General features: G+C 46.1%; 2 protein-coding genes across 3 annotated transcripts in view; both read left to right on the forward strand.

Moving 5' to 3' along the window:
- The first annotated feature begins 11,958 nt into the window (after positions 1–11,958).
- Positions 11,959–33,151, forward strand: LOC116839873 (flavin-containing monooxygenase 5-like). The gene is made up of 8 exons (XM_032806120.1): positions 11,959–12,090; positions 16,078–16,266; positions 18,610–18,772; positions 20,055–20,197; positions 21,693–21,892; positions 24,048–24,403; positions 26,860–26,932; positions 32,797–33,151. The coding sequence occupies exons 1-8, from the start codon at positions 11,959–11,961 to the stop codon at positions 33,149–33,151; spliced, it is 1,611 nt and encodes a 536-aa protein (XP_032662011.1).
- Positions 33,152–54,943: 21,792 nt separating this feature from the next.
- LOC116839881 (flavin-containing monooxygenase 3-like) overlaps positions 54,944–71,876 on the forward strand; it is a 56,008-nt gene continuing 39,075 nt past the window's right edge. For both annotated transcript variants that reach the window (XM_032806142.2, XM_032806143.2), the window contains exon 1: positions 54,944–55,299. The gene's annotated coding sequence lies outside the window, so the exon portion shown is untranslated. The remainder of the gene's footprint in view (positions 55,300–71,876) is intronic.

Here is a 71,876-nt window from a genome sequence, read left to right on the forward strand (position 1 = left end):
GTCCCTAAAGGTGAGTCCACCAATTCATATGGAACATGAAGCCGAGATAACTTCCTCCCTTCTAGGCCATCTAGCTAGGGAGATGGGTGGGGAGAGAGGTTGGCAAGTCACAAAGGGAAAGACAAGATTTCAATCAGTTTGCAAGAGACCCTCAGCTGAATCCTGAAAGATGCATTGGCAGGCATTGTACACTAGAAAGATAGGTCCTAGTATATTGCTTATGGTTCCACCTTACTGAACAGAGAGTTGGAGAATTTGTCAAAGGAAAGAGATATGCTAAACTCTGAGAAGTAAAAAGCTCGAGGCCTAGCGAAAGATGTGGGCAGCCTATAGGTAGAAATAGCTAAAGTGGCCAAGGCTCTCAGAGGGACAAATTAAGGTTAGACAGTCAAACTGTGGAATGCAGAAGGGTGGATGATGAAAACCATGAGTTGTTTTCAGAAAAGGTTACTCTTAAGTGGAGGTTAGGAAGATTCTTGGCAGCACTTAGACTCCCCAGTGCCCCAGAGGTTCCTGAGGTAGAGAGAACTCTTCCTGAGGATGGTCGCCCTGGACCTTAAGGTCTGGATCAATAAAAATCAAAGAAGCTAAATAGACTTTGCAAAATCTTGCACCCATACAAAGGGAGCTCGACTTCATGAGCATATTACTATCGTTAAAACTTCCCTAGCAAATGCTGAAGGAGTTTCAGAAAATGATACAATGAGGTTTCCCCAAAGAGGACTTTAACTACAAACCCCAGAGTCTTGTTGGAAACATTATCGCCAGACATCAACCAGAATTTTGAAAAATTATGTCTTGAGCTCATCAATTATTATGCACAGGTGATGAGCTCCACCACTTTGGTTTACAAGCCTAGGCTGCATAAGGATGACACCCCCAAGTCCTTTTATCCAGTGATGAGATAGGTTTGCTTCAGATCTAGTGGTGCTGTGGGTCTGGATCAGCACTTCCATCTGAGAAATTTTTATATCTGGTATAGTTACCAGCCTATATCAGAGAAAGAATAGACTAGATTATAGAGCCAGATAAAACCACCATGAGGCAAATTGTCATGCCAGCCCAGAAGGGGTGGGTGACAAGAGGCATATCCCAGTGAGGCAGAGAAAAGACCTCTGATTTGCCAAAAAGGACAGGGCCAGGGAGTGAACAGGCTTGTTTTAATCCCTTTTAGCAATTGCTTTCACTGGGTTGAGACCCTGAGGATATCCCTTCCTGAAAATTCAGTCCAGGGCCATTACCTCCTAGTGACCAGCTTTACCCTCTCTGCTCACAGTGAAATTGGCCATCTAATTGTTGTTTTTGAGCTCAACATTCCTATAATTGGGGTGTTTCCAGAAGCGATGTTACAGGGTAGAAACCTGGGAGAGACAGTGCAGAAGTACCCCTCCATGATCCCATTCCTCTGAAACCCCTTTGGGAAGATACTACCATAAATAACTAGTAGTGATGTGGGGAGGGATGGCATGATGCTTTCAGGAAAATATTTCTTAGTCAACCACCCAACACACAGACACAGACACACACACATATACATCCTGAAAATCAATGCAATTCAAAAAAACCTCAGTCACCCATCCTTGGCCTTTGAACAATAAGTAGAGGGAAAGGTACAATTGGCATATGCTGTAGAGCAGGGGTGGCCAGCCTGTGGCTATAGAGCCACATGCAGCTCTTCAGAAGTTAATATGTGGCTCCTTGTATAGAAACTGACTCCGGGGCTGGAGCTACAGGCGCCAACTTTCCAGTATGCCGGGGGGTGCTCACTGCTCAACTCCTGGCTCTGCCACAGGCCCTGCCTCCATTCTACCCCTTCCCTCCCCCTGCCCTGAGCCTGCCGTGCCCTCACTCCTGCTCCTCCCCGCCCCCGAGCCTCCTGCACTCCATGAAACAGCTGATCAGGATGTGCAGGGAGGGAGGGGGAGGCACTGATCGGCGGGGCTGCTGGTGGATGGGAGGCGCTGGAAGCGGGGTGAGGGAGCTGATGAGGGGCTGCTGACATGTTACTGTAGCTCTCTGGCAATGTACATTGTTAAATTCTGGCTCCTTCTCAGGCTTAGGTTGGCCACCCTTGCTCTAGAGAATGATTGGCAGAGGGAAGAATTGACATAGCTATTGACAGAATTCCGTAAAATCTCTTCAAAGAACTCTTGTGACTGGAGAAACTAGCCTACAGGAAATTAAGATCTCCACAGAACCAGGAGCTGTTTCCATAAGGCTGTATAGAATACATGGGCCATTTATGAGTTATGCAAAAGACATTAGATACACCCATATATTGTTTTCCTTTCTAAGAGTATAATTCCTCCTTTAATAGCCCATTCTGGCCTATTGTAAAGCCCAGTGGGACCTGGTAGCTCATGGTAGACTCTAGACAGCTTAATAAATGAGTACCGTTATCCCAGTGACCAACGGGGTACACAGATCAGAGGAAAGTTCTCATGTCCGAGACAAAAATCTTCTCTGTTCTGGATATAGCAAATGAGTTTTGGATGCTAAAAACAAATTCAGGTGATCAACATAAATTGGCCTTTTCATTCAATCACCAAGAGTTCACCTGGAAAAGGTGCATCTTCGGATACTTAATGACCCTGCAGAATATACAGTAACTCCTCGCTTAACATTGTAGTTATGTTCCTGAAAAAAGCTACTTTAAGCTAAATGATGTCAAGCAAATCCAATTTCCCCATAATAATTAATGTAAATGGGGAGATTAGGTTCCAGGGACATTTTTTTGTCAGACAAAAGCCATTATATATATATAATAATAATTTTAAATAATTTTAAACAAACTACTTAATACTGTACTCACCAATGAGATTACGAAGCTTGGTTGAGGCGGGGCATACTGGGGTCAGGGCACGGGGGCTTGCCCCACTCTACCCATCCAGCGTGCCTGCTGGGGGCAGGGTTGGGGGCTTGCCAGCTCCCCAGCTGGAATGTCAGGTGGGTGGAATGGGACAAGCTTCCACTCCCTGATCCTGCTCCCCAGCTGGAATGCCAGGTGGGAGAATGGGGCAAACCCCTGCCCCCCAACCCCACTCCCCAGCAGGACTGCCTGGTGGGCGGCGTGGGGTGAGCCAAACAACCGTATAATGGAACATTGTGTGACCTTAAACAAGTATGTTCTCTAATAGCTCTAATAATGAAACCCATGTTAACCGGGATGACTTTAAGTGAGGAATTACTGTAACTTGCTTTTGCACAAAGCTGTGCCATGTGATATATGTGGATGGCAGACTGATCAAGACCCTTTCCTGGGAAAAACATTGCAAAGAAAGAAGATACATGTTGTTTCAGGATAGAGTGGAGCTAAGATTTTGTTGCCTAGAGGGCACTGATGCAGGAAAAGGGTGTGATACCTAAGAATAAAGTCCAGAGGATATTAGGCCACAAGTCAACAGGGTACAGGCAACTCAGGAACAAAATCCCCTGCAACTTTCATAGATTTAAAGATTTCTGGGCATCTGTAATTATTCTAGGCAGTTGATGAGTGAGTACTCAGAAATTGTTCAGTCTCTTCTTAGCCTGTTCAAGAAAGATACAGAGATTCTCAAACTGTGGTCTGCGGACCACCAGTGGTCTGCGAGCTCCATTCAGATGGTCCGCGGATAGTTCCCTTTAAGGTATGTGCCTGGGCAGCTGCACACAAGACAAGGAAGGGCCATTCACCTAATTAGTGGAGTCGTGCACGCATGGCTCCACTAATTAAGTGCCTGGACCTTGGAGAAGACGCACATATAAGGTGAGGTAGTGGCCTTTGGGGGGAATAGAGGGTAGGTGGGAGGGGGCAGTGAGGTGATAAGAGGGGATGGGGGGAATTTGAGATGTGCAGGGCTGTGGTGGCCAGAGAAAGAGGAGACTTTCCCCAGCTCCAGGGCTGCAGCTACAGGGAGAGATGGCCCTCCTTCCTGCCCTCAGCTCTGTGGTGGGGGAAAGAACCTTCTCCTTCCAGCCGCAGCTCAGGGGCTGCTGTAGTGGGGGAGAGAAGGAGAGACACCTCGCCTCCTTCCGAGCCCCAGGGCTGCCATGGTGGGTTAGAAAGGTAAGACTACTGATATTAAAATATCATATTAATATTAAAATGTCATATTAATATATTAAAATATATTAATATTTGGAAAGATCATTAAGTGATCAGCAATTTTCAAGTGGTCCGTGAAAATAAAGGTTTGAGAACCACTGAGATACACACTTGGGGATGAATACAGGAAGAAGCAGCTGAAGGAGTTCAAGGAGAGGATATCCCAGGCTCCATGCCTAGCTTATCTCAAGAGAGGGGAAACATTGAAGTGGGTCCCACTGACTAGTGTGGCAGCGCTGTACTGCATCAAAAGCATGATATTGATGACAAAGTGACAGTTAAAGCCAGGAAACAATTCAGTGGAGTAAGAGGAAGTAATCAGACCCTGAGGTGGCGTTGCTTGCTACTGTTTGCGCTGTCCAAAACTTTCAGGAACATGTTGGTGGAGAAAGAGTTGTGTTAGCAACTTACTACCAGTTAACTAGATTTCTGGTTAGTGATAAGATAGAGTGGAATGGTTTCCAAAACTTGCATTGTAACCTGGACATTAGCTCTGTAGGGAATACCCTGAGAGAGCTACTGCACCAGAAACAAGAAACTGCTAAGTGCACAGTTCATGGCTGTATGGCTGCAGAGCAGACCCTCAGAGGAGAGGAAGTAACCCTCATGTCTGTACTGCCTGCAACATGGACCAGACACTTCTGTTATGATAAGGAATGTGTGAGAAGTTCCCCCTGGCTTATACAGATGGCTGTTCATACCAGCCTGGTAGTAAACCAGTTTCAGGAGTAGTCCTAATATGGGCGAATCAGGGCACTACATGTTGGACCGACAGACCAGTCAGCATGCAGAGATGGCTGGAGTCCTGATTCTGCTACAGTTCATTGCAAGTCACCTTAACAACCTCATTTTCTGTACCGATTCCCCCTGCATAAGGCAGATTTTTTTTAACAGTAAGAGCATATGCACATAAGCCCATAATATAAGTAACCTAGGTCAGTGTTTCTCAAATGCAGCCACCAGTGGCTTTTCTTGCAGCCACAGTCTCTTTGGCTGTGATTGTGGGGTGGGGGACAAAGCAGCAGCCCTCCTGCTCCCTGTTGCTCCTGGATGCACCGCCTTGGTGTTGGCTGCTGGCGCTGCAACAAGTGGTTGGGCCCTGAAGACAGCTGGGGCACAACACTGGAGGAGCAGGCAGCGAGTGAGTTTCCCATCTTCCCAGAGGTGGTAGGGCTTCACTGCTGGAATGGTGGGACAGCAGGCTCAGACTGCACAGCTTCAGGCTCCATCCCTGTTCCCTGGCTACGGGGCGGCCGATTCTGGCCGCCCACTATCTCCCCTGCCCCCTACAATTCCATTGTCCTTGGCCCCTATTGCCTACCCCAACACCCCATCCAGGGCTTAATTTGTCCCCAGGCTTGCCGCAGCTGAGTAAGTCTGCGGTGAAAAGTGATAATTTGATGTTTGTTAATATCGCTTTTTACACCAGATTTACTAGCTAGCAATAAATAAATTACAATGATTTGGACGTGTATATTTGTTTTTCTTAAAGCTAATTAAGTATTTTGGGGAAAAGTGTGAGAGTGGCCACCAGCAAGAGTTGGGGGCTGCACTCTGAGGTCACCAAAAATTTTGTCCTGAGAACCCCTGCCCTAGGCTCAAAGCAAACCTTGCCACAGACCCTGAGATGACTTTTCATGACATGGAAAGCTCCAAACCTTAACTGATTTTTTTCCAACAAGGGAAAGTATAGATTGCTAAATAAACTGCACAGAGATAGAAAGACCAGGTAAGCCATTTCAATCACTGATGTATGTTAACTTTGTCATTTGATTACTGATTGTACTCATGCAATGGTTTGACCAATTGCTGTTCTCCTATTATTCTCCCATTAGTTAACCACTTGTAGTCTGTATTATTGTCAACTCCTGGAATTGGCTAGCTTGATTTATATTAGAGAGACAAGGTGGGTAAGCTAATATCCTTTATTGGACCAACTTCTGTTGGCTAAGAGAGATAAGCTTTCAAGCTACACTGAGCTCTACTTCAAGTGTGGGAAAGGTGCTGAGAGTGTCACAGCTAAATACCAGATTGAACATTCTAATTTCAATCTAATTTTCATGTTGTTTAGTACTTTAGGGAAGCGTAAAAAATAAGTTAACCTTCTAGCTGTTTATGCTCATAGACTCAGAGACTTTAAGGTCAGAAGGGACCTTTATGATCATCTAGTCTGACCTCCTGCACAACACAGGCCACAGAATCTAACCCATCCACTTTTATAACAAACCCCTAACCTATGTCTGAGTTATTAAAGTCCTCAAATCGTGGTTTGAAGACCTCAAGCTGCAGAGAATCCTCCAGCAGTGACCCGTGCCCCATGCTGCAGAGGAAGGCAAAACCTCCAGGGCCTCTGCCAATTTGCCCTGGAGGAAAATTCCTTCCTGCCCCAAATGTGGCGATCAGTTAAACCCTGAGCATGTGGGCAAGACTCACCAGCCAGCACCCAGGAAAGAATTCTCTGTGGTAACTCAGATCCCAATCCATCTAAATCCATCCCAGACCACTGGGCATACTTATCTGCTGATAATCAAAGATCAATTGCCAAATTAATTGCCAAATTAGGCTATCCATCATACCATCCCCTCATAAACTTATCAAGCTTGTCTTGAAGCCAGATATGCCTTTTGCTCCCACTACTCCCTTGGAAGGCTGTTCCAGAACTTCAGTCCTCTAATGGTTAGAAACCTTTGTCTAATTTCAAGTCTAAACTTCTAATGTCCAGTTTATACCCATTTGTCCTTGTGTCTACATTAGTACTAAGCCTAAATATTCCCCTCCTCCCAATATTAATCTCCCTGATATATTTATATAGAGCAAGCATATCCCCCCGCAGCCTTCTTTTGGCCAGGCTAAACAAGCCAAGCTCTTTTGAGTCTCTTTCATAAGGCAGGTTTTCCATTCCTCGGATCATCCTAGTAGCCCATCTCTGAACCTGTTCCAGTTTGAATTCATCCTTCTTAAGCATGGGAGACAGAACTGCACACAGATGAGGTCTCACCAGTGCCTTATATACGGTACTAACGCCTCAATATCTTTGCGGAAATACTTCGCCATGCATCTAAAACGGCATTTGCTTTTTTAACTGCCATATCACATTGGCGGCTCATAGTCATCCTGTGATCAACCAACTACAAGGTCCTTCTTCCTCCTCCCTACTTCCAACTGATGCGTCCCCAATTTATAACTAAATTCTTGTATAATCCTAAATGCATGACCTTGCACTTTTCACTATTAATTTCATCCTATTACTATTATTCAATTTACAAGGTCATCCAGATCTTCCTGTAGATATCCGGTCCTTCTCTGTGTTACAATACCTCCCAGCTTTGTGTCATCCACAAACTTTATTAGCACATTCCCGCTTTTGTGCCAAGGTCAGTAATAAAAAGGTTAATAAGATTGGTCCCAAAATTGATCCCTGAGGAACTCCATTAAGTACCTCTTCCAGCCTGACAGTTCATCTTTCAGTACGACCCCGTTGTAGTCTCCCTTTACCAGTTTTCTTATCCACTTTTCAGTTTTCATATTGACCCCATCTTTTCCAATTTAACTAATAATTCCCATGTGGAACCGTGTCAAATGCCTTACTGAAATCGAGGTAAATTAGATCACTGCATTCTTAGTCTAAAAATCTGTTACTCTCTCAAAAGAGGAGAATCAGGTTGTTGGCAGGATCTACTTTTGTGAAACCATGTTTTTTGTCCCATTACCATTGACCTCAATGTCCTTAACGTACTTTTTCCTTCAAATTTTTTCCAAGGACCTCACAATACTACAGATGTCAACTTACGGCCTATAGTTACTTGGATCACTTTTTTTTCTCTTTCTTAAAATAGGAACTATGTTAGCCAATTCTCCAGTAGTATGGTACACTACTGAGTTTCCTGATTCATTGAAATTCTTGCTAATGAGCTTGCAATTTCATGTGCCAGTTCCTTTATATTCTTGGATGAAGATTATCTGGGTCCTCTGATTTGTCCCATTAAAGCTGTTCGAGTTTGGCTCTCCACTCGGATGTGGTAATATCTACCTTCATATCCTCATTCCATTTGTCATCCTTCCATTATCCCTAAGCTCTCATTAGCCTTATTAAAGACTGAGGCAAAGCATTATATTTAGATATTGGGCCATGCCTAGATTACTTTAATCTCATTCCATCCTCAGTGTTAGTCAGTACCACTTCTCCTTGTTTTCTTCTTATTTATATATGGCTATGAACTTTTACTATTGGTTTTTAATTCCTTGCAAGGTCCAACTCTACATGGCTTTTAGCCTTTCTCACTTCATCCCTACATGTTCTAACCTCAGTAAGGTAGCTTTCCTTCTAATCCCACCATCTCCACTCCTTGTAGGTTTTCTGCTTTTTCTTAATCACCTCTCTGAGAAGCTTGCTTATCCAGCTTGGTCTACAACTCCTGCCTAGATTTTTTTCCCCTTTCTTGGGATGCAGGCTTCTGATAGTTTCTGCAACTTTGACTTGAAGTAATTCCAGGCCTCCTGCCTTTAGATCCACAAGTTCTTCAGTCCCATCCACTTCCTAACTAGTTAACGTAATTCTTTAAGTTAGCCCTTTTGAAAATAAAAACCCTAGTCCAGATCTATTTGTTTATCCTTCCATCTAGTTTGAACTGAATTAGCTCTGATCACTCAACCAAGGTTTGTCCCCTACACCATTTCTTCTATGAGGTCCTCACTACTCACCAAACCAAATCTAAAATGGCTCCCCACTTGTTGGTTCTTCAACTACTTGGTGAAGAAATCCATCAGCTATCAGATCCAGAAAAATCTGAGCCCTATTACTATTACTAGGCATCTTGTCCTCCAATCTATATCTGGGAAGTTAAAGTCTCCCATGATCACACAATTCCCATTAGTATTTACTTCATTAAAAATATCAGGAGTTTCTATCCATATCCAAATCGGATCTAGCGGTCTGTAGCACCCCCAAGCACTATCGCAGGGAAGGCTCTAGTCGCTTTCTTTCCCAATGTGAATTTTTGACCCAGACAGACTCTGTCCTATCCATTCCATCACTTCTTATTTCTTTACAGTTAACCTCATCATTGATATACAATGCTACTCCACCACTTTTGCCTTTATTTCTGTCTTTCCTAAACAGCACATAGCCTTCAATACCTGTACTCCAGTCATTACTACTATTCCACCATGTTTCTGTTATCCCTATAATATCCGGTTTCACTTCCTGCACCAGTAGCTCTAGTTCTTCCATTTTGTTACCTTGGCTCCTCGCATTAGTGTACAGACATCTTAATTTTTGCCGTTTGGCTTCACTGACATTCTTTATCCAGTCAGGCACAGACATTCTACCACCAGTATCACCTATTAGACTGGTATCTACACTACCCCTCCTCCTTATGTCCATTCTTCTACCCATGGCTGTATCCTCTCTTACTGTGTTTTCTTCCCTCTCACTCTTAAATTCCAGCGTGGAGATTATCTGGACTTCTCCCAACCATCTCCCCCTAATTCCTAGTTTAAAGCTCTCTTAATCAGTTGGGCCAGCCTCCATTCTAGAAGTCTATTTCTCTCCTTACTCAGGTGAAGTCTATCCTGAGAGAACAGTTTCAATCTAATTTTCATGTTGTTTAGTACTTTAGGGATTTATTTAAAAAATAAGTTAACCTTCTAGCTGTTTATGCTCTTTAATAAAAGCTATAAAACCACCCTACATTGGTTTGCTCTGCTCAAATGGTGATGAGGTAAAAACAACCTTAATTAAAGGGATATTAATTAAGTATTAATTAAAATATTTGACTGAAGTCCTGAAAAGCCTATTGTTGCTGCAGCCGCCCATTGGCAAACTCAGGTAAGGCAGCGTGAAGAGTGGGCTTGGATGATGAGAATGGAGGCTGAACTACTCAGGGGTGGATTGACTCTGTGTTATATCCTTGGGGGCAGCCGGTTTAGGAAGAAATTACTAGAGGCCAGACAGCAGACAGCTAACAAAACTTTGCACAAATTGTTTAGCTAATTCATTCGTGGATGGATGATATTGTGCTGACGTGATGTAGTGTATTCCATTTGCTTTCATAAAATTTTGAAACTTCTGAGAGATGAACTGCGGTCCGTTGTCACTCACAAGTTGTTCTGGCAGACCAAAACAACTAAAGAGTCCTTGTAGTTTTTGGATAGTACTCTTTGCAGTAGTGGACTTCATTATAGAGACTTCTGGCCATTTAGAATGGGCATCTACTGCCACCAAGAACATGCTTCCTTCAAGGGGGCCAGCGAAGTCAATGTGAATACATTGCCACGGGTTTTCAGGCCAGTACCATGGGTGTAGGGGTGCCCACTGGGGTGCATTCCTCACACCCTGACATGACATACAAGCTTTTGCCTTCTCTTCAATAGCACTGTCCAATCCAGGCCATCAAAAACAGCTTCGTGCAATTTCCTTCATGCGCACTATTCCACAGTGACTGGAATGTAGCTCTTCTAACATCTGTGATCTCAGTAGTGGTGGAATAATGACACGTCTCCCCCACAACAAGCAACCAGATTGGACCGATAACTCCGTCCTCCTGGACATGTAGGTAACAAGGTCGGGTGAGACTAGAGAGGTTTGTCGAGATTTTCCATGCATCACTAGGTTCATAAATTGGGACAATACTGGGTCAACGCGAGTTGCCTTCTTTATCTGAGTAGCAGTGGGTGTATTCTCTATCTGTTCAAAGTAGAAGATTTTCTTTTGGGCATTATCTTGATGTTTGACCGGCAAAGGCAACCTTGAGAGGCCATCTGCATTGCCGTGCAGAGTGGATTTCCGATATTTGATTTTATATGTGTGTGCTGAAAGTAACAATGCCCAACGTTGCATACGACTAGCAGCTAATGGGGGAATGCCTGTGTAGGGTCCAAAAATTGACATCAGAGGCCGATGGTCAGTGAGAACAGTAAACTTTCACCCAAACAGGTACTGATGAAACTTCCGAATTCCAAAAACAATTCCCAATGCCTCACGTTCAATTTGGGCATAGTTAGTTTCTGCTTTGCTTAGAGTGCGTGAAGCAAAAGCAATAGGTCTCTCTTCTCCCGAAGGCATAATGTGTGACACGACTGCTCCCACTCCATAAGGAGCATCACAGCCAATGGTAGGTAAGGATGCGATCAAAGTGCGTTAGACTCAGAATTTAGCAGGACATCATTTAACTTTCTGGAAATTCACAGTGTTCTGCTAGCTTTTTTAAAATTGCTACAAATGTACAACTGTTTCATTTTCCTTTTGTCTTTTTTGTGAAGCCTATTCTTTCGCAAGCCCATTTGGTTGGGGAAAAATGGGACCCAGGATTTCCACAATGTTCATGTAAGATTTAGTCTCAGGCTAACAGGTGTAGTAAACTGGTAGCAGGGAGTAGGTTTAGCCCCTACAACACTTAAGAATATTGGGACCTTCTTCGCTTCTGTAAGTCATTTGCACAATAACAAAAAGCTCAAAATGCTCAGTATACACATGCCACTGCTGTATATTCTCATTAAAAGATTCCAGTGGCCTGGTCAGAGTAGCCATGATTTTTAGTTTCACTTTCACAGTCAGTGCAAACAAGCAGGGTTTTTTTGTTTGTTTGTTCTTTACCTTGACTTCTACTTCCTTCTGTTACTGGAGCAGCACCGGAATCCCATCCATCATTGCCACTTGTTATATCCTTGGGGACAGCTGGTTTAGGAAGAAATCACTTGAGGCCAGACAGCAGACAGCTAACAAAACTACCATTTATTTACAGACACAGAGCTCACCCAACCGGCTGAAACTGGCTGGACCATCCTCTAATAATCTAACTCAGTTGCCATAGAAACAAAAACCATGACAACCAAATAGACAACAATCTGCTTTATCCTCCCCAGCACAGAAGGCTATGGCAAAAAGAGTTGCAGTTATTGGAGCAGGGGCCAGTGGCCTAACAGCACTTAAATGCTGTTTAGATGAAGGACTCCAGCCAACATGTTTTGAGAGAAGTGAAGACATCGGGGGACTGTGGCGGTTCCAGGTAAGTTGAGTTTGTCTCCAGGGTCTTGCATTATAGACAACATAGTAAGCCAAGGGGTTCAGAATACTCCAGTTCTTCATGCACAACTAGGCACGTCTCTTCTCAAATAGAAATGAGCAGAGAGATTGCGGACTGCACTGGAAAATGCTTATTCTTCATGGGGCAATACACACAGCAGTGTTGTTCCTCAAATCAGAGTGGGCTTCCCAGACAATGGAGACTGCTTGCTGCATGATTTTTCTCTGCATATACCTTTTTAATATCATAAATGGAGGAGGGAAGAGAGGATTCTGAGGATAAGAGAGATCCACAAATGCCCAAGAACCATGCCATTATGGGAAGTGAATTGAGTAAGGTATGCCTATTAGGGCTGGTCAAACATTTTCTATCAACATGGTTTTACACTGGGGTTTTGACTATGGTGGTGATCAACAGCAAGGATGAAGCAGTGAGATGGAGCTCAGAGGGATTTTAAAAAAATACCAAGGTTGATTTTAAACTAAAAAGGGCAGGAGGAGGGAGCACCAATTAGGAATACCTTCCATAACACAACTCCAGCAGGCCTAGCTTCCTCCAGATGACACTTCCCACTGCAATTCTAACACCCAGCTGGAAGACAAGGAGTTTTATAGAGGGCTTCACCACCCAGAATCCTTTGCAGGCAATGGCAAGTCCCCTCCTGGTCTCTCTGGGTGACTGACAGCCCATCCAGCGAATCAGCTCTTTCCTTCACTCCTTGCTCTCTAGGCGCTTCACCCCATCACATTCACTAAATGATTTGTTGTGAAAATGTCATGGGGAGCAGGGAGGATAAAAAGCACTGTCCAGCAAGGTCTAATGCATACTCTATTGATATTAACTTAGGAGGGTCATGTGGCTAGAGCATAGGCATGGGAATCAGGATGTTGGAGTTTTGATCCCTGCTCTCACGACACATTTCCTGTGTGATCATGCTTTGCCTCCGTTTCCCCACCAGTTACAATCATAGAATCATAGAAATGTTGGATTGGAAGGAACCTTAAGAGGTCATCAAGTCCCGCCCCTTTTGCTGAGGCAGGATCAAGTAAACCTAGACTGTCCCCAACAGGTGTTTGTCCAACACTTTCTTAAAAACCTCCAATGATAGGGATTCCACAACCTCTATTGAAAGCCTATTCCAGTGCTTAAGTACCCTTACAGTTAGAAAGTTTTTCCTACTATCAAACCTAAATTTCTCTTGCAGCAGATCTAAGTCCATTACAACTTGTCCTACCTTTAGTGGACATGGAGAACAGCTGCTCCGTGTCTTCTTTATAACAGTCCTTAACATAGTTGAAGGCTGTTATTAGGTTCCCCCTTCAGTCATCTTTTCTCAAGACTAAACTTGGCCAGTTTTTTAAATTGTTCCTCATAGGTCAGGTTTTCTAAACCAGTGATCATTTTTGTTTCCTCTCCTCTGGATTCTCTTCCATTTGGGCATATTTTTCCTAATGTGTGGTGCCCAGAATTGGACACAATACTCCAGCTGAGGCCTCACCAATCCCAAGTACAGTAAGACAATTACCTCTCATGTCTTACTTATGGCGCTCCTGTTAATACATCCCAGAATATTGGATTTTTTTAACAGCTGCATCACATTGTTGACTCATTCAATTTGTGAACACTAGATCCTTTTCAGCAGTATTACCACTTAGCCAGCTATTCTACCCTTTGTAGTTGGGCATTTGGTATTTCCTTGCTAAATGAAGTATCTTGTACTTGTCTTTATTGAATTTCATCTTGTTAATTTCAAACCAATTCTCCAATTTGTCAAGATCATGTTGAATTCTACTCATGTCCTTCAAAGTGCTTTCATCGCTCCCAGTTTGGTGACATCTGCAAATTTAAAAAGCATGCTATACACTCTGTTATTCAGGTCATTAATGAAAGTATTGAATAATAGCAGAGCCAGGACTGATCACTGAAAGATCCCACTAGATAGCCCTCCCAGTTTGACAGCACACCATTGATAACTTCTCTTTGAGTGTGGTCTTTCAACCAGTTCAGCACCCACTTCATAGCAATTTAATTTAGATCACATTTCCCTAGGTAGCTTATGAGAATGTCATGTGGGACTGAGTCAAAAGCCTTACTAAAATCATGTTAAAGACGAAAATTAAGTTGGTTTGGTATGATTTGTTCTTGACAAATCCATGCTGGCTATTTCTTATAACCCTATTGTCCTCTAGATGCTTACAACTTGATTGTTTAAATATTTGTGCCACTATCTTTCTTGATATCAAAGGTAGGCTGACCAGTCTATATTTCCCAAGGTCCTCTGTTTCCCTTTTTAAAGATAGGTATTACATTTGCCCTTCTCCAGTCCTCTGGGACCTGACCTGTCCTCCATGAGTTCTCAAAGATAATTGCTAATGGTTCTGAGATTGCTTCAGCTAATTCCTTAAGTACCATTGACTGAATTCCATTAGACTCTGTTGACTAGACAACATGTAACTTTATTGAAATATTCTTTAACCTGTTCTCTCCCTGTTTTGGCTTGCATTTCTTTCCCCTTGATGATGATAATTGTTTTGAATATCTGGTCACCATTAACCTTTTTAGCAAAGACTGAAGCAAAATAGGCATTGAACACTTCAACCATTTTGATGTCATCAGTTATTAGCAATCTTTCCCCACTGAGTAGAGAATCTACATTTTCCTTCATCTTTCTCTTGCCCCATTGTATTTAAAGAATCTCTTCTTATTGCCTTTTATGTCACTTGCTAACTCCTTTTGTGCCTTTTCTGATTTTGTCCCTTCATGCTTGTACTGTTCTTTTGTACTCCCTTTAACAATGAGGATAATATTTACCTACCTTCCAGGAGTGAGATGAGGTTTTATTTTTTGATGGTCAGGAAACACTGAGATCCTTGAATGAAAGTGAAAATTGCAAGTATCCATGTCCTGTCCGTATGCCCCAGTGGACATTCCTTCTCAGCTCCAAACATGGAGATCAGTTCACCTCTTAAAACGTGAACAATAACTAGGCATATTGTTTATATCCAGATATACTGATTTCTACTAAATAATGGGCCCTTTCTCTGTTTTTCTGTGCTTTGGAGAGCTGCAAATGACTTTTACAATCTAGAAAACTCTAGCTAAAACAAAACATCTGTCTTGATTTCATTCTAAAGGTGATCATTGTAAGTATATTCTACATGAAATATAGTAGATACCACCTGGTTGAATAAGATTTCTGAGACAATAATGTAGCACAGCCAAATTGTTTGGAATTTTTAGTATCTATCAACTGGAAGCTGTATTGAACAATACTGCTCTTTAGTTTCAGGAAGGCATAGTTTTGAGGAGAATTTCATATCTCACAGCACACATGTGGGCTTGAACATTCCTGACCTTCACCTGTTGTGGTTTACGTCCTGTTGAATACTACTCCTGTAAGATTGGCTTGAAGGGAGGGGGAGCTGAATGACTATTTTTGTCAAGAATGATATAAGGAGTTTTCAGAATTCATATATAAGGGGGAGGGGCATAAATTCCTGTTCGCTATTGACAAATTCTGCCAATGACTCCAATTTTTCCCTCTGTTGTAAAAATATGGTGTCCTCAATCTTGACGGAAATCTTCAGGTTTCAGTTCATTTCCAAGGGTAGTATTCACAGCGAAAAGTGAACAGCGTCTATTGAACCAAAACTCCCATTCCCTCGAAAACATTACGCAAATCACATCCGAGCCGGACAGGTTTAGAAATGTTTGCTCGTTCTTTTTTTGCATTGCTTCTTCCCTTCTAGGTTCCAGCTGGGGTTGGAATTGGAAGTGGTGAAATTGTGTAAGCATATCTGTCCTCATAAAATTTCCAGCCTAGATTTTCCGCCTCGTGAGTGAGGTTGAGTTAAGCATCCCAACTTTGGGATGTTTTTATGTCACACAAACTTGAATGGTGAAACTTTTTGTATTGCCTCTGGACTACATTATTTGAAAATCCTGTCTTGGTTTGCTTGTTTCCTGCAGGAGTGTGATACGGATTGGAAAGCCAGTATTTATAAATCTGTGACCATTAACACTTCCAAGGAAATGATGGGTTACAGTGATTTCCCCATCCCAAAGGACTACCCCAACTACATGCACAACAGCAAAGTCATGGACTACTTCAGAATGTATGCCAAACATTTTGATCTTCTCCAATACATACGCTTTCAGGTAAGAAATGACATCTCTTTGGAGGTGTGGATGTAAAGTGCAGCTCTGGGGGCTAACTGCTCCCCCTAATCCAATAAATTTGATGATATTGCATGGGATGCTGCGATATTATCACACATGACATTATGTGACACGGTCACCAAACAATGCCTTTTGTGGTGATATTTCAGCAAAGCTGAATTAGATCAGCTCTCCTGGAAGGCTGGATAGTAGCAATAGATAGCACATCTAGAGCTACTCAAAAAGATTTTCCTGCCCTGCTCCTCTGTCAAGTTATCCTGCAGTAGTTCATGAGCATGAGTACCAACCCCAGAGCAACTATTAAGTAGCAGGGCACAAACCCCAAAGTGACTGTGAGTTCTATACTTAGATTTCATCAACCATGTATCAAGTGTAAACTCCTCAGGCATTTTAACAGCCTCAACATGAAACCACAGACAGTCCCCTTGGGTACTCCAATCTATCTTGCCACCTCGGCAAGCTTGCCTTTTGCCTTCCACGAAAAATCACAACAATATTCAGATAACTCCCTGGATCAGTCACTTACCCAGATCAGTTGCACTTCGATCTCACACCAAAGCCAACATTTGTAGCCAATCCTATAATAAACCATCTAAAGATTTATTACAAGGTTAAAACAGGTAAACATAAACACACAAATGAGTTCCAATCTTAAGTTTCAAAAAGTAATAGCAGCTTTTATGATAAACAAGCTTGATATGTCCTTTAGGGCTAACCCAGGCCTGGGGATCTTTTGCTCATGCATAGTAATCCTTGCCCTTCAGAGCGCAAGAAGCATAAAAGATACAGTTCCTCCTTGTTAGGGCTTTTTATTCCTTCCCTCATCTGTGTTGAGTTGCAAATTCATCTGTTGGGAGGAATTCAATTGCACATCTCTTCATTAGGGAGAGTATTTAACACAGTCTTTTGTCCTCTGATGTTCCACAATGGTTTGTCTGGTGTTGATAAATAAATATTACCTTATGACATGGAATACTGATGTTATAAGTGAGATGAATGCAGGCAGCAACTTGCAATCATTCAATAAAATCCAAGCACTAAACACATTCTTATAACTCTGGTATCTATTTTAACAATACTAACACACAGGTGAGCCAGACTGGTTTCCAGTTATGCATTTGTCAGTGTTCAGTTGGCCTTGGGGCCTTGGCATGAACGGGCACCTTGTCTGCCAGCGTCACACCCCCAAAGCAAAACGTCAGTGACAAATAACTTTTCTGATGAGAAGTGAAAACCAAGCCCCAGACCAAGTGTGGTCATCAGCAATTTCATGATACAGTCCTCAAGAGCAAGTGGTTAGCTTTGATGTCCTGAATTACTCACATTGTCCTTACCCTCAGACAGATATTTACAACCACATACAGTATCTTGGGGGACTGTTGTATTAACTTCCTGAATATTATCTGTACATATAATCTAGATCTCTGCAAGCCAAGAATTGTCATCTGGCTGGTTGGGCAGGTCTACCAAACTCTGGCCAGGAACTAGAATCAAGGAGGGGGTGGGTAATTATGAAGTCCCAGGAGCTGTAAATAGGTCCAGCAAAGAACCAGCCGCTTGGATGGTTTTCATACACTGGTTCGAGTCAGGCTCAAGAGAGCCAGGAGTCAAAGCTTGGGATATAAAGGGCCAGCTTGACTTGATAGACAAGCCTTCATTTTAATCCAGCAAACGGATGTGACTTTATGTAGAAGCGGGTGGGGGGGACCAAACCCATAGGAAGGGCTGGAAGGACTGGAATCTACCAGGACTGATGGGGAAACTGGCAAGCTTAAATATGCATTTAGACTCTTTTATTTCTTTTATATGTACTCTGTAATGCTTTTATCCTAAAACAAATGTACTCTGCTTTGAAAGAGCTATCCGGTTACTGGTAACCGCTGGCATATGCTGGTCATAACCCCTGGAGAGGGAGCAAAGCACAAGGGCTGGACTTTAGTCAGACCTGCTGAGAGAAACACAGGGAAGTGCAGAGGCGCTGTAGCCTACAGTTCATGGTCAGAAGGAAGGACATGGGTCTTTGCGCAGAGAGAGGTGACATGAGGTATTCCTGGAGCAGACTGTGAAGGGGGGTGTCAAAGGTGCAGTTACCCCAAAACTGTGATGGCTGGTTCCTGGTATATTAGTATGTATACTGGTTTCCCTGTACTTTTCTCCATGCCTCCAAATATGCCTGCATAAGCTGTCATTCAGTCAGTTCTCCTTTGCCTGACCGGCTTTGGGTGTGTGGCTTCTTGGCTTTCTCAGACCGCATGCTTCAGCATGAATAGAGGAACAAAATAAAGCCAAGCCAAAGTAAGGGGCTGTTTGCTTTTCTTCTAGACAAGTGTGCTCAGTATAAGAAAATGCTCCGATTTTTCCACCACTGGCCAGTGGGATGTTGTCACAGAGAAAGACGGGAAGCAGAATTCGGCCATCTTCGATGCCATTTTGGTTTGCACTGGCCACCACATAGATCCTTACTTACCCCTGGAATGTTTCCCAGGTCAGTGGGATACCAAGTATCAAGTCTCTTGGTGACTGGGATGTGACCCGCTCTAACTGGGTATGAACAGACTAGAGCGGTTCAGATAAAAGGGCTATTAAGGGTGGCTAAGCAGCCCTAGAGCTTGTGAATCTTTTCAAAGGAATTCAGTTCATGGATTCAGACTTTAAGGCCAGAAGGGACCGTCATGGTCTTCTAGTTTGACCTCTTGCACATTGCAGGCTACAAAACCTCACCCACCCACTCCTGTAATGGACCCCTAATCTTGGCTGAGTTACTGAAGTCCTCAAATCATGATGTAAAGACTTCAAGTTACAGAGAATTCACCATTTACACTGGTTTAAACCTGCAAGTGACCCATGCCCAATGCTGCAGTGGAAGGCGAACCCCCACCCCACAGGGTCTCTGCCAATCCCAACCTCAAATATGGTGATTAGTTAGACCCTGAGCATGTGGGCAAGACCCACCAGGAAGATACCTGGGAAATAATTCTCTGTAGTAACTCAGACTCTTCCCCATCTAGTGTCCCATCTCCAGAAGTTGGTGATTTTTGCTACTGGCAATCACCAATGGGCCAGATGTCACTGTAAGCTGTCTCATCATATCATCCCCTCCATATACTTATCAAGCTCGGTCTTGAAGCCAGATAGATTTTTTGCCCCCATTGTACCCCTTGGGAAGCTGTTCCAGAACTTCACTGTTCAGATGGTTAGAAATCTTCATCTCATTTTGAGCCTAGTCAAACTATAGAGGAAGGCAGGGTCAGCAGAAGCACACCCTGCTCATGTGTATTGTCCTTCCCTAGGTCTTGTCCCATTTTGTGCTGAAGGCAAAAATCTTTGAGTCCTTATCCCAAAAGCAACATCCAGTTAGAAGGACTCCGCTCCTGGAAACTGAGGGAGCTGGGAGCAGGAGGGTAGAGGGGTGGGATGGATTACAAGCCTTTGAACCAGAAGCAAAGTTTTGGGTGCCCACATGTCTTGGCAACGTTCAGCTATAGTTAGGTCTGAGAGGAGTTTCAGTTATGGCCTGATGCTCTCCTCCCTTAGGGCACGTAGACCTGCTGTGTGTGGATCTAAAAACCATACACACACCCTCGTAGTGACCCTACAGACACTGTTCTCCTGCATGGAGATACTCCCTTATCCAGAGCCTCTCCATGTACTTTCTCACACCATCTCCAGGCACTGGAGATTCATCTTGGCCAGGTGTAGAAGTGCTCCTTTTTATATAATGACTTCCTGGCTGAGGTTTCACATTCTGGTTTCTTCTCCCCTTGCAGGTGTAGAGAAGTTTAAAGGAAAAATAATGCACAGTCGGGAATACAAGTATCCAGAAGAATTTCGGGACAAGAGAATGGTTGTGGTTGGCTTGGGAAATTCTGGAGTAGATATTAGTTTGGATCTCAGTCATACAAGCAAACAGGTACTGTTGGCTATCACCTTCCAGCAATTTCAGCCTCAGAGGCTGGATCGTGCTGAGTTGTTTTATTTAGCTACTGGGTATGAATAAGACTTGTTATTATCCGAGTCTCTGCTGAAGACTTTCCTTCCTATGCTGACTCTGATATGACAGCACAAGTTCCATTCACAATGAGTCTTCATCTTGCAGCATGTAAGGATAGTACTGACAGTAATGGCCCAATAAAATAATTGCAAGCTGTCGAACTAAATTTATTCCTGATGTACACCATGTGTGCCCAGCCCAGCCCCATGCTAACGGTGCATGCAACTCAGTCTGGACCCACTGCCATGCAAATGGTAAGAAGGCAGAAATTGTAACTGATCTCACTTTACAAATACATCTTAGCCTTAAAGTCACTTTAGAGCGTAACACAGCTTGGACGCAACCTGAGTCCCATTGAAGTAAGTGGAAAGGCTCCCACTGACTTCAATGAGCTTCGGATCAGGGTCTACTGTAAGAGGCAGTGTTTTGGACCACCACTGTAGGATACCAAATGACCCGTGAAGGTCTTCAGAATGCAATTTGTGTCCAGGAAGCTGTAAATAAAAGAAAAGGGGCAGTGTCTTAAACTGAAGTGATTTCAGATACTCACCATGGCTTATTGTCCACTTGTTTGATTCCCAGAACTACCATAGACATTCACCGGGGTTCCCCCCAGACTGGGAGAGGGAAGCAGAGAGCCTAAGGAATTGCTAGGCATTTATTTGGGAAAACTGATTTAGTTATAGCCACACTTAAAAGGAAGAGTAACAAATTGGGGCAAACGTCTACTGTTGGGTCAACTCAGCGGATCTCGTCTCTACTGCTCTGCTCACCCTAATTTTGTAGGAAATCCTTGGTGAGAATTACTGGGTGAATCTGAGAAGAATTTTGTCCTTAGTCTTTTAAAATGGGCCTCAATCCTGCAGTTTCCTAATCTTACTTAGCCATCTCAACGAGAGTTTTCCATAAGCAAGTGGCAAGCAGAAATTACAGTCTGATACTCAAAACCTGTTCATCTTACTGTTACCTTATCCCACCTCCTCCCTTTCCACATGTCTTGCCATTGGTCATGTGTTGTCCTCGTTCTAAACTGCAAGCTCTCTGGAGTGAAAGCTGTCTTCATCACCTTTGTTGGTACAGTACCTAGCGCAAGAGAGCCCAGATCCTTGAGTTGGGCCCCAAGGCAGCACTGGAATACAAATGATGATAATAAATTAATTCAGTGGGATTTTTGCCTAAGGAAGGAAGGATTGTAGGACTGGATCCATTTTGTCTTTTATTATGTAAAACATATTCATTTTTATTCACATACAAAGAAAGGCCAAGCCATCCCACCGTGATATCCCCAAATGATACTACTTGCTTAGCAGTGAAACTAACTCCAAGCAGCCTGCACCTTGCAAGCAGACAGGTACAGGCACAGAACAAAGAGCAAAAGCCCTGACCTGTTGCATTTCTGCATCTCTTCCGGCAGGTATTTCTCAGCACCAGGACAGGTGCCTGGGTGGTGAATCGCGTCTCTGACAACGGCTTCCCCCTCGACGTGGTACACTTCACACGCTTTAAAAATATGCTACGCCACATCATCCCTTTGTACCTGATGAACCGGTGGGGGGAGAACAAGCTGAATGCTAGGTTTAACCATGAAAACTATGGACTAAAACCTCAATTCAGGTAAGGGCCTCTATTTCAGGACTCTCACAGTCCTGGGCATTTTATGGGTAAAATTTTCCAAAAATCCTAAGTGACTTAGTTTTTTAAGTCCCATTTTCAAAAGTGACTTAGGTACTTCAGAGCCAAAGTCTCACTGAAAGTCAATGGGATTGTAGGCTTTAGGGTGCAGTTGGGTCACGTTTTCCAGCTTTTCCTCATACCATGAAGGCTAGAGATGTACTTTTTCTTAAGGAAAGCTGAGGTTCCCACCTGATCACTTAACTCCTGCAGCTGGGGCTTGTAGAAAAACCTCTAATATCGTGAGACTTGCAATAAAATCATGAGAGCTGGTGACACTGTAACATGTGACTTTGCACTTCAAGCTGGGGAGGTAATTCCCAGCTCAGGTAGATGTACCCGTGCTAGCTCTGGTCAAATTACAATGCTAAAAATTGAGTGTCACCTCAGCAGTGGGAGGGGCTGGCCACATGAGCATGTGCATAGTGTCTTGGACTTGTACCGGGCATGGTTGAATGAGGCCTCACAAACCTCCTGTGAGGGAAGTGAGTGGTGACGTTCCCATTTCACAGGCTGGTAAAATGATGCCCACAGGGCGGAGATCCACAGCCCAGGATGGGAATGCTCACAGAATCAAGATCCAGGGCTAAACTTTGCAGCTCAAGTCTGTGCCTCACAGACTTTTAAGTTGCTTGCCCAAGGTCACAAATCAAGTCACTGGCCAAGCCAGGAACAGAAATCAGGAGTCCTCTCTAAATTCCCTGCACTAAGCACTAGACAACTATCACATCTACAAGAACTTGGGAAGAGAAGCGCCCCCAGGGGGGTTAGACACTCTACCCCCTTGGCACAGGGTGTGGCACAGGGTGGCCAGCCCCTGTAAATGAAGTGGGTCCGCTCCCCTGCCGACTGAGGCTGAGCCCTAATGAGGGGCACAGAGACGCTGGAGTTAAGAGCAAGAAGAAAGCTGCAGGGAGAGAAGAATGCAGCAAATGGGCAGCTCCAGAAAGGGGCTAGGATAGGCCCTGAGCAAGGCTAGGCTCCTGGGAGCTCTCCAGAAATAAAGAACCAGAAGTAGCAGGAGGAAGCTACTTGGAACCCACTGGAAAGAAGGTAGCGCCAAGGAGAGGCAGATACGGACTGGGAAAGACTGCGATTACCCTGGAATGGGAGCTATCATTTTAGTTGACTTTCATTGGCAAAGGAGCAGTGAGGGTCTTTGCCCAGGAAGAGGGAGTTGAGTCCCTGAAGAACTCAGCGCAGAGAAGTGGTACATTAAGGTTTGCGTGAAGATTGTGGATCGTTATTTGGAAGACTAGTAAATAAACTTACACATGGGTGCTTTCTGTGCTCAAATGGTGTCGGGGTACTAAGTGCTGGGACCCTCAACCAGTAGACGGTGCTCAGGGACAGCTGCCCCCTGTGACAGGGTGCCTAATAAATCTAGGTATCTTTGACCATTTTACCCTTAGCACATGCCTACACTGAAAGTGCAGGTGTGGCTGTAGCCCAGGTAGGCTACCCACACTAGCTTTAATCTAGCACGCAGATGTAACAACGGTAGTGAAGATATGGCAGACAAGGCTTCAGGATAGGCTGGTTAGCAACCTGAGTAAGCACCCAAGGTAAGTAAGGGTGCAATCCTGCGCCACCCTGCTTTCACTGCTATTGTTACTCATTCTATGTCTACACTGCCATTGGGAGGTGTGATTGCAGATTAGGTGGGCAGATCTGAGCTAGCTTTGCTCTAGCTAGATCATCACAAGCAATGGAAGAATGTGACAAAAGGACAGGTAGCAAGAGCAATGTTGCCATGGCAGCGAAGGCAATGAAGGGGCTAGCCTTCTGAGTACAACCCCCACCCCAGAACCGTAGGTACATACTTGAACAGGTTGCCCGTACTGCTACCCTGCAATGCTGAAGCTACCCCAGTATTATTACGTTAGTGAGCTTTGAACTTGCTAAAGCAAAGCTAGCTCAGGTATCTCTACATGTGCTGCAGTCACACATCTCAACTGCAGCATAGACATACCACTAGATTAAAGCTAGGACAGGTATAGCTACTCACACTGCAATCGTACCCTCTCTTGAGTCTCCACCATTCTAACCCAGCGCAGCCTATTCACACTCAGTTCTCTGCTCCTTCCTGACCTTACAGGTTTCTCAGCAAGTATCCGATCGTGGGGGACGACCTGCCCAATGCCATCGTTTCTGGCCGGGTGCTGATGAAGCCCAACGTGAAGGAGTTCACTGACACGGCTGTGATTTTTGAGGATGGGAGCCAGGAGGAGAACATCGACGTCGTGCTCTTTGCTACAGGATACAACTTCTCCTTCCCCTTCTTGGAGGAGAATGTCCTCAGAGTCAACAACAACCGTGTCCCCCTGTATAAGTTCGTCTTTCCTCCACACCTGGAGAAGCCCACACTGGCTATCATCGGCCTCCTCCAGCCACTGGGGGCCATCATGCCCATTGCGGAGCTTCAAGCTCGCTGGGCCACCAGGGTCTTTAAGGGTAAGAAAAATGAGCACCAGAGGTTCTCTGCTTGTCACTCTGCTAACACTTCCCAGCAGCATTCCATACATTTCTCAGCATCTCCCATACTTACAGTGACAACCAAGTCTGAGAACCTATATAGACCAGCATAGACCCAATACAAGAGCTAAGCAGGGGTGATTTGAAGGAGAAGGCTGAAATCCATGCTTGATAGTGCCCAATGGGCTAGGGTATCAAATCAAGAGAGGTAGTGTGGCCTAGTGGCTAGAGTGGTGGCCGGGGACTCAGGAATGCTGGGTTCCATCACAGCCCTGTCAGTGACCTGGGGTGCATCATTTCGTCTCTCTGGAGCGGAGTTTCTCCTTTTGCAGAATATAACGATGAAAAGTGCTGCATAAGAGTGACTGTTGTTGTCACAGATATCAGTGAGGGGTCATCAAAGGGTAAATAAGGGGTAAATAAGAGGGGTAAATAAGGGGTAAATAATTACTTAACTAACTTAATGTTCAGTTATATGCTCAGTGCCTTATTGCCATGTTCATCACTCAGTCAATCTACTTCCTGGTAGGCCACTGCTACTCCTATTCCTTGTTTCTCTTCCTGCCTCATCCTCTATTAGCTATTTCTCTCCCCTTTCATGTCTCTCTTCTGTTCTCCCCTCTGCACATCCTTTCCTGCGACTAATCTCAATTCCCACCCTGCTTGGCTTCTCACCACCTTTTGCCCCTTCCATTTCCTCAATGAGCGGACATGCAATAGTTAATGTTGACTCTGAAGGGTCATCACTGTGTTTTATAGCTGGCATGACAAGGTGATTAGCAGGGGAGTTTACCCCTCTCAGTCATTGTTTCAGACTGGCTGCAGATATCGCTGCACTGGTTATATTCGGATTACGATTGGAAAGTACCTCTGCATTCACAAGGGTTAGAAACTTATTTCATTTAAAGCTGAAATTCAAGCAATCTGGCTATATCACGTCAGCCTAATCAATACCAGCTACAGGCCATATACTTAGCAGGCTACTCTCTAGCCTAGGGAAACCATCTGAACTGGATAGGAAGATGGGGCTGTAGCTAAGCTACTATCTTGGCAGGCTCTGAGCACAATGGGGGCAAGAGGAGGCACGGCCGGGCCATTTTTATACCCTGGGAATTTGTATACTCTGCTGAAGCTACTGACGCAGGGTCACTAGGGTCTCAGCAGCTCCCAAACGGGGCAGATATAAGCCACTTGCCATCTGCCCCTGCATTGGCAGTTTCAAAACTTACCAAAGGAGCCATGTGTGATGGGGCAAGGCCAGATGGCTACAGTAAAGTACTGAGAAACAGGTATGTTAGCCCCAGGCTAAACAAATCCCTAGTACCCTGATAACCAAATGGCAGTTGTTCCAGGTTAATCAAGGCACCTGGAGCCAATTAAGATCTTTCTAGAAGGCAGTAGAGATAGCTACTTTAATTAGAACACCTGCAGCCAATCAAGGCAAGCTAATCATGGCACCTGGCTTTAAAAAGGAGCTCACTCCAGTCAGGCAGGGAGGACCCAGAGGAGAAGGAGGTGTGTGAGGAGCTGGGAGCAAGAAGCTGACAGTGAGAGACTGTACTGCTGGAGGATTGAGGAGGACAAGCGTTATCAGACACCTGGAGGAAGGTCCTGTGGTGAGGATAAAGAAGGTGTTTGGAGGAGGCCATGGGGAAGTAGCCCAGGGAGTTGTAGCTGTCATGCAGCTGTTACAGGAGGCACTATAGACAGCTGCAATCCACAGGGCCCTGGGCTGGAACCCGGAGTAGAGGGCGGGCCTGGGTTCCCCCCAAACCTCCCAACTCCTGATCAGACACAGGAGGAGCTGACCCAGACTGTGGGTTCCACAAGAGGGGAAGATCACTGAGGTGAACAAATCCGCCAATAAGCGCAGGACCCACCAAAGTAGAGGAGGAACTTTGTCACACATGTTATAAAGCAGATGATGCACCTGAGTTGAACTATGTGGCGAAAGGAAGGGAACAAACAAAAAGTTTCCCAGTCTTGTGAAGTGGGAGAAGATTTCTTGTTCAGTGGTACCCTATTAGAAGGGAAGTGAGAAGAGCAGTACAGTGGAAGTCAGGATCCCTGGCTTTTTCCCTCAGCTCCACCTGTCTGTCTTGCTTATATTTTTGTGCTTCCACCCATCACCCTAGTAGCTGGGCGTATAAAATAGATGAGCGATAGCATGATTCCTAGTCAGTACCATGGACTCTCTGGTTCATCTCCCTGTTCAGGTTAGAGGAAGCTCAGTTTAAGGACAACTGTGCCACTGCTTCGATGTGTGACCTTGAGAAAGTCACTTAACTGCTCTCCACTTCATTTTACCCATCTGTAAAGGACAAGTAAAAATAGACACAATGGTACTGTGAAGCATCCCTTATCTGAGGTTGTAAAATGCTTGGAGATCCAGAAAGAATCACCCTGTCTAAACACAAAATATTCTGCTTTCTCAGGTCTGCTTCAGTTACCTTCAGTAGATGACATGATGGCCGACATTACCAAGAAGATAAAGGAGAACGAGAAACGGTAGGAAACTATTATATAGAATGATAAAATGTTGATCGTGGTGAGTAGTGGTGACCGAGGCAACCATTGCTTCTTTGTGTAATGCAGCCATGTATCTCTGCCTCCCCCTAGTGGCTGGACTGTCTAAAGAGGTTTGAGTTTCTTCCCACCTACAAGCTAAGGCATGCGGTTCTTTGGCTCATGTAATAGAGCCTTTTGTTTTAGGTTCCCTGATTCAGTCCCTACAGATGGACCTGCCCAGGCGTATTGTGTGTCTCTCACTAGTGCTGCTCTTTTCCAGCACCTGTGCAGAATCCCCACAACTTCCGCAGTGTCAGAATTTGGGTTTTGTATTGCCCATGACTGACTGGTGCTATTATTGGCTATCAAGTGCCAAACAAATAAAAATGTGCTTCAGCTTGATCATACACTAGGAGAAAAAGGAGGAGGAGGAAGATACCCAGATCTCTATTTCTGTGTGCCTCAGAAAGGAAATTTGGATATGCTGTGGTGGCATATGTTAATCTTCTGAGTACTCAGGGCCCAGAGATGGTTGATAGAGGATTAGAGCCCGATTTTCATCTTGCTTACGCTGCTTTTACTCCAGTGTCACTCCATTGACTTAATGCGGTTACTCCTGATTCACACCAAAGAAAATGAGAAGAAAATCAGGCCCAATCTGTTAAGTGTTCAGTGCTGATGTACAGAGATGCATAGAGGAAACCATTTCCAGTGCTCGGTATGTTTTATTGAGCCTACAAAACACAGGACCTATGCTACATATTCTTGAGTGCCACCTAGTGGCACCTCATCTATTAACTGACTATTTACTAGAGTTGGCAGGAAATATTTTGACAAAACAGATTTTTATCAGAAAATTCAGATTCATCAAAACTGAAACTTCACCAAAATGTAGTAGTTTCAATGAAAAGTTCATCAGGAAGTTTTCTCAGCTCCAGGACGGCACTTATGGTGAAGAGAGCCCAGGATAGCCAATAGCCCTTTGGTCTCCTAACCTGAGATGCAGGAGACTCAGATTCAAACACCTGCCCTGTCTCCTTTGGAGCAGGGACATAAACATGGCATACTATAACCTCTTTATTCCATGCGGAACATAGGACCTTCACCACTGCCTTCCATCTTTGGCAATCTCCTGCTGCAGTCTTAGTGTCTTCCTATGCCTTTTTGATGACTTTCAGTTCTGCTTCTGTTGTGTGTTTCCAAGTTGTCCTTGGATACCTCTTTGCTTCTTGCCTGGAGATCTCAGTCCAGTGCCTATCTTGTTATTTTATTCAGTCCTTTCCCCTTATGTGTCCTAACTAGCTCCATTTTGTACCATAATTTCCTGTCCTATCAGTCTCTGTTTCATTCTCTTCCAAAGCTCTTCATTTGTTAATTTTTTTTTCTGGCCATCTGATATTAAGGATTTGTTTAAGGCAGATGTTTATACACATTTGGAGTTCAGCTAGGAGGATCTTGATAAGTCTCCAAGTTTCAGCACAGTACACTAAAAGACAGGCTTTACAGTGGTGTTAAATATTCAGAGTTTAGTTCAGAGGGCAACATTTCTGTTTCTTCAGATCGGCTTTAGGGTTGTGAAGGCATGACCAGCTTTTGCTGTTTTAGCTTTGATGGTTTAATGTCCTTATCTGTTCCACTTGTTTTGAGTATAATGCTGTCAAGATATGTGAATTGTTGGACATCCCCTCTCAATCCCAGAAAGTTTCATTGCTGTTGTGTATTGATTCTTGTGATTTTGGTTTTCTCTGTATTGATTTTCAGTCCTACTAACTACACATAGGCCGAAGAGCATGTGTTTAAGCTTGCATATCTCTGTGGACGTGGTACCACATGTTGATATTGCCTGCAAAAATCGAGGTCTTCTAGGTTCTAGGTGAAAGTCCATAGTGAATCCATTGGTGGTTCTGTTTTCTTTCTTACTACGCAATCTGTTATCAGTAGCAAGGTCATGGGTGACATAAGACATCCTTGTCTAATGCTGGCAGTTACTTTGAATGGCTTGGCCAATTTGCTGTTGTATATTAGCTGTTGCTGACATGTCATATTTTCATAGAAGCACTGATATTCACAATTTGCTGCAGAACTCCATAATGGCATAGCAACTTATAGAAGACTGTTCTGTCCACTGTGTCAAAGACTTTTTGGAAATCTATTAAACTCACACAAAGTGGTCATTTCCATTCGATCGATAATTGTATGATGAACCTAGGATTACTATTTGATCTACGCATGATTTCTCCTGTCCAAACCCTGCCTGTTGTCATAGCCCTGACTCTATTGTTTCCTTTAGTCTGTCTAGGATAATGTGTGTAAGTATTTACTTGGGTTGGACAGCACCTGAATATCTCTCCAGTTTTTGGACAAACTGAGGTCTCTTTTCTTTGGCAGCTTGACTATATGATCACTTTTCCACTCATTTGGTAATTTTTCTTCTTCCCATATCTTTCATAAGAGGCCTATCAAAATGTCTAGTATGTTCTTTAAATCTGCCTTAAAGACCCCTGCTGGGATTTTGCCTGGACGTGGTGCCTTTCCACATTTTAACCAATTGCCTGCTGTCTATACTTCTAACCATAACTGTCAGGGTAGTTAAGCACTGACATAAATTGCCCAGGGAGGCTGTGGAATTGCCCAGGAGGTTGTGGAATCTCCATCATTGGTCCATCAAGGTCCCTTCCATTCCTATGATTCTATGATTCTATTCTAGTGATGGGTCCTAATTCAGATGTTCCTCTACATCTGTGGGGTTAACCATTGGCTCGCGATTCAGTAATTCACCTAAGTACCTCCTCCATATATTGAATTGCTCTGCTGTTTGTGGTTAAGTTACTCTCATTGTCTTGGACTAGTCAGTTGGTATTTGTTTTTCTGCCTGAAAATGGCTAAAGATTCTCAAACTGTGGTCCGCAAGCTCCATTCAGGTGGTCCGCAGATAGTTCCCTCTAAAGTGCGTGCCTGGGAGGCTCCACATGAGACAATGAAGGGCCACCCACCTAATTAGTGGAGCTGCTCAGGGATGGGCACATCCATCGCATTAGAAAGGTAAGACTACTGATATTAAAATATGAGTTGTGTGCTTTTATTTGTAGAACAAACAAACGTTAATTATTATTAAGGTTTTTTTATATAGTGCTTTCATCAAAAGCACTTTACAAATAGTTAGCTAACAGTACAAACAACATTTGGAAAGATCTTTAAGTGGTCTGCCAAGACCCTCAGCAATTTTCAAGTAGTCTGCAAAAAAAAAGTTTGAGAATAACTGGTCTAGTGATATCATACAGTGTCTTCATGTTATTTTGTGCTACTGTTGCCATTTTGTCTTTAAAATCTCATCTGTCTTGGCATTCTTTTTTATTTCTTTGTTCTTCATGGTATGTTCCTCCTGGAGCTGCCCTTCCTGTATTCTTGTTCTTGCTTTAGTGTGTTTAATTTGACATCTTTCTTCTATTTTCTGCCATGTCTCCTCAGATAGTGATTCGTTGTAGAGTTTCTTCATGAATCCTGGGTTTTGGTGAGGTTTTACATGTTTCATTTGCCTTCTACTTTTCCGTTGTCCTCATTTTCAAGTGCCTGGTATCTGTTTGCTAGCACAAATCTAAACTTTTGTAGTGCCATCGGTTTCAAATGAGTGATGTTACAACATGGGCATCTCTGTTTGGTTTCTCTTTTTTTTGTCACTTTTATTCTCCAGTTAGCTATCACTGATACATGGTCCGTTCCCATGCCTGCTATAACATCCTCTAAAGCTCTTCCCCATTTGTACTGAACTGCAATCATAGATTATTAGGGTTGGAAGAGACCTTAGGAGATCATCTAGTCCAGCCCCCTGCTCAAAGCAGGACCAACCCCCAAATGGCCCCCCGCAAGGATTGAACTCACAATCCTGGGTTTAGCCGGCTAATGCTCAAACCACTGAGCTATCCCTCCCCGTAAATGAGAGCTGTTTAACAAGTTGTCCTGACTAGTAAGGAGAGGGAAAATAGTTCCTCCAACAAACAGGTCATTCATTCCACAAAATCAGCAAACACCTCACCATTTTCATTCATTTCACTGAGGTCTTGTTTCCCCATCAATATTATTCCCCATCCAGAGATCTGAACCGAATCACCCACATTCCAAGCAAGTGTTCTCACCACTGAACTACTGGCTATTCTAGGTGGAGTTCTCATTTTTTGGTAAAACCTGTAGAAAGGACTATTTTTCATTCTATTGCAGAACACAAACAAATGTTGAAAGCTCTGATTTCTTTTTCATAAGAAGGAAATTTTGTTTTTCAGCCAGCCCTACTATTCACATGTATATGGCTATCACACAACTCTCAAACAAGCAACACTTTCTCTTATCCATTCAGTGGGCTGGAAAAGCAAACGTCCCAAGGTTTAACAAAGTAGCTTTTCCCTCCTCCTCATAACTACATTACATAACCAAGCTCATTAAAAAGAAAATGCTCAGTAGTAGGCAGTGTGGTCTTTCTTGCTAGTTACTTAATTAACTGCTTACTAGTTATTATGGCTTTCTGACATCCACATTTGGGCTCATATGTAAAGCTGAGGTCCTGCCCATCTGTAGTTGTTAAAATCACATGGCACTTTTCACAACGATGAGGGTATCAACTTAAGGGTCCTGCCTAGACGTGAACTGGGACAGTCCTATTTTGCCTCCTTAACTGTTAATTGAGAAGCAAAAAAAGGTCAATGGAGTCTCTGACTTTCCAGGAGGTGTAAGTATGGACCAATGTGTTTATTTTAGAAAGGGTAACAGATTAGGCCTTGCTTATGTGAAGTATGCTGGAAGATGCCTGCTTTATGGATGGCTAATTGTTTAGAAGCTGGTTGTTCTAAGTAACTCAACTGTTTAGTACTGTTTTTGCTAAGTGATTGTTTTCAATTAAAGGAACCCAGTTAACTCGAAAATGACATATCTAGCCACATATTTATATCCACTCTTACATGTAACACCTCAGAGCAGTGGCTGAAAGAAAGGAGAGAAAACTAGTTTGTTCTTCGGTTTTTGCATTTCACATCATGATATGTCTGTTAGTTTCACTGCTTCCATTGCATAGTCAGTTAGGACCTGATCCTGCAAAGGATTCATGTTTAATACCATGCCTGCTCAGAGACGCTACACAGAGTGAAGAAACAGCATGGCAAGTGTACATGAACTCACCAACTGAAACAAGTGGCTGGTTGGTGTCTTTTAGGACTGATGAGCTACATGTGCCTCTGTAAAGGCTCATTGACTGAGATTTCCTGTAGTATAGGTTCTGATCCAAAGCCCACTGAAGTCAGTGTGTGTGTATATTTCCATTAATTTCAGTCGGCTTTGGATCAAGCCCATAATGCATCCAGTCAGGTGCAAGATGATACTTGAAGAACGTTCATTTGTTTATTTTGATTGGAACTAGAGAAGAGCCAAATCAGTTCTGGATCTTGTTAAGTTTCACAGCACACAGAGAAGTTAGATAAAAATATTAAATATTCCTGCTGGAAGGTAGCAATGGAACAAAACTTTATTTTTAAGACTCTAGGACTATAACATATGAAGCCAAAAGCAGAGCGAGACAAAGCAGGCTGCTCCCAAAGGCAGAGAGGCTTAACTCACCTGCCTTGTTCTAGTCTGGCTCTTTGCAGACTAATTCTGATCACTTGCTTCCCTCAGAACTCCCAGCTTGCAAGCAGGACCAGGAAATGCCCCCTGAAATTTAAAGTAGTAGATCATAGTTTTCAATATGCCACAGATCTCAACATTTTTACCTCAGGGGAAGGTCAGAGCTGGATCTCATCCTAATAGTCTCAGACATGTCTGAGTAAACATTCAGCCTCAAACCAATGCCGGTCCATATGGCTTTTCTCCTTTGTCCCAAGGTACATTCCGAGCCAGCACATTACTCTGCAGGTGCAGTACGTTGATCATGTGGATGAACTCGCCTCTCTATTGAGTGTGAAACCCAACCTGCTGTTTCTCTTCCTGACGGATCCAAAACTGGCCCTGGAAGTGCTCTTCGGCCCATGCACACCAGCCCAGTTCCGTCTGACTGGACCGGGGAAGTGGGATGGTGCTAGGAAGAGCATCCTGACCCAGAGACAGCGCATCATAAGGGCCACAAAAACTCGGGCTCTGAAAACCCACTCTGAGAACGACACCTGCCTGGTCTCCTCTCTGTGCATTAAAATAATGAGCCTGTTCATTCTTATTGCTGCCATTTGTGCTTATTTTTAAGTGTCCATGTGTCGATCTCCAAGGCCACTATGCAGCTGCAGAGTGAATAGAGCCGTAATGTTAAACTGGCCTTTGCTTTGCATCACTATCTTGCTTGCTCTCCATGGCTTGTTGTTTGCTTTCTGCTCAAAGCTGCCTGGCCTAGAGGTGTCATGATAATGTTAGAGATGAGTACGCTACAAATAGGAGATTTGCAAGAGTCACTGGATCCATCTTTGGGAACCAGAGAGTGCTGGACTAACCTCCTCACCACTGTGTGCCATGCTAACCTGGTCTTGTTCTCTGTACACCTGGACTTTGGAAATGGTCATTTCTACCTTCTCTCCTCTGCACCGTAGCTGCTAAAGAGGAGGCAAAGACCCAAATCCTGATCTCTGTGCAATGGGCTGTGCTCAGTGGAGTCCTTGGGAGTCACAGTAGCCCAGAGACTACTGTGTCCTCCCCTCCTCCACAGGTGGACTTAGCAACTGGATCCACACTGATCCACCAGTCATGCCCACTGCAAATCAGGTCTGATAGGATCCTCTCAGAACATGCAGCTAGCTTTATCATGCTTTTCATCCATCTCTAACATGCCCACTGGGGAGAAGAAGATATAGGGGCTGGCTATGTGGGTTCTTCATGCACTCTAGACTCCCCAATGCCAGGAGAACCCCTCAGCAAGAGACCTGTGGGTGGTTTTCACTCATTTTCCATGCTGGAGGGGTTCAAAGGGAGCAGAGCAATGCAAAGAATCTGCCCCAAAGTATTGATTGTGGCTCCTTCACCTTCTTGAAATAAAATGTTCAGCCCTCCAGCTAGACACCACTGCTCTAGGCGCTACACCAGTATGAGCAACAAGAATGACTGATTTCAGTGTAGTAGCCATGTTGGTCCCAGGGTCTTGCTGAAACAAAATAGCTGAGGCAGTCCAATAAAAGATATGACCGTGCTGACCTTGCCTCTCTAATAATGATGGTCTCATTGCAAAATCAAGGGAGATCATGCACTCCACTAGAAGCAACTATCTTTTCCCCATAAGCCAAGGGGCTGTGCTACCTTTCATAAAATAGTGGCAGGATCTGCCCTCAGGCTAACAAAAAGTCCCTTGAAAAATAAAAGTTCCTTAGACAATACATCAGACAGAGCTGTGACAGGACCCTGGGCTTTAAATTCTACTCCCTTGTTCCCTTAGTTTGGAGGGCTGTGGAATTCTAAATCACCCCCACACACACACGCACACACACAAACACAATATTCTGGAATTGCTTGCTCTTAGTCAATCAACTAAATCTGTCTGTAAATGGAGAATTAAGTCCCCTCTGCTTTGGGTTTTTATGAGCTAAAGGGAGCCAATGCAAGGAGCCCATTTTTCTGCCTAGTGGCCTAATTCAATCTCAACATTGCAAAACATTTGTTTGAAATGTTTGCTCTTCGGCCTGTTGGTGAGGATGTTGGCGTGAGACTATTGCCTTGGTGTCAGAAACAGTTGATCTGCTGCACCCAGGAGTACTGCAGCAATTTGTATAGCGTGGGTGCTGAGAGACATTGAACCAAACTGTAAACCCTGTATATGATGGAAACCACTTCCAGCCAGGGGGTGCAGCAGCACTCGCAGCACCCTTAGTTCCAGCACCTATGGCTCCACCTGGCCGCACCCAGACTGGCACTCTTTACTTGGACACTGCTTCCATTGGCTTCGGTGGCAGTTTGGTGTGGGTAAGAAGTGCCAGATGTGGGCTGTAATACTGGGGTTTAATTTCAGTTGTTGGGCTTAGAGTGAGGATATTGGGTGGTATCGATGGCCTGTGAGACACAGGAGGTCAGACTGGATGATCTGGTGGTCCCTTCTGACCTACAACTCTATAACTCTGATTGGGTCCTTGCCATTGCTTAGGAAACTATTGTGATGTCACAAAAGATCATGATGTCAGATGGAGAATAAGCAGCAGTACCGGATGGATTCTTATAAAAATTCTGCTTCCATTTACCAACATCACTCACTCACTCATGCCCATCACCCCAATCGGGGTATGGGCCGCCAACCACAGATCTCCAGAGTCCTCTATCCTGGGCCATATCAATGTGGTGATCATCTGGGGGCAGGACTTAGCAACCTGTTTTTATGCAAGTATCCATTGCCTTGTAGATTGAGACTGAAAAGCCAGAATGAACCACTGTGATCATCTAGTATGACCTCCTATGTAACACAGACCAGAGACCTTCCCTGATATAATTCCCAGAGCATAACTTGAACTAGAGCATAATTTACACATTCAGTTTTGATTTAACTCTTGTAAAATAGGACACCATAGCTTACAAGAGCAGAATTGTTTCCAAACTGATTATTTTTTCCAAGTTTTCCATATGGCCTCAGTAGCTGTTTGTGTCTCTATGCACTTTTGTTATCATAAATAAAAAGCTCAGTTCTTTATAACTCAGCTGTATGTATTCCTGGCTGAAATCTGATGTACAATGTCCTGATAAGGAAAACAATAACTGAGTAGTTTCATCTTGAGCTGGCTATTGTGAACAGCATGCAAAACCATGTGTGACCAACCATTATCGACTTCCTGTGCCATGTGTACCAACCTACAAGTATATCTGTATTAAGCCGGCAGCATGCCAGCAGGCTTACATTGTATTTCTGAAAATAAATACCTCCCAAAATGAACACTTACTTTTTAGCAATTATTTTAAAGCCCTACGTAAGTGCAACATGAATAATAAGCAGAGAAGTCACTAAATCAGGTGCTTTTTTTAAGTCCCCAAAATGACAAGCAAGTCTTTGCTGAAAATGATTTATGAATATAATTCTATTTTGCTTGGCAGGCCCCACTCTTGTGTACGTCAGTTAGCCCAACTTAGGGAAAAGGAAGCTCTATGAATTTCAGCTTCTTTTTTTATATCACAGCTGTGCCTAGAGAGCCCGAGATTGGGTCCCCCGCTGTGCAAAGCAACAACAGACAGGTCCCCTGTATCAGTTCCTCTTTCTTCCACATCTAGCTAGCCCACACTAGCTATGAGTGGCTCCTCCACCCACTGGAGCCATCATGCCCATCTCAGAACTTGAAGCCGGTGGGCCAACTAGGGTCTTTAAGGGTCTGTCTATAGTGCAGCAGGAAATAAGTCTCCCAGCCCAGGTAGACAGACTTACGCTAGCGGTGCTGACGTAGTGCATTAAAAATAGTACTATGGGCACTCTGGATCTTGAGCCCACCTGAGCCCCTACTGCTCAGGTCAGGAGCATCCTTACTGACATTTTTAGCCTGCTAGGTCAGGCCCCACTAGCACAAATCTGTCTGCCCAGGTTGGCAGGCTTGGTCACAGCCACAGTGTAGGCACACAGTAAGGAAAAGGGAAATGGGCAGCAGAAACTTTTGTTCTGTTAACGTTTCCCAGCAGCAATCTGGACATTTCTGAGCACCTCGGATCTGATGGTAACCAGCACAGCCTGAGAACCTGCATAGAACAGACCAAATGCAGGTGCTAGAGAAAGGGGTGTCGGGCTGATTGGGAGGTGGGGGCCAGGTTCCATGCATGATAGTGACCTACAGGCCATGGTTTCAGTGGTGGGGAGGGGCTACAAGAAAGGCAGTGTGACCTAGGGGCTAGGGCACTAGTCTGTGACTTAAGTGAACTGTTCTGTTCCCACTCTGCCACTGGCTGACCATGAGCAAGTCACTTCACCACCCTCTGCCGCACTTGCCCCATCTGTCAAAGGGGATAATGAGAGTGACCGATGTTAAGTGCTTTGAGATCGACGGATAAGCGCTGTATTCAAACTATCGTATTAGTGCACACTGCCCACCATCTGAAGCAGAATGCCCCAGCATGTCACTGAGGGGCTAGCTGATCTAGGGCTCAATACAACTGCCACAAAGTAACGAACATTGTTAACTTCCAGCCTCTTATCGGCTCAGTGAACAATCTGAGTCCTCCTAGGCCACTGCTACTCCTGCCTGTTGCGGTTCCTCTTTCTTCCTCATCCTCCTTTAACTGGTTCTTTTCTTTCCCCATTTCTCCTCTGCTGTTCCCTCTGCACAACCTTCCCTGAAGCAAATCCTAAGCCCTACCCTGCTTGGCTTCTCACCCAGCCCCTTTTTCCCAGGCTAGTTCCTAAAATGAGGGCAGTGCACGGTCGCCATTGGGTCTTAGAGCTGTCATGACAATGAGATAATTAGGGGAGAGGGGCATTCACTCCTCTAAGTCTACCTGCCTGCAGACTCAGGCAGATATTTAGGTTATGGTTGGAAAGTATCTCTGCAGCCACAAGGGTTAGAAACTTACTTTTTATTTTGTAGTTAAAGTTGAGATTCAAGCAACCTGGATATCATGTCAGCCACAAAAATACCCTCTGCAGGCCAGATACGGAACACCTCTCTGCTACATGAATTGAGTAGAAAGATGGGGCTTTAGCTGAGCTACTATCTTGGTAGGCTCTGAGCACAGCAGGGGAAGGAGGAGGCATGGCCAGGTCATTTCTATACTCTGGGGATTTCTCCACCCCTGCTAAAGGCATTGATGCAGGGTCACTGGGGTCTCAGCAGCTCCCAAAGGAGGCAGATATAAGCCACTTGCTATCTGCCCCTGCATTGGCCTAGAGCAGTTTCCAAATGTAAAGAAGGAACCGCATTATAAAGCAGATGATGCACCTGAGCTGAGCTATGCGGCGAAAAGAAGGGAACAAATAAAAAGCTTTCCCGTCTTGTGACATGGAGGAAGATTTCTTGTTCAACGGAGCCCTATTAGAAGGGAAGTGCGGTCTTGTGAGCAGAGCAGCAAAATGGAAGTCAGGATCCCTGGCTTTTTTCCCCAACTCTGCCTGTCTATCTTATATTTTTGTGCAGCCACCCAACACCCTGAGGCTGAGCACCTCCTATATAAAATAGATGGGTGGTTGCACGGTTCCTAGTCGACTCCATGGAATCTGTGGTTCGTTTTTTTGTTCAGGTTATAGAAAGCTCAGTCTAGGGACAGCTGTGCCACTGCTTTGCTGTGAGACCATGAGAAGATCACTTAACCATGCGCTGCTTGTTTTTCCCAGCTGTAAAGCACGTTAAAATTTCCACAAAAGCATTCTAAAGCATCACTCATTACCAGTTGCAAAATGCTTTGAGAGCCCCAAAGAATCAATCTGTGTAAATACAAAATATTCTCACTGCTTGGGTCTGGTTAAGTTACCTCTAGCAACTGTCATGACTGCTGACGTTGCAAGAAGATGGAGACTATTATACAGACTTATAAAATGTTGACCAGTGTGGACAATGGTCATAGACTAAACCTTTGCTGCTTTGTGTAATACACTGGCCAAGTGTCTGTCTCCCACTAGGAGCTGGACTACCTAAAGAGCTTTGAGTTTCCTGCTGCCTCTAAGCTAAGGCAGGTGGTCCTTTAGCTCAAGGAGTAGAGGCTTTTGTATTCAGATCCACATGTTCCCAGGTTCAATCCCTGCAGATGGACCTACCCAGCCATATCATGTTTGTCTCAATATTACATTTCTTTGTCATCACCCAGGTAGAACCTATAACTTTGCACAGTGTCAGAGTCAGGCCTTTATTATCCATGACTGATATTAGATTTCAAAGTGCTAACAGGATAAGGATTTCCCTCAGCACATCGATATGCTAGGAAAGAGAAGAAGGAGGCTATGCAAACACCTATTTCTATGATTACCTAGGAAGAAATCTGAATATGCTGTGGCCTATGGTAACTTTCCAAGGCCCTGGAGCCTGGCTATTGACTGATAGACGTACACAGCCTGCTTCTGATCTGACTTACTCCAATGTCATTCCATTGATTTCATGGGAGTACTCCTAACTCACAGCCTAGCAAACAAGGGGAAGCAGCCCCATACTGCATACAGTGCTGGAAGCTATTGTACAGAGCTGCACAGAGGAAGCCATTTACAAGACTTCCAGATTGTATTGCTCTTATACAACTCAGGAACTAAGCTACCTTTTCCTGAGCACCATCTACTGCCACTTTTATCTATTAACTATTTACTCCTAGGTAGCTACAGCACATTTTCATAACACACAGCATTGCCTCTTATACACCGGTGTATAGTGCTGCTGGAGCAGTGTCACCTGAAATCCAGGATGGTGCTACGCTCAGGCACTTCAGAAAGCTGCAGTCCAGCAGCTCTACCTTGTCATTTCTGAGCCTCAGGCTACACTGCAGCTGGGAGGTGTTTCCCAGTGCAGGGAGAGGAATGTGTGTTAGGGCCAGTTGAGCGTACCAAAAAAAAAAAAAAGTAATTACTTTTAGCAACATCTTAAAAATGTGTGTATGAGCAAGATGACTAATAAGCAGAGGTCACTAAATGTGGGTTGCTTTTTGAAGTCTCCAAAATCAAAAAGAAATCGTGTTGAAAACTGTTTATTACTAGGAGTTGATTATGCTCAGAGGGCCCCATTCTGTGTTGTGTCATCTAACCCCTACTTAGAGGAAGCTCTATTATTTGACTCTTTATTTGCATCATGGGAGTGCCTGGGCCTTCTGAGAGTGGCACATACTAAAGAGCAAGCCCCTAGTATGAAGAGTTTACAAGCTACATAAACGAGACAGATGAAGACTAATTGTTTCCAGCCACGTAGAGTCAATGGCTCCATGTTAGTGATCCATGGCTCCATGTCTAGTTGGCAGCCAGTTTCAAGTGTAGTGCCCCAAAGCTGGGGCCAGTTTTGTTGAATATCTTCATTAATGATCTGGAGGATGGCGTGGCCTGCACCCTCAGCAAATTTGCAGATGACGCTAAACTGGGAGGAGTAGTAGATGCGCTGGAGGGTAGGGATAGTAGACACAGAGACCTAGACAAATAAGAGGATTGGGCCAAAAGAAATCTGATGAGGTACACCAAGGACAAGTACAGAGTCCTGCACTTAGGACAGAAGAATCCCATGCACTGCTACAGACTAGGGATCGAATGGCTAGGCAGCAGTTCTGCAGAAAAGGGCCTAGGGGTTACAGTGGACAAGAAGCTGAATATGACTCAACAGTGTGCACTTGTTGCCAAGAAAGCTAAAGGCATTTGGGGCTGGATAAGTAGGGGCATTGCCATCAGATTGAGGGACGTGATCATTCCCCTCTATTCGACAGTGGTGAGGCCTCATCTGGAGTACTATGCCCAGTTTTGGGCCTCACACTACAAGAAGGATGTGGAAAAACTGGAAAGAGTCCAGCAGAGAGCAACAAAATTGATTAGGGGGCTGGAACACATGACTTATGAGGAGAGGCTGTGGGAACTGGGATTGTTTAGTCTGCAGAAGAGAAGAACGAGGGGGGATTTGATAGCTGCTTTCAACTACGAAAGGGGTTCCAAAAGAGGTGGATCTAGACTGTTCTCATGTACCGATGACAGAACAGGAGTAATGGTCTTGAGTCAGTGGGGAAGTTTGGGTTGGATATTAGGAAACACTTTTTCACTCAGAGAGTGTAAACACTGGTAATGGGTTTACCGGTGGAATCTCCATCCTTAGAGGTTTTTAAGGTCAGGCTTGACAAAGCCCTGGCTGGGATGATTTAGTTGAGGATTGGTCCTGCTTTGAGCAGGGGGTTGGACTAGATGCCCTCCTGAGGTTCCTTCCAATCCTGAGATTCTATGATTCTATGAAGGTGGAGATGATGAAACAGAGGTGAAGTGACTTGCCCAAGATCACATATCAGGTCAGTGGCTGAGCCAGGAATAGACTCTAGATCTCCTGAGTCCCAGTCCAATGCTCTAGTTTCCTACAAATTCAACTGGAAGGCCAGGATTTATTCCCTCCCCCTTTCCACAGAAAAGGCCAGAGATTCCACCCTTCTGAACTGGAGCAAGGGGGGCCTTCCAGTCAGGGATGGTTCCAGGCACCAGCATGCCAAACGCGTGCCTGGGGCGGCAAGCCACGGGGGGCGCTCTGCCAGTCGCCGTGAGGGTAGCAGGCAGGGTGCCTTCGGCAGCATGCCTGTGGAGGGTCCACTGGTCCCATGGCTTCGGCGGACCTCCCGCAGGCATGCCCCCGAACCCGTGGGACCGGGGACCTCCCGCAGGCAAGCCACCGAAGGCAGCCTGCCTGCTGTGCTTGGGGCAGCAAAATACTTAGAGTCGCCCCTGCTTCCAGTGCATTCTGTTAAACATCTGTGCTATGGTCTGCCTCAGGGCAGCACATTTGCCTAGCTCTCTACATTGCAATGGCTACTAAAGGAGAACCTGCAAGTCTCACCTGTCAGCCCATAAAAGCATCAGCCCTGGCTGCATCACCTTTCCACAATAGGAAGATGCCACTAAACAACTTCATCCACAAGGTGGCGATGATGACCCACAGGAGAAAACACTCTGTTCTCTTCCAGACTCCAGTAACTGCAAGTCACTCACAATGGATCTGTACTGGAGATACTTCATGTAATACTAATTGTTTCCAGCACATGTCTAAAGATGGCTCTGTTTCTTGGTAAGATAGCCAGCAATTTCTTTATAATGAGCGAATGAATTTCAGGATCATAGAATGCCTTAGAGAGTCGGAATGAGAGCACAGTGCAAAAATAGGCCACAAAATATTGCAGTGGCTTGCCCACGTGCTCTGGAAATGCTGAGTGCCCATGTGGTGTGGTGAGCTGGAATCCCTGCAGCTGCTGCTGAAGGTGGTGGAATTTAAAGCAACACATTTGACACTGAATTTGCTCAGGTTGAGGAACTGCCCTGTTGTTTTTACAATGTGAGTCCCACATGACATTTTTTTTGTTCTTTTGGACCCATCTACATTGCAGCTCTCAGCCAATCAATACTGTTTCAAATGAGTAATGCAATCCCTTTGCCTCACCCCTGCAGTGTTCAGTGGGGAGCAGGCTGGAATAGTTCATTTGTTCCAGTTACAATCATAGAATCATAGAATATTACAGCTGCAAGAGACCTCAGGAGGTCATCTAGTCCAAACCCCTGCTCAAAGCAGGACCAATCCCCAACTAAATCATCCCAGCCAGGGCTTTGTCAAGCCGGGCCTTAAAAACCATTGAGGATGGAGATTCCACCATCTGCCTAGGTAACCCATTCCAATACTTCACCACCTTCCTAGTGAAATAGTGTTTCCTAATATCCAACCTAGACCTCCCACACTGAAACCGAGACCATTGCTCCCTGTTCTGTCAACTGCCACCACTGAGAACAGCCTACCCTAGTTTCAACAGGTAGTTGAAGGCTGCTATCAAGTCCTCCCTCACTCTTCTTGTCTGCAGACTAAACAAGACCAATTCCCTCAGCCTCTCCTCATAAGTCATGTCCTCCAGCTGCCTAATCATTTTTGTTAACCTCTGCTGGATTTTTTCCAGATGAGGCCTCACCAATGCCGAATAGAGGGGAATTGCCCTCCACTAGACACTCTCCAATTTGTCCACATCCTTTCTGTAGTGGGGGGCCCAAAACTGGACACAATACTCCAGATGTGGCCTTACCAGTGCCAAACAAAGGGTAATAATCACTCCCTCGATCCACTGGCAGTGCTCCAACTAATGCAGCCCAATATGCCATGAGCCTTCTTGGCAACAAGGGCACACTCTTGACTCATACCCAGCTTCTCATCCACTGTAATCCCCAGGTCCTTTTCTGCAGAACTGCTACTTAGCCAGTCGGTCCCCAGCCTGTAGAAGTGCATGGGATTCTTCTCTCATAAGTGCAGGATTCTGCACTTGTCCTTGTTGAACCTCAAATTTCTTTTGGCCCAATCTTCCAATTCATCTAGATCACTCTGGACCCTATCCGTACCCTCTAGTACATCTACCATTTCCCCCCAGCTTAGTGTCATCCATGAACTTGCTGACGGTGCAATCCATCCCATCATCCAGATCATTAATGAAGATGCTGAACAAAACTGGCCCCAGGACAGACCCCTGGGGCACTCCGCTTGATACCATCTGCCAACTAGACATTGAGCCGTTGATCACTACCCGTTGAGCAAGACGATCTAGACCACTTATTATCCATTTTATAATCCATTCATCCAATCCATACTTCTTGAACTTGCTGGCAAGAATACTGTGGGAGACCATACAAAAGGTTTGCTAAAGTCGTTTTCCCCATATCCACAGAGCCGGTTATCTCAACATAGAAGGCAACTGGGTTGGTCAAGCATGACTTGCCCTTCGTGAATCCATGTTGACTGTTCCTGATCACCTTCCTCTCCTTCAAGTTCTTCAAAATGGATTCCTTGAGCACTTGCTCCATGATTTTTCCCGGGACTGAGGTGAGGCTGACCAATCTGTAGTTTCCCTGGTTCTCTTTCTTCCCTTTTTTAAATATTGGGCACTATATTTGCCTTTTCCCAATCATCCAGGACCTCCCCTGATCACCATGAGTTTTCAGAAATAATGGCTCTGCAATCATATCAGCCAGCTCTCTCAGCACCCTCAGATGCATTGCATCCAGCACCATAGACTTGGGCATGTCCAGATTTTCTAAGTAGTCCTTAATCTGTTTTTTCACTACTGAGGGCTGCTCACCTCCTCCCCATACTGTGCTGCCCAGTGCAGCAGTCTGGGAGCTGACCTTGCCTGTGAAGACTGAGGCATAAAAAGCATTGAATACTTCAGCTTTTTCCACCTCTTCTGTCACTAGGTTGCTCCCCCATTCACTGGGGGGTCTCACACTTTCCCTGACCTTCCTTCTTGTTGATAACATACCTATAGAAACGCTTCTTGTTACCCTTCACACGCCTGGCTAGCTGCAACTCCAGTTGTGCTTTGGCCTTCCTGATTACATCCCAGCATGCTTGAGCAATATTTTTATACTGCTCCCTAGTCATCTGTCCAAGTTTCCACTTCATGTGAGCTTCCTTTTTGTGTTTAAGCTTACCAAAGATTTCCCTGATAAGCCAAACTGGTCGCCTGCCATATTTGCTATTCTTTCTGCACATCGGGATAGTTTGTTCCTGAACCTTTTAAAATATAGCCAGCTCTCCTGGACACCTTTCCCCCTCATATTAGGCTCCCAGGGAATCCTGCCCATCAGCCCCGCAAGGGAGTCAAAGTCTGCTTTTCTGAACTCCAGGGTCCATATTCTGCTGCTCTCCTTTCTTCCTTTTGTCAGGATCCTGAACTCAACCATCTCATGGTCACTGCTGCCCAGGTTGCCACCAACTTCTACTTCCCCTACCAATTCTACCCTGTTTGTGAGCAGCAGGTCAACAAGAGCATGGCCCCTAGTTGGTTCCTCCAGCACTTACACCAGGAAGTTCTCCTCAATATTGTCCAAAAAGTTCCTGGATTGTCTGTGCACTGCTGTATTGCTCTCCCAGCAGATGTCAGGATGAATGAAGTCCCCCATGAGAAGCAGGGCCTGTGATCTGGAAACTTCTGTTAGTTGTCCAAAGAAAGCCTTGTCTTGGTCTGGTATTCTACAGCAGACGCCCACCACATCACCCTTGTTGTTCTCATCTCTAACCTTAATCCAAAGACTCTCAACAGGCTTTTCTCCAGTTTCATACTGGAGCTCTGAGCAATCATACTGCTCTGTTACATACAGTGCAACTCCTTTACCTTTTCTCCCCCGCCTGTCCTTCCTGAACAGTTTAAAGCCATCTATGACAGTGCTCCGGTCATGTGAGTTATCCCACCACATCTCAGTTATGCCAATCACATCATAGTCCTTGACTGTGCCAGGACTTCCAATTCTTCCTGCTTGTTTCCCAGGCTTCTTGCATTTGTGTACAGGCACCTAAGATAACTAGCCAATTGCCCTACTTTCTCAGTATGAATCATGAGATCTCCCCTGTTGCGCCCTCCTCCTTGTGTTTCCACTCAGTATCCCACTTCCTCACTTACCTCAGGGCTTAGGTCTCCATCACTCAGCGAACCTAGTTTAAAGCCCTCCTCACTAGTTAGCCAGCCTGCCTGCAAAGATGCTCTTCTCTCTCTTTATTAGGTGGATCCCATCTCTTCCTAGCAATCCTTCTTCCTGGAACAACATTCCATGGTCAAAGAATCCAAAGCCCTCTCTCTACACCACCTGCGTAACCACTCATTCACCTCCACAATTCAATGGTCCCTACCTGGGCCTTTGCCTTCAGCTGGAAAGATGGATGAGAACATGACTTGAGCCTCAAACTCCTTTATCCTTCTTCCCAGAGCCACATAGTCTGCAATGACTTGCTCAAGGTCACTCTTGGCAGTGTCATTGGTGCCCACGTGGAGAAGTAGGAAGGGGTAGCGGTTTGATGCAGTGTTCCCTCTAATTTTTTACATCCATGTGCGGAATGAATTTTGTTATGTGCACCAATATGGAGATTATGTATGATACATCACCTTCATATTGGTGTACATAACAAGATTCATGTGGTAGAGATGAGGCAGAGGAGTTCAGAGTGTAGGAGGGGACTCAGAGCTGTGACAGAGGGTTGAGGTGTGGAAGGGGTGAGGGCTGTGGCTGGGGGTGTGGGCTCTGGGGTGGGAATGGGGATGAGGGGTTCGGGATGCAGGAGGGGACTCAGGGTTGGGACAGAGGGTTGGGTGCAGGGAGTGAGGGCTCCAGCTAGGAGTGACGGCTCTGGGGTGGGATCGGGGATAAGGGGTTCAGAATGTGGGAGAGGGCTCAGGGCTGGGGCAGAGGAGGGTGTGGGCTCTGGAGTGGAGCTGGGGATGACAAGTTTGGGGCCCAGGCTGCCCCAGGGCTCTGGTGGGCAGGGAGGACTCCCCCAGACCTCTAAACGACAGCAGCTCGAGGCCAGGGAAGAGGTGCTCTCCCCAGCTGCAGCAGCTCTGGCGGGGCTGGGCTGGGCATAGGAAGGGTCTCCTCTCCCCCAGCTGTGGCAAGTCTGGGGCAGGTCTGTGCTGGGCCCGGCAGGGATGGGTGCCTCTCCCCACCACGGCAGGTTCATGCTGGGGGAAAGGCATTTCTCTCCATTGCTGCCCTGAGCCTCTGTGTGGGGCATAATAGGCAGCTGTGCAGCTACACAGCCATGCAGCTTAGAGGGAACTTAGGTACGAGGCCTTGATCAGTCTCAGCAGATACTCTGTCACATCCTGAATTCTAACTCCAGGCAAGCAGCACACTGACAATTTTCTTCCCCTTTCTGCATTGCCCTCTCTGATTTTTCAGCATGCTGTGACTCCAGTATAAAATGCTGAATCCTATCCAGAAAGTCTTCATTTTCTCTGATGCAGTGCAGGTTTGATACTTGGATGTCTAGTCCTTTAACCTTCTCTTCCAATATGGAGACCAGCTTACACTTCGTACAGATGAAGTCACTTGTATCTTCTGGGAGAAAGACAAACATGGCACATCCTGTGCAGGTCACAACAGCTGATTGCTCTCTATCAATATTGTCTTACTTCCAAGAGCCTCTTCAGATGTTGTATTTACTGCTCACAGAAGCCTGAAAGGCAAAAAAAAAACTCTGTGGGAACTCCACAGGCAATCTCCCCCCGGGCGAACTCCCTCTGTTTGCTTCCACTCAGTTCGCAACTGGCTACTTTTTTATAAGTCTGCTGGCTTGAAGCAGTTGCCCTGGCTCAAAGCTTTCCCTCCAATCAACCACTCCAGGCCCACCTGGAACAAAGCACTCCAATGAAGTTTGTGGAAATCCTGTCATTGGAGGTTTTTAAGAACAGGTTGGACAAACACCTGTCAGGGATGGTCTAGGTTTACTTGGTCCTGACTCAGCACAGAGGACTGGACATAGTGACCTCTCAGGGTCCCTTCCTGCCTTACGTTTTTATGATTCTAAACTCACCTGCTGGGTCTGATTGATTGCTGCCTACTCCCGGCCCTTCTAGCCATTGGGGGACCAAGTCTTATTGACGTTGCCTGTACCAGAGCCTGAGTGACTTCTCGAGGCAATTCTCAAAGGTCTGACTCATGGCCCTCTTTCCCAGGTGACAATGTTTCTTTGAGCAGTTGCGGCAGGGTGGTAATTCTTCCTGCAGGGGCAGAGAGGGCCTGACTTGGTCACAGATGTATATCTTTGTCTCTACAAACCCCATTTTGTTTGTAAATACCATTTTGATTGTAAACTTCATTATACATTCACTGTTACCTTTTAACCTCCATCTTGGACTGGGATTAGCAGAGACTCAGTTTGCTCCTAGCAAAGCGTTAACAGTGAAGAACAATCAAGGGTCATTAACCTAGATGATCCGCTATTCAAATGGAAGCACACTGGAACACTGAGATGGCTAAAGTCCAGTTCTCCTAAATGGGCTGTAACTAAGCAATGAATCGTCTGACAAGGAACTTGAAACAACTCATGAGTCAGCTGATAGAGGAGATTGAAAGTTTCTAAAAAGGACTCTCTCCAGCAAGTGAGGAGGGAGGGGAGACCAGAACAAGAGGACAAGGCTGTGGAGAAGGAAAGAAAGAATCCAGGACCCCCTGGAAGGAGAATAAGATCCCAAGGGCTCTTAGGAGAGATGAAGAAACTGAGGCAGGGATTTGAATGCAAGCTTTGTTATTTTTCCATTCTAACCTTTCTGCCAGCAGTGGCAGCAGTGACAAGGGCCAGGTTCACTCTTTCTCTTAACAATACAGAACAGAAATGCTGAGGATCCTCAATTCCAGTGACTTCCGTGAGAACTGAGGATGCAGAGCACTCCTGAAAATCAGGCCTGATTAATTCATGAGCCTATGCCAAGTCATCCCCTGTGGGTCCCCTGTGGGTCTGGGGACAGAATAGGCCCACTGCTCCTCCTGCATGTCATAAGAGGTGACTAAAAGGGGGTTACCTGGAGAGAGATGGGCTCCGCCAGGTTAGAAATTTGCCCAAGACACACCATATGATGAGCAAGTCAACCATGTCCATACCAGATTGGCCACAACCCAGGTTAATAATGACCATGCCATCCATCTCCCACCAGGGCGGACACAACAAGTATACCACTGGTATAACCCCAACAAAGAGGATCCGTGGAAGAGACAACATCACCATAGCCACATGGAATGTAAGGACATTGAGAAAAATAGGGAGGCTGAAAGAATGTATGCAAGGATCTAGGAAACAGTAGAGACAGATACCGATAGAGGGGAAGTGATCCTGAGTTACAGCCCAGCTCCATGATGACTAATGGAGACTCCTGAATGTGGGAGAGGAAACTGACTTGAACTCTGATAGAGATTCCCATAGAGCTCCTTGAGGGAATGAAGCAAAGTTGTTTGTATGCTGTACCACAGCCTGGTAAGAACTATAAATCTTCCTGAGGTGTGTCTGTTGCATGTTATGGAGACACTTCAGGTCAGCTGGCCTGCTCATGGCACTTGGCAGGAGCCCAAAGAGACCTTATAAAGCTGGCAGGTCTTTTGATCCTCCTCTAAGTACTTGGCTCTCCCAGCCCCGCTTGTATTGAGTGTCTTGAAGCCGCTGATCCAAGTACCTGTTGGAATGTGGCATTCAACGGGGGCTATGCCAGGCAGAGAAAGAAAGATTCCTCATAATGTTTACTTTCCCATTTGCACACATGCACAGCAGCCTTGGGGAATGCACACCCGGGGCTGAAGTGCTCATGCCAGCAGGAGAGCGTAGGGCTGTGGCCAGCACTGAGGAGGTGCGTAAATATGTTTGGAACCAAGTATCAGAGGGGTAGCCGTGTTAGTCTGGATCTGTAAAAGCAGCAAAGAATCCTGTGGCACCTTATAGACTAACAGACGTATTGGAGCATGAGCTTTTGAGGGTGAATATATGCATCCGATGAAGGGGGTATTCACCGACGAAAGCTTATGCTCCAATATGTCTATTAGCCTATAAAGTGCCACAGGACTCTTTGCTGTTTGGAATGGCTCTGGGAATTGGTAACAGACTGCAGAGTGGAGTGGAGTGTGAAAACCAGAAGGGAGTGGGAGGGGTGGGCAGAAAACTTCAATTTTTTGGCAAAAAACTAACATTTTGTCCCAAACCAAAATATTTCTATCTGGAAATGCTGCCATGGGGCCTCATGGAAGTTACAGTTTGGGGGCCTCCTGATCCCATGAGAGCTGCCGTCCATCCAAGGAGACTACCTCATGGAGGAAAATGGAGATGTGAGCCCACTGAAATACAACTCCTATGAGGCACTGCAGCAACATTTAAAAACTGAAAGTCTCATTTTTTTGCATTCACTTTTTCATGAAAAAATTAATTCAGTCTCTCAAAGCACAGTTTTAGTGGAAAATGTTTGACCAGCCCTAGTGCAGACCCTTTCCCCACTAGGGACTTCGATCCAGCACAGATCAGCTGTATGAAAAGTTGTTAAAATTGGCAGAGTGTAACAATGGTGTAGCCTTCCACCCTGAGGCATGCTTGCAACTTAGAGGGGCTTCTTCCCTCTCCTTACATGGGTTGGGTGTGGGTTCTTTTTTTGTGATGCCAGGTGCCTCCACCCAGGGTGACTCCGTTCTGTGCACAAGGCCCAAGAGGGCTGTGCCTTGGGAAAATGCATGAGGCTACCACTACTGGTAAGGCATATAACACACAGTTACATGCCTTGGGCAGAAGGGGCAGGAATGGGGGGCGTCAGAGCCAGCCTCGGCCCACCCTGTACCAGTAATTGCCCTCTCCCTCCCGCACCGGGGTAGCAGAAGCAGCCAGGGGCTCTGACAGCAGTTTAAAGGGCCCAGGGCTCGGCTGCCGCTACCGTCCCGGGCCCTTTAAACCACTGCCAGAGCCCCCAGCTGCCACTGCTACCCCAGAGCTCTGGCAGCATGGCTCCAGGGTCTCATTTAAAGGGCCGGGATCATAGAGGCAGCTGGAGCCCTGGGCCCTTTAAATAGCCCCCGGAGCCCTGGGGTAGCGGCAGCAGGGCTCTGGCAGCTATTTAAAGGGCCCAGGGCAGTAGAGGCAGTGGGACCTCCGGCTCTTTAAATAACCCCTGGAGCCCTGCTGCCACTACCCCAGGGCTCCAGCAGTGGGGCTCTGCTGGCAATTTAAAGGGCCAGGGGCTCCAGCTGCTGCTGGGAGCCCCAGACCCTTTAAATTGCCTCCTGGGGAAGCTGGGACACCCCAGTAAGGCACACCGGCTCTTGCCAGAATGCTGTACCTTGGCGTAACGGCTTACTTTCACCTCTGGAAGTGACCCAGGGAAGATGTTAGAAGCCAATGCTTGAACCATTAATACAGGATTTACCAGCTTCATAGGGCCCTGGGTCAGAACTTGGTGGAATAGGGTGGGCCTGGGTTCCCTTCCTTCTCCCCCCGCCCACCCCACATAGGCCACTGGGTGTGGCTCCCAGGGGCCCAGGTTAGGGTGACCAGATGTCCAGTTTTCAACCGGAACACCCAGTTGAAAAGGGACCCTGCCGGCTCCGGTCAGCACTACCAACCGGACTTTTAACAGCTTGGTCAGCAGTGCTGCGGAGCCAAGGCAGGCTAGTCCCTACCTGTCCTAGCTCTGTATTGCACCCCAGAAGTGGCCAACAGGTCTGGTTCCTAGGTGGGGTGCCATGGGACCCTTCACAGTGCAGCTCTCCATTCACAACAAGCTGCAACATGAGGTCTCAGCTACCTCACTTCCTTTCCTGTTGGTAGTGGCCTGCTACAGCCCGTGGGATAACGGGGCTAGTTCTTTTAGCTCAGACAGAAAAGACTCATGCCAATGCTAACATGTGTCCATTAAGAAAGGAAGCAGATCTCATTTCTAAATAATGCATGTGAAGCACAGAGCAAAGTGCCAGGCCATTAAGAAATAGGTTTATTTTCTTAATAGAGGTGATTTCCAAACAGCTTGAGAGTTTTTAAGAGCACAAGTCCCACCAAATGGCAATGAGACTTGTGCTCCTAAATCCTTGATGTGCCTTTGAAAATTTCCCCATGAAAGCAGCTAGGAAAAGAGCATTTTTGTATGTGGATCTGCACACCTAATCTGACATGCAACGTCATGTTCAAAATCACAGGTTAAAAGGACATGGTCAACATATCCATGCTAAGGCAGAAGTAACATCTACCGTTGTTACAGCTGAAAGAAACCAGAGGTAAGAACGACACAGTCATCTCTATTTTTGGTAGCTTTGCTTTGTGCATTTGATAGCACTTTGGCCTAAATCCAGAAAGGTGTCTAGGCACCAAACTCCCACTGATTTCACTGGGAGTTAGGTACGTAAATACCTTGAGGATCTGGGCCTTTATGTTTAGTCACTTTCGCTCTTTCTTCTGTAGAGTCGATTAAATTGGTCTGTTTCCTCTGCTGGTTTTAGTGTGTCTTTCCCAAGGAAGAGAGAGAGAAACATGTTTATAAAACAGGAAACTGTGATTTGTTAAACCACAAAACCTGCTGGATGGAGGAAGGGAGGGGTGGGGGGCGGGGGTCCAGGATAAGTTTGGTACTAAACATTAACTTTGTTGTGTTCATGTACTAGAAGTCAAGCAGATGATGTGTCCATTTAAACAAACAGTCTGCTCTTAATTGCTCACTGAGCAATACCCTCTTGGGCTGACATTTTTTTTAAAACCTAACTGAAAAAGAAATGTAGTTGATCAACTTAAATTCTGCTCTCCCAAAATAGTATTAAGGTAGCATGTAGGAACTCCAGGGAAGATTGGTGCCCCATTGTACTGGATCTTATACATACACACAACTGCTTACAGGCTAAATAGACAAGACAGACAGTGTGTAGGAAGGGAAACAGAGGCACAGAGAGTTGAGGTCATACAGCAGGCCAGTGGAAGAACTGTGAGTAGTATCCATGCCTGCAGGAATCCCAGTCCAGTGCCCTACGCACTGTGATGGGGCAAGGCCAGATGGCTACAGTAAAGTAGTGAGGAACAGATATGTTAGCCCCAGGCTAAACAAATCCTTGGTACCATGGTAACCAAATGGCAGTTGCTCCAGGTTAATCAAGACACCTGGGGCCAATTAAGATCTTTCTAGAAGGCAGTGGAGATAGCTACATTGATTGAGACACCTGAAGCCAATCAAGGGCTGGCTGGAACTAGTTAAAAGCCTCCCAGTTAGTCAGTGAGGGGTGCGTGTGAGGAGCTGGGAGCAAGAAGCACAAGGAGCTGAGAGTGAGAGGATGTGGTGCTGGAGGATTGAGGAGTACAAGCATTATCAGACACCAGGAGGAAGGTCCTGTGGTGAGGCACTATAGACAGCTGCGATCCACAGGGCCCTGGGCTGGAACTCAGAGTAGAGGGTGGGCCTGGGTTCCCCCCAAACCTCTTAACTCCTGATCGGACACAGGAGGAGTTGACCCAGACTGTGGGTTCCACCAGAGGGGAAGATCAATGAGGTGAGCAAATCCTCCAATAAGTGCAGGACCCACCAAGGTAGAGGAGGAACTTTGTCATACCACTAGATCACAATGTGTATCTGGGCCAGATCTTCAGTTGATATAAATTGATATAGCTCCATTGACTTCAGTAGGGCTACACCAGTTTGCATCAGCTGCAGATCTGGTCCTCTGTAACACCTGAACTATCTGAGGCTTTACTGAAGTTCAGGACTCTGTTAATTTCCCCCTATTACAAACCAGAATATTGCTTTAACTGAGCCTTCTGACATAGATGCCTATCTGGGCCTGAGAGGGAGCTGCCTGTCACTGACCTTGCTGATTTCTCTCTTGGGCTGGGGAAGGTTGTATGAGGAGAAGGGCAGGCCAGGGTAATTACTACACTTCATTTGCTTTAGGGCAGAGGGGGAAATTCCACTTGATTTCATAACTGAATTCTTTAAACACTCATAATTCAGTCTTGCTGCCCAGCTGCGTTCAGGGCCTCATTTGGCAATTAGACTGATTTGGAACTAGGATAAGGGATTCTTAAAAAAAGCAAACCCAATCTGGTAGCTGATAGTTTCCAGCTTTGTCCCTCCAGCAGAGCAGATCACAGTGCTTGTGTCACTGCAGGCTGGCCTGTCTCCTGCATGCTTAGATGGGCTGTGTTTAGTCTCATAGAAAATGGGAGAGATGAGAAATAGCCACAGGATGGAGCTGAAATCCAGGCCTGCAGTAACCAGGGGAAGGAATGAAGAGTAACCTTGCATTGAGGGTAGCTTGGAGGGGCACCTGTCCAGCTGGAGCACCTGGGATGGATTGAAGCACAGGTCCCACAGAATAGTCCATATTCATGCAATGATAACCCCCAAGATTCTCCTTATATCAGGCATGATCCATGTGCAGTAGGCTCAAAAACATATGAGGGGAGGGGCAGGGGATTGTCTTCTCTCACAGAGCCTGTGGCCTGCAGACATGCTCCAGGCTTGATACAGAGTCTCGTCACCCAGGGAGGGTTCAGATTAAGCTTTAAAGAGGACTAGTTTCATCCCCAGTAATATCTGTAGTCGTGCAAGTTTGGATTCAGTAATGACGAATCTCATGCTTTGAACACGAACCCAGCCCCTGTAAGGGTCAGGAGGGAAATGGCCCCCATTCACAGTACGTGGCATAGAGCCTCTGTTCATTATGGAGAATGGGGCCCTAGTTTCCCAGGAAGCACCAGCTTTTGGCCTTTGCGGAGAAAGAAGATAAGACTGAATGGATCCACGATCTGGTATGTCAAATTCAAGTCCTGTAGCATCTTTTGTTGGAATGGCTCCCCCTCTCCCAGGCGGCTAGGCTAGTCAGGACCAGTGTTTCATTAGAGTGTGATTCTTTCTATTGTTTTGTGGGTGTGTTATTCTGACTGGTGGTTTTTCTTTCTTTAAGACCTTAGCAAACACTTGCACAATCTTGTGCTTTGCAGAGCCGGATCACCTTCGCAGCAGGAGGCATGCAGATGTGCCAGGTGTAGGAGATCAGTCAGAACAGAAGACGCTTGGCCTCCTGGGACAAGTTGCAGATTTCCAGGGTTAATCTCCTGTGGTGCATATATGCACTTGGACAGGGGCCCTCCAAGAAGCCCAAGCTACTTAGGTAAAATGGAGCAAATTCATCATGGGTGTATGTAGGTTGACTTCAATGGAATTCTCCTAGGGATAAGTTTGCCCTGATGTGTGTTAAAAAAGACACATGGTGAACAAGTCCAGCTCTTCCAGGTCAGTCCACATATTGATGTCTTGGGGCTTTCAGCTGATACAGCACATTTCCTACATTTCTTTCCAAGGTAGGTCCAGTAGAAGACAATCCAGATCTACCCATACATGCATAGCTTTGAAAAGGGTGATTTTCCACAGAATACCATTCATTTTTCACCAGTAGATGTCAAAGCACTTCACAAAGGAGATCAGTATCTTTATTCCCATTTTACAGATGGGGGTGGGGTGTTGAGACCCAGGAAAGTTAAAGGTAGTTTCCCAGGGTTAGTCAGCAGGCCAGTGGCAGAGGTGGAGATAGAATCCAGGTCTCCTGAGTCCCAGTCCAGTGCTCTACCATCCTACAGTGAAGGGAAATTGGCCTGGATGTGCTAATGGCAACATCACACAATGACACCTGGCATACACATGGTCTGCACAGAGTAAATGCAGGCATGAAAAACTCAAGTAATCCACTTGCCCAAAGTGTCCATATTTTGCACAGACAGGTAAATGTGATGGGGTGCAAATCCCACACTGGCACTGAAAGGGTTATGGGGAACTGGAGAGCTCAATGAGGAGACTTGGTTGCACTTGGAGAGTGGGCCAGGCCCAATGAAGGATGAGACCCCACTAGGGAGGAGCTGGGTGGGTCCTGCAAAGGAAGGAGTTCTGGGCAGAAGGGGGAAGAAGGGAGCTTTGGGATTCTCCCCAGAGAAGACTCTCTGGTAAAGGGTCAGGAGAGAAACAGAGCAGCCACTGAGGTGGAGCAAACTCTGGTGGTGAGCACTGATATAAGGGCAGGTCTGGACATCCATGGAGAGCACCATGGGAGGTGTTCAGTCAAGGAATGGAGCAGGGGTAACTGGAGAGGGTGAAAGTTTCTGCCTCTGGAGGGCAAAAGTTAGTGTGTTTCATTTTTCAGCTGGAATTTCCTGGAGGATTCCAGAGGGGAGCCCTGTGAGCCCTGGCCCGGAAAGAAGAGAGAACCTAGACTGGTCATGGAGCCTGGGAATAAAACTGCAAGGTGGGCTGAAGGAAAGGCCTGCTGACAGGCTGAGGTAGGAAGAAGCCTAGGGAGGAAACATGGAGTGTCTGATAAACTGACCTTACCTGCTCACTACAGAATCCCTGGGCTGGAACCCAGAGGAGAAGGAGGGCCTGGGTTCTCCAACCAGCAGCCTGGGAATGTGGCATGAGGCTTCTTGATATAAGGAGATAAGAACTTTTGAAATCCCTGAGAGAAGGGGGTATAAGGACCACTGGCTAGAGTCAGGGGCCAAAGACCTGAGGTAAGAACACTGGACTTTTCTTTGTTGAACTCCCTGTTACACAAGAAGGGGGCAGGGGGGATGATGACAACTATAAAGCTACATCTATCCTACACACCACTGGTGGTGGCATGTAAGCATACATGACGCCACAGTGAAAAACACACCATGTCCTCACTGCGGTGTGTAGCTACATGTGTCAGTGAAGGGCAGAGACAGCGGGGAAAGGCGCCATCCCTGCTGCTAGAGTTTCTGCTTCCTCCCCATGCTGGAGTCTTTGGGCTTGTCTACACTGGCAAGTTTTGCCACCAAAAACTGCCTTTTGGTGACAAAACACCAAGAGTGTACAGACTACAATGGGACTTTTGTAGCAAAAAACATCCAGTTTTGGCGATGACAAACTTCTGCCCCATGAGAGACTTATCTTTTCCCCTCCCTTTATTGTTGACAAAGAGCCCGTGTAGACGCTGCTGATTGTTTTGTTGACAGAACTGGCTTCTGGAAGAATCCCAAAATACCTATCCTGATTGCCCTGCTCAGTGTTTTGATCTCTGCTGCCTTCCAGGCATGCGCCCCTCTCCTTTCAAAACTCCAGGAAGTATTTGTGTGCTACTCTGTTTGTGGATGTGGTGGTCCTGGCACCGTACTGCCTCTTTGGGGAATGGGGTGTTGGAACCTCACCACTCCCAAGTTCACATGCTTGCATCTCTGTGGGTGGCCTGATGCAGCTTATAGCCTCCCTCCTCACATCACTCCCAGCATCAGAGCAGTGTGCCCTCATGGCCAGAGTCCATACAATCCCCCTCGCAGGTGGGGTAGTGATGCCTAGTGGCTGGAATCCAGGTAACTCACCCCAAACATCTGGGCAGTGTGGCCCAATTGCCAGAGTCCATATAAATCGCTCCCCACATTAGAGCAGTATGGCCTAATGACCAGTGTCCATACAATCCCCATAACTAGCAGGGTAGTGCGGTCTAGAGGCCAAAGTCTGGGTAACTCACCCGGAACATCCAGGCAGTGTGGCCCAATGGCCAGGATCCATATGATTCCAGTGCCAGGGATAGGGGGACCCAGGCCTGCCCTCTCCACCGGGTCCCAACCCAGGGCCCTGGTAGTGGCAAGTTCCCTTGCCACTGGCTCAGCAGGGATCCGCCTGAAACACGCTGAGCCCCTGTATGGCTTTAACGCCATTTTCCTCTAAAGTCCCCCTGGGTCACTTCCTACCATAACCTCCGGGTTCTCCATTTCAGGTCCTCTGGTCTGTTCCCCTTCTGTGACTTACTGCGTCAGGGCATGTCCTGGCTTGGCTGGCCTCCAGATCCTGGAGTGCAGGCTGTCCCTGCTCAGGAGCTGGTGGCATGCCTCCTTCCCCTCCAGTGGTCTGCCTAGACCAGGGGTCGGCAACCTATGGCAAGCGTGCCAAAGATGGCACGCAAGCCAATTTTTAATGGCACGCGGCTGCCTGCTGGGACTCCGCATGCTATTAAAAATCCTGCCGATGTGGCAAGCTGCAGGGTCCGCACGCCTGGGCCAGAGCGTCCGGCCGAGCGCAGCAAGTCGCCAGCTTCTCCACTGCCTTCCCCTGGAGCCTTGCCGCCACGCACGCTCCTGTGGGGCAGTGTTTGGGTCCGTGGGAAGGGAAAGACACTCCCCGCTCACCCGGAGCCCTGCCACCTCGCACGCAGCACTCTGAGGGGTGCGCGCGCACACGGTGGCAAAGCTCCAGATGAGCGGGGAGTCTCGTGATAATGGGTCGGGGGCCAAGGGGGTTGGGTAAGGGGTGGGGGCATCAAGAGACGGACCAGGGTGGGTGGATCTTAGGGGGGTGGTTGGGGGCAAGGATCTCTGAGGGGCAGTCAGGGAGCAGGGGGGTTGGATGGGGCATGGAGGTCCCAGGGTCTGTTAGGGGTGGGGGGTATTGGTCAGGAAGTCTAGGGACAGGGAGCTAGGAGGTCCAAGGTGGGGAGTCTCTGGAGGGGTGGTCAGAGCAAGGAGCTGGGGGTGGATGAGTTGGGAGTTCAGGGGGCTGTCAGGAGGGCAGGGTGTGGAGGGGTTGTGGCAGGCGGAGCAAGGAGCGGGTATGGGTCCAGAGTTCTGGGGGTCCTGTCAGGGGGCGGAAAGCATTGGATAGGCATGGGAGTCCAGGGGTCCTGTCTGGGTGTGGGATGTGAAATAAGGTTGGGGCAGTCAGGGGACAGGTAGGGAGTAGGCTCTAGGGGGCAGTCAGGGACAAAGGGGAGCTTAGATAGGGGGGGTCCCAGGAGAGGGTAGTTGGGACAAGGAGCGGGGGCAGTTCTGGGGAGGTAGTCACCCAGCCCTCTGCCTGAGCCTGACCTCCCACACACACACCCAGCCTCTGCCCTGAGCCCTGAACCCCCACACAGCCCCAGGCCCCTGCCCTGAGCCCTGTACTGCCCAGCCTCTGACTCCTTCACGTCCCCCATGACCCCGCCCTGACTCTGGCACCCGCACACATACCCAGCCCCCCTACCCTGACACCTGCACCCCCCTCACATGCCCCCACCCTGCCCTTGACTCTTGCACCCCCATCCCATTGCACCCTGACATCCCACCCCCACCCCCACCTGAGCACCAAACGGAGCTCCTGCCACCCCACTCACATTCCCACCTGCACCCCTCACACCACATGGGAGCTGCCCAGGTAAGTGCCCCCACACCCAAACTTCCTGCCCCAACCCTGAGCCCCCTTCCTCATTCTAGCTCCTCACCAGATCCTTCACCCCCAGCCCTGTGCTCGGTCCACTCCCATCCTCAGCTCAGTGCAGAGAGAGGAAGAGAATGGGCCAGAACCAGGGAGAAGGTAGGTACCCACTGTATGTGAACAGGGCCGGGACCCCAGACCGGCAGCGGGCTGAGTGGGTCCGGTAGCCAGGATCCCAGCTGGCAAGAGCTGACGGATGGAACCCCTGAGTAGCAGTGGGCTGAGCCCACCGCTGGTCTGGGGTCCCAGCTGTTGGCCCCGCTCAGCCCGCTGCCGGTCTGGGGTTCTGGCTGCCAGACCCTTCCCAGCTGGGGTCCGAGCCACAGGCCCCACTCAGCCCACTGCTAGCCTAGGTTAACAGAACCCCAGACCAGCAGTGGGCTGAGCGGGCTGTTGGCATAAGATCAACATTTTAATTTAATTTTAAATGAAGCTTCTTAAACATTTTGAAAACACTGTTTATTTTATAATACAACACTAGTTTAGTTATATAATATATAGACTTGTAGCGAATGACCTTCTAAAAAACATTAAAATGTATTACCGGCACATGAAACCTTAAATTAGAGTGAATAAATGAAGACTCAGCACACCACTTCTGAAAGGTTGCCGACCCCTGGCCTAGACTGAGCAGCTCTGCAGGCTTTTATACTTGTTCTCTAGTTGGAGCATGCCCAGCAGAGCCTCAGGGGCATGGCTTCCTCTGCTAGGAAGGAAGAATTAACTCCGGTGATACCAGTGTGGGGCCGCTCTGCTCTGTCACAAGGGTACAAACAAAGAGCAAATCATTGGAATTCTCCTGTTCTGCACTGCGCTAGGAACACAGCAGCATGCAGATTGCTACTGCAGGAGGAGGGGGACGGACTGCGGTGTTGTTTTGCTATTCCTCAGCACAGAGAGATCACAAAGCTACTCATGATACTGCTCTCAGCAGCTGAGCGGGCTGTGGGAGAACTCAGAGAGAATCCCAAGATGCACATTGATCAGCTCTTCCTTCCCACAACACTGCACTATGGGATACATACTCATGGTGCATTGCTCACCCTGTCGATGATGATGTCCCCAATGTGGACATGATCTGTCAACAGAGAGAGCAAGTGTAGAACACCCTCTGGCAATTTTCGTTTTGTCGACTTTTGGGTGTCGACATAAATTTTGTCAACAAAACTTGGCAGTGTAGACAAGTCCTTTGTCTGCTGCCAGAGTCTTTCCTTGCAGTGGGGGAAAGCTCCAGTGGTGGGGAGGCAAAAATAGCAGTGTAGATGGGGAAGCACAACTTGGACAAGTAGAGAACCGTGCAGGGTATGCTTTTGGGTACATATCCATACCCTTCAGGTGAGTCTTTTACTCATCTAAGCCATGCCTCACTGTCGACACTGCTATTTATACCCATGTTAGAGGGACTACACAAGTGAGCTAGCCGGAGGGCTGAGTCACAAAAAGAGACAGACTACTGCAGGGGGCGCCAGATGACAAGCCTGCTACATCACACCCTGCCACAAGGGGGCATGCCAACATTGAGGCCACTCTTCTACCATGAGTAACATACACATTTTTACTATTACTTCCCGCCATAATTGTCATGACAAGGGGGGACAAGTAGCATTTGTGCCTGGGCTGGTGAGTTTTCGTGACATCTTGTAAGAGTTAATGCGTTACCTAAAAGGAGATCCTGCTAAAGGAGATCCACTAACCACACTGTCCCTCTGTGAAACATTACAAACCAAACCCACTCAGCAAGCAGCAATCTGTATGTTTAACTGAAGGCTGAGGTGTGTCTGGAGAAACCCAGTGCATGTCATCCTAGCAATAGATTATTGCACTCTTCCACTAGAAGGGGTGAATACAGATCTCCTGTTTCAATAGTTACCATGCCATCCACCAGCATTTATTGTGGCCTCTAAAGAAATGCAAGGCATGTTTTTGCCAGGATCACAGAGGATTCCTGGCCCTGAAACACAGAATAGGAATGTGCTTTTGGAAAACAACCTCCAGGCCAACTGGGCCAGTTGTTGGCTGTCTTAGCCGACCCACCAAGGATGGGACTCCCCTCTCATGCCTACAGGAGGCTCTGCAGGGTTGAAAAAGATGATGAGCCAGTGCAGGAGAAGCTGTCCATGACATGTGTGACCTGTGAGGTGGGAAGAGAACTTAAGTCTCCATTGCTGTCAAGTTAGCATCTTCCATAAGCACTAAGTCTACATAGGGCCACCAACGTCTCCTCCCATGTCTCATAGCAAGAGTAACTGGGTTGTGCATTGGGGAGGTCTGAGGGGGTCAAGGGAGGAAGAATCTTCCCCCAACAGCCTGTGGAGAAACTACTGTGAGGTTACGACTTTCATTCTGTGTTGCAGTAGCTACTGGAGAGGGCTTGCTAGTGTATCTCCATAGACTCATTTCCATCCTCCCCCTGGATGAGTGAGGGGACACACAGTGAACTTGAGCCTCTCCTCTCCAGATTACCAGGATGAAGCTGACCCAGGCCAGTTGTGATGGATGTGAAATAAGATGGGGGAACTCAGTCCAGTTCTTAGTGACCAAGTGTCCACCTCACCATCCCACAACTAGCTTCCTTATTGACAATCTCATCAGAGAGACCCAGGATTAAATAGACAACTAGATGGATCCAACCCTAGGTCAGGCCTGAAACTAGATGTGAATTTTGGTTTGTTGGGTTTTATGGGGCGGTTGACGGGGTTGGTGAGTAGATTTTTCACCAAAAGTTCATTTTGGGGGGCTCTGAAACTATTTGTGAAGTGAAGTCAAATTCAGCATATAGTTTTGACTGAAAATAAATGATTTTTTTTAGAGAAAATGGTGAGACATTTCATTTCAAGTTTTTGTTTCAAAACCGCCTTTCATTTTCCAATGCAGCCAATTTTTAAAACAACAAAATTGAAAATAGCTGAATCAAAACAAACAAAAGACACAGAAGAAAAATTGTTTCAGCTCCAAATGAAACTTGAATTTTCAATTTCCGTTCAACCCAAAATGACTTTTTGGGATAGTGGGGGTGGGATTTTTCAGTTTGGTCACTGAACTTAAAAATCAATTATTTACTCCTCTCTGCTAGTCACTCCCATAAAGAAACAGCACAACCATCCATAGCTTCCCAACAGCAACTCACTAATATATCTTAGTAATGCACTGTAAGAATCAATTCTAGTGATGAAAGAAAAAGGGTCTCTGGGTCCATTTAGTTCTTGGCCTCTCTTTTGATACTGCCAACAAGGAGGCCAGCGCTGATAGGATTTTTGTTTCATTTGTGGTTTTGTTTGTTTTAAATGCTGACACTTTGTTCACCAAGAACTCAACTGAGACTCACCAACTGACTTCATATTAGATGCTGAATGGCTGTCAGATGGCACTACTGCTCTGGAGTGAACATAAACTGGTATCCAAAAGGTAAAAGTCTTGGTCAAAACTTTCCAATTTGGGTGCCTAAGGTCAAGTTCCTCGATGAGTTTGGCCTGTGTGATGGTGGCACAGCTTGCCTGGAGCAAGGCATTTCATGTAATGAGCTCCTTGCACTCTTAAGTTCGACTCAAGAGTTGGTCTCCTCAGCCTTTAAACTCCAGAAAAAATATCCAGTTATCACACAGCTCCAGCAGAAGGTGCAGTTAGACCCAGACCCAGGCCTGCAGTTCTGGTTAGGACCTGTGAGCTCCTCCCTATCTTGGCTTCACCCAGCACTGCTCAGAAGAAGAAGCAGACAAGCCTTCTAGGCAAAGTACGGAAATGTCACCAAAGATAAATTATTATAAGGTGGATGCACAATTTAGTTCAAAGACCATGTCAAAGAGTAGTTATCAACTGTTAGCTGTCAAACTGGGAAAATATATCTAGTGGGGCTCTGCAGGGTTCTGTCCTGGGTCTGGTACTAATCAGTATTTTCATTAATGACTTAGATAGTGGGGTGGAGAGTGTGCTTATACAATCTGAGACTGGGTGGGAGGGTTTGCAAGCACTTTGAAGGCCTGAATTAGAATTCAAAATGGCTTTGACAAATGGGAGAATTGGTCTGAATTAATCATGATGAAATTCAATAAAGACAAGTGCAAAGTTCTTCACTTAGGAAAAATCAAATGCACAACTACAAAATGGAGAATAACTGGCTAGGTGGTCATACTGCTGAGAAAGAATAGAGGATTATAGTGGATCAGAAATTCAATAAGAGTCAGCAACGTGATGCAGCTGCAGAACAGGCTAATATTATCGTGGGGGTGGCTGTTAACAGCAGTGTTGTATATAAGACATGAGGTAATTGTCCCACTCCACTCAGCACTGATGAAGTCTCAGCTGGAATACTGTATCCAGTTCTGGGTGCCACAATTCAGGAAAGATATGTACAAATCAGAGAAAGTCCAGAGGAGAGCAACAAAAATTATAAAAGGTTTAGAAAAACTGACCTATGAGGAATGGGTAAAAAAAAAACCTTAAGACTGAGGAGGGACACAATAAGTCTTCAAATATGTTAAGAGTTGTTATAAAGAAGGAAAGGGATCAATTGTTCTCCATGTCCACTGAAGGCAGACAAGTAGGAATGATAAATCTGCAGCAAGGTTAAATTAGATATTAAGAAAAACTTTCTAACACTAAGGGTAGTTAAGTTCTTGAATCATAGAAAATTAAGGTTGGAAGAGACCTCAGGAGGTCATCTAGTCCAACCCCCTGCTCAAAGCAGGATCAGTCCCCAACTAAATCATCCCAATCAATGCCTTGTCAAACCTGACCTTAAAATCCTCAAAGGATGGAGATTCCACCATCTCTCAAAGTAACCCATTCCAGTGCTTCACCACCCTCCTTGTGAAATAGTGTTTCCTAATATCCAACTTAGACCTCCCCCACTGCAATTTGAGACCATTGCTTCTTGTTCTGTCATCTGCCACCACTGAGAACAGTCTAGCTCCATCCTCTTTGGAAACGCCCCCCTTCAGATATTTGAAGGCTACTATCAAATCCCCCCTCACTATTCTCTTCTGCAGATTAAATAACCCCAGTTCCCTTAGCCTCTCCTCGTAAGTCATGTGCCCCAGCCCCCTAATCATTTTCGTTGCCCTCAACTGGACACTCTCAAATTTGTCCACATCCTTTCGGTAGTGGGGGGCCCAAAAAACTGGACACCAATATTTTCAGACATGGCCTTACTAGTGCTGGAATAGAGGAATAAGCACTTCCCTTGATCTGCTGGCAGTTGGCTTTACTAAGCAGCCCCAATATGCAGTTAGCCTGCTTGCAAACCAAGGGACACTGTTGACTCATATCCCAGCTTCCCGTCCACTTGTAATCCCCAGATCCTTTTCTGCAGAACTGCCGCTTAGCCAGTGGGTCCCCACCCTGTAGCTGTGCATGGATTCTTCGTCCTAAATTGCAGGACTCTGCACTTGTCCTTGTTGAACTCATCACATTTCTTTGGCCCAATCTTCCAATTTCGCTAGTCACTCTACACCCTATCTCTACGGCTCCAGCATATCTACCTTTCCCCCCAGTTAGTGTGTCATCCGTAAACTTGCTGAGAGTGCAATCCATCCCATCATACCAGATCATTAATGAAAGATGTTCGAACAAAGCCGGCCCCGAGACAAGACCCCTGGGGGCACTCCGCTTTGATACCACCTGTCAACTAACAATCGAGTCGATTGCATCACATATCCATTGAGTCGACATCTAGGACCACTTTCTATCACCGAAGTAATTCAATCATTCCATCCATACTTCTTGGAACTTGTTGGCAGAATACTGTGGAGACCATATCAAAATGTTTGCTAAAGTCAAGATATACCACGTCCACCACTTTCCCCATATCCACAGAGCCAGTTATCTCAACATAGAAGGCAATCAGGTTGGTCAGGCATGACTTGCCCTTGGTGAATCCATGTTGACTGTTCCTTATCACCTTCCTCTCCTTCAAGTTCTTCAAAATGGTTTCCTTGAGCACCTGCTCCATGATTTTTCCCAGGACTGAGGTGAGGCTGACCAGTCTGTAGTTCCCCTGGTTCTCTGTCTTTCTTTGTTTAAAGATGGGCTCTATATTTGCCTTTTTCCAATCCAGGACCTTCCCCAATTGCCACAAGTTTTCAGAAATAATGGCCAATGGCTCTACAATCACATCAGCCAACTCTCTCAGCACCCTCAGATGCATTGCATCCAGCCCCATGGACTTGTGGATGTCCAGATTTTCCAAGTAGTCCTTAATCTGTTTTTTCACTACTAAGGGCTGCTCACCTCCTCCCCATACTGTGCTGCCCAGTGCAGCAGTCTGGGAGCTGATCTTGCCTGTGAAGACTGAGGCAAAAAAAGCACTGAATACTTCAGCTTTTTCCACCTCTTCTGTCACTAGGTTGCTCCCCCATTCACTGGGGGGTCTCACACTTTCCCTGACCTTCCTTCTTGTTGATAACATACCTATAGAAACGCTTCTTGTTACCCTTCACACCCCTGGCTAGCTGCAACTCCAGTTGTGCTTTGGCCTTCCTGATTACATCCCAGCATGCTTGAGCAATATTTTTATACTGCTCCCTAGTCATCTGTCCAAGTTTTCACTTCATGTGAGCTTCCTTTTTGTGTTTAAACTCATCAAAGATTTCCCTGATAAGCCAAACTGGTCGCCTGCCATATTTGCTATTCTTTCTGCACATCGGGATAGTTTGTTACTTCACCCTTTAAAATACGGTCAGCTCTCCTGGACTTCTTTCCCCCTCATATTAGCCTCCCGGGGGATCCTGCCTATCAGTTCCCCAAGAGAGTCAAAGTCTGCTTTTCTGAACTCCAGGGTCCGTATTCTGCTGCTCTCCTTTCTTCCTTTTGCAGGATCCTGAACTCAACCATCTCATGGTCACTGCTGCCCAGGTTGCCACCAACTTCTATTTCCCCTACCAATTCTACCCTGTTTGTGAGCAGCAGGTCAACAAGAGCATGGCCCCTAGTTGGTTCCTCCAGCACTTACACCAGGAAGTTGTCCACAACATTCTCCAAAAAGTTCCTGGATTGTCTGTGCACTGCTGTATTGCACTCCCAGCAGATGTCAGGATGAATGAAGTCCCCCATGAGAAGCAGGGCCTGTGATCTGGAAACTTCCGTTAGTTGTCCAAAGAAAGCCTTGTCTTGATCTGGTGGTCTACAGCAGACGCCCACCACAACATCACCCTTGTTGCTCTCATCTCTAATCTTAACCCAAAGACTCTCAACAGGCTTTTCTCCAGTTTCATACTGGAGCTCTGAACAATCATACTGCTCTGTTACATACAGTGCAACTCCTTTACCTTTTCTCCCCCGCCTGTCCTTCCTGAACAGTTTAAAGCCATCTATGACAGTGCTCCAGTCATGTGAGTTATCCCACCACATCTCAGTTATGCCAATCACATCATAGTTCCTTGACTGTACCAGGACTTCCAATACTTCCTGCTTGTTTCTCAGGCTTCTTGCATTTGTGTACAGGCACCTAAGATAACTAGCCAATTGCCCTACTTTCTCGATATGAATCATGAGACCTCCCCTGTTGCACCCTCCTCCTTGTGTTTCCACCTACTATCCCACGTCCCCACTTACCTCAGGGCTTAGGTCTCCATCCCCCAGCAAACCTAGTTTAAAGCCCTCCTCACTAGGTTAGCCAGCCTGCCTGCGAAGATGCTCTTCCCTCTCTTTATTAGGTGGATCCCATCTCTTCCTAGCAATCCTTCTTCCTGGAACAACATTCCATGGTCAAAGAATCCAAAGCCCTCTTCCTACACCACCTGCATAACCACTCATTTACTTCCACAGTTCGATGGTGCCTACCTGGGCCTTCACCTTCAACTGGAAAGATGGATGAGAACATGACTTGAACCTCAGACTCCTTTATCCTTCTTCCCAGAGCTACATAGTCTGCAATGCCCTGCTCAAAGTCACTCTTGGCAGTGTCATTGGTGCCCATGTGGAGAAGTAGGAAGGGGTAGCGGTCTGAGGCAGTGTTCCTTCTAATTTTTTACATCCATGTGCGGAATGAATTTTGTTATGTGCACCAATATGGAGATGATGTGTGGCGGAGGTGGGGGTGAGGGATTCAGAGTGTGGGAGGGGGCTCAGGGCTGTGACAGAGGGTTGAGGTGTGGAGGGGTGAGGGCTGTGGCTGGGGATGTGGGCTCTGGGGTGGGGATGGGGATGAGGGGTTCGGGATGCGGGAGGGGACTCAGGGTTGGGACAGAGAGTTGGATGCAGGGGGTGAGGGCTCCAGCTAGGGGTGAAGGCTCTGGGGTGGGGCTGGGGATGAGGGGTTTGGAGTGTGGGAGGGGACTCAGGGCTGGGGCAGAGGGTTGGGAAGGGGGTGTGTGGGCTCTGGAGTTGATCTAGGGATGATGGGTTTGGGATGCAGACTGTCCTGGTGCTGTGGTGGGCAGAGAGGACTCCACCCAGACCTCTCTCACCACTGCAGCTTGGGGCCATGGGAGAGGTGCTTCTTCTCAGCTATAGCCTCTCCAGTGGGGCTGGACTGGGCCTTGGGAGAGTCTACTCTCCCCGGCTGTGGCAAGTCTGGGGCAGGTCCATGCTGAGGCTGAAAGGGAAAGGGTGCATCTCCCCACCACAGCAGGTCCATGCTGGGGGAAAGGCATCTCACCCCATTGTAGTGCTGAGCCTCTGTATGAGGCTTAATAGGCAGCTGTGCAGCTGCACAGCCACATAGCTTAGAGGGAACTTAGGTTCGAGGACTTGATCAGTCTCAGCAGATACTCTGTACCATCCTGAATTCTAGCTCTAGGCAAGCAGCACACTTCTCAAGTCTCCCGGTCTGGATAGCAGATAGATGACTCCGTGCGCCTAAGGAGGGAGTCCTCGATCACCACCACCCGTCTCCTCCTCTTGGGAGTGGTGGTCATGGAACCCCCATCCTTAGGACAATGCATCCCATGCCTTCCGGTCAATGGGCTCCTTCTGATCCCTTCTTCAGATGACTCTTTCAAGCCATTCTCAGCTGTAGTACCTGTGCAGAGAGCCTGAAAATGGTTTCTTACTTCTATCTGCATTGGGGTGGATATGGGTTCTCCTCTTTCTTCTTCTGGAGGTCACATGCTGTCAATTTTCTTCCCCTTTCTGCATTGCCCTCTCTGATTCTTCAGCATGCTGTGACTGCAGTACAAAATGCTGAATCCTATCCAGAAAGTCTTCCTTTTCTCTGATGCAGTGCAGGTTTGATACTTGGATATCTAGTCTTTTAACCTTCTCTTCCAATATGGAGACCAGCTTACACTTCGTACAGATGAAGTCACTTGTATCTTCTGGGAGAAAGACAAACATGGCACATCCTGTGCAGGTCACAACAGCTGATTGCTCTCTATCAATATTGTCTTACTTCCAAGAGCCTCTTCAGATGTTGTATTTACTGCTCACAGGAGCCTGAAAGGCAAAAAAAAAAACTCTGTGGGAACTCCACAGGCAATCTCCCGAGGGCGAACTCCCTCTGTTTGCTTCCACTCAGTTCGCAACTGGCTACTTTTTTATAAGTCTGCTGGCTTGAAGCAGTTGCCCTGGCTCAAAGCTTTCCCTCCAATCAACCACTCCAGGCCCACCTGGAACAAAGCACTCCAATGAAGTTTGTGGAAATCCTGTCATTGGAGGTTTTTAAGAACAGGTTGGACAAACACCTGTCAGGGATGGTCTAGGTTTACTTGGTCCTGACTCAGCACAGAGGACTGGACATAGTGACCTCTCAGGGTCCCTTCCTGCCTTACATTTTTATGATTCTAAACTCACCTGCTGGGTCTGATTGATTGCTGCCTACTCCCGGCCCTTCTAGCCATTGGGGGACCAAGTCTTATTGACGTTGCCTGTACCAGAGCCTGAGTGACTTCTCGAGGCAATTCTCAAAGGTCTGACTCATGGCCCTCTTTCCCAGGTGACAATGTTTCTTTGAGCAGTTGCGGCAGGGTGGTAATTCTTCCTGCAGGGGCAGAGAGGGCCTGACTTGGTCACAGATGTATATCTTTGTCTCTACAAACCCCATTTTGTTTGTAAATACCATTTTGATTGTAAACTTCATTATACATTCACTGTTACCTTTTAACCTCCATCTTGGACTGGGATTAGCAGAGACTCAGTTTGCTCCTAGCAAAGCGTTAACAGTGAAGAACAATCAAGGGTCATTAACCTAGATGATCCGCTATTCAAATGGAAGCACACTGGAACACTGAGATGGCTAAAGTCCAGTTCTCCTAAATGGGCTGTAACTAAGCAATGAATCGTCTGACAAGGAACTTGAAACAACTCATGAGTCAGCTGATAGAGGAGATTGAAAGTTTCTAAAAAGGACTCTCTCCAGCAAGTGAGGAGGGAGGGGAGACCAGAACAAGAGGACAAGGCTGTGGAGAAGGAAAGGAAGAATCCAGGAATCCCTGGAAGGAGAATAAGATCCCAAGGGCTCTTAGGAGAGATGAAGAAACTGAGGCAGGGATTTGAATGCAAGCTTTGTTATTTTTCCATTCTAACCTTTCTGCCAGCAGTGGCAGCAGTGACAGGGGCCAGGTTCTCTCTCTCTCTTAACAATACAGAACAGAAATGCTGAGGATCCTCAATTCCAGTGACTTCCGTGAGAACTGAGGATGCAGAGCACTCCTGAAAATCAGGCCTGATTAATTCATGAGCCTATGCCAAGTCATCCCCTGTGGGTCCCCTGTGGGTCTGGGGACAGAATAGGCCCACTGCTCCTCCTGCATGTCATAAGAGGTGACTAAAAAGGGGTTACCTGGAGAGAGATGGGCTCCGCCAGGTTAGAAATTTGCCCAAGACACACCATATGATGAGCAAGTCAACCATGTCCATACCGGATTGGCCACAACCCAGGTTAATAATGAGCATGCCATCCATCTCCCACCAGGGCGGACACAACAAGTATACCACTGGTATAACCCCAACAAAGAGGATCCGTGGAAGAGACAACATCACCATAGCCACATGGAATGTAAAGACATTTAGAAAAATAGGGAGGCTGAAAGAAATCACTTACAAAATGGAGCAGTACACCTGGCACATCCTAGTAATCTCTGAGGTCAGATGGAACAACTTTTGAAGAGGCACTAATGGAAGAAGGCCATGTACTCTATTACAATGGTGAGGACAAATATGCCAGTGGTGTGGGACTTCTTGTTCATAAAGATATCAAGAATTCAGTATTAGGATGCTGCTCAATATCCAACAGGCTTATTTCCATCTGTGTAAAGGCAGTACCATTTAATATCACAGCAATACAAGTTTATGCCCTTACAACAGACTATGATGATGAGCAAATTAAAGAATTTACAATCAGCTCCAAGACATCACTGATAAGGTACACAAGAAAGATATCCTGATTGTACAGGGAGATTGGAATGCCAAAGTGGGTACTGACACACAGGCAGAATTGTGATATTATTGTGGCCCTTTCTGTAACGCAGTAACCAATGACAGAGGATTGAGACTTTTGGAGTTTTTCAGCTATAAGAATCTGGTTCTTGCAAACACATTAGGAGCACATAAAGCATCCAGATGATCAATGTGGCAGGCACCTGATGGTATACATCACAGCTAGATCGACCACATCATGGTGCAAAACCAATTTCATTCTGGGATTAACAGAGCTAAAACAAGGAGCTTCCCTAGTGCTGATACTGGAAGTGATCACAACCTTGTGATGCTAAACTTTTGGCTCTGGCTAAGGAAAATTGTCAGGCCAAAGCTCACTAGAATCAAGTTTGACTCAAAAAAACTCAGAGACTGAAGCATTGCAGAGTCATTCCAAGTAATGATCGGTGGAAAATTTGCCCTGCTGCTTGCTCTAGAGGAAGAAGTAGAAACAATGACCAACAACACTGTAATGAATGAGGCAGCAATGGACATCCTTGGGAAACACCGTAAGAAGAGAAAAACATGGGTCACAAATGAAATACTACAAATGTGTGACGTTAGGAGAGAACTCAAGAGAAACAAGAACTGCACTGAGGGAGTTGTTAAATGCAGAGTGATTGGTAGAAACATCAAGAAGGAAAGAAGGTGGCCAAGGAGATATGGATTGAAAAACAATGCTCTAAAATTGAAGAGTGTATCAATAATAAAAATAGCAAATGAGCCTTCCAGGTTGTAAAAGATCTGACAAAGGAAGGATGGACCAAAGCTAACACAATTCAAGACAAAGAAGGGAACAGTCTTACAGAAGAAAGGAACATCATCAATAGGCGGACAAACTACTGCTCTGATCTATACAACCACCAGATAAATGGAGACCCTAGTGTCCTAGACAGTGAAAATTTAACAGAGGTGGATGACTTTCCAATACTGCTTGAAGAAGTGGAGACAGCAGTGAAATCACTCAAGAACAGAAAGGCTACAGATATTGACAACATCCCAGCTGAACTGATGAAATTTGGAGAAGAAATAGTAATTGATGTACTCAACAAGTTCTGCATCAAGATCTGGCAGACCGGGATAGTGGCCCTCCATGTGGACACAGTCACTAATCATCACTCTGCCAAAGAAAGGCAACCTGCAATTGTGTCAAAATTTTCGGACCATAAGCTTAATTAACCATCCCAGCAAAGTGATGTTGAAAGTCATATTGAACAGATTGAAGCCACAAGAAGAGAATGTCATCACTGAAGAACAGGCTGGCTTTCATGCTGGAAGATGAAGCAGGACACCAGCAGGACATCTACCCCTTCTTTGCCGACTTCAAGAAGGCATTTGACAGAGCATGGCACTGTCATAAACAGATAGTTAAGAGTTAATGTCTTTTTTACCTGTAAGGGGTTAACAAACAGTGAACCTGGAACACCTGACCAGAGGACCAATCAGGAGACAAGATACTTTAAAAATCTCGGTGGAGGAAGTCTTTGTTTGTGTGTTTCTTGTCTGTTGTTCTCTCTTTCTGAGAGTGACCACACGTACCTACAGGCTCTCTAATCTTCTGTTCAATTTAGTAAGTACAAAAGTAGAAGGCGGTTTAGTCTTTTTGATTGTTTTCTTATTTGCAAATGTGTATCTGGCTGGGTAGTTTAATGTGTATTTGGCTGAAGGATTTTAAATTGTATTTCTGCTGGGGGAGCTTCTCTCTAGTTTTATAAGCTAAAGACCCTGTATATTCATCTTGAATTTACAGTGATATCTTTACTCTTTCTTTTTTATTAAAAGTTTTTCTCTTTAAAAAACCTGATTGATTTTCCCTTGGTAAGGCTTAAGAATGGAGTCTGTACCACCAGGGAACTGGTGGAGAAGGGAGAGAGAGGAGTAGGGGAAAGGTAAATTCTCTTTTTTTAGATTTCACTGAACTTGAATCTGTATTACCTCTGGGTGGGAAAGGAAGGGAAGGGACATTCTCCCTGTTTTAAGTTTCAAGGAGTGTGAATCACAGTGATCTTCCAGGGTAACCCAGGGAGGGAAAGCCTAGGAGAGGCACGGTGAGGAAAGGGTTTATTTTCTTGTGTTAAGATCCAGGGGTCTGGGTCTTGGGGGTCCCCAGGGAAGGTTTGGGGGACCAGAGTGTACCAGGCACTCCAATCCTGGTCGGTGGCACACTACAAGATCTAAGCTGGTAATTAAGCTTAGGGGATTCATGCTGGTACACCATCTTTTGGACTCTAAGGTTCAGAGTGGTTTTTTACCATGATAGGCAGCAGCTCTCTGGGCACCCATGAAGAAGTACATTGTTGTTGTAAGCTTATTCTACCATTAACAACCCATATTGCCAAGGCCAGCAGTGCAGTTCTCATCAATGCACAATAGAAGAATGGTTTTGCACCACTACTGGAGTCCAGCAAGGCTGCCTTCTATTGCCCACACTGTTCAACGTCTACTTGGAGTGCATAATGACTGATGCCCCAGAAGATCATATATGCACAGTCAGCATTGTGGGGAGAACAATCTCAAATCTTCGGTT

The sequence above is a fragment of the Chelonoidis abingdonii genome, chromosome 7, assembly GCF_003597395.2.
Source record: "Chelonoidis abingdonii isolate Lonesome George chromosome 7, CheloAbing_2.0, whole genome shotgun sequence".
NCBI classification, from domain to species: Eukaryota; Metazoa; Chordata; order Testudines; family Testudinidae; genus Chelonoidis; species Chelonoidis abingdonii.

What these genes read in the sequence shown, in the direction of transcription:
- LOC116839873 (XM_032806120.1), top strand. Translation starts at nt 11,959, where the DNA reads ATGGCAAAAAGAGTTGCAGTTATTGGAGCAGGGGCCAGTGGCCTAACA. An exon ending in TCCAATACATACGCTTTCAG is followed by an intron (nt 16,267 to 18,609) that starts GTAAGAAATGAC and finishes CTTTTCTTCTAG; the next exon opens with ACAAGTGTGCTCAGTATAAG. An exon ending in ATAAAGGAGAACGAGAAACG is followed by an intron (nt 26,933 to 32,796) that starts GTAGGAAACTAT and finishes CTTTGTCCCAAG; the next exon opens with GTACATTCCGAGCCAGCACA.